Consider the following 58,734-nt stretch of genomic DNA (forward strand, 5'->3'; position numbering starts at 1 on the left):
GACAGAATTAATGATGTGCCCGCACCGTAGATACCAGACTGATATATTGACATAACTGAGGTGTCTGTGGATAATTCAGTTTACTAGGAGGTGGACCATGGTGGCCAAGCCATCTTCTTCTTGATCCCTATCAGGTTTGGTTGAATAGGTGACCAGCTGAGTTCAGAAACCTCCTGAGACACCACAGCCTAGCCACACAAGCACCAAAAGTGGCCGAGATCACCAGGAGAGCCTTGATACCAGTTAATCCAATTTTCTTGTCTTTAGACATCCTTCTCTCTGCTTTTCACTAACTCCTTTGTTGCCCCTAGGTTGCAGAAGGTGTTGGAGAAGGTTTTCAGAAGCCCTGTGAGCTTGCTCTTCTGGTGTCTCCTTTCCTCTAGGGAGCTGAATGCCAGGCTGAGTGGTACAAGTGGGAAGTGATCCCTTGACATGGTTCAGAGAAGAGCACTGGCAGTTTTATAGCGTGGATATCAGGGTGCAACCAGAGGTGATTGGGAGAAATCCCAGGGTGGCAGCAGCAGGGTAGCCTGAGGAGAAATGGGCCTGTGGCCAGGCAGGGCAGAGCTGTGAGAAGCTGGAGACTGGTCCTGCTGTGACATTTCTGGGGCAGAGATTCACAGTTCAGGGTCCTGGTCCCCGGTCATGGTGGGGTAGAGCCCTGGAGGAGTTGAAATGGGGTGCTGGCCCCTGGTCAGAGCTGATGGAGCCCCAGGGCAGTTGAAGAACAAGCAGGGCTGGTGGTGTCGTTGGGATCATGACAATGTCATTGGCAAAGTCTGACACTTTTGATCATCTCTGCTCATATTAAGGAACTGGAGAAAAACCTATTTCAGCAAATGAGTTGCAAAACTAAGCTTAATTCCCTGTAATCAAATTCCTCATTGTTACCATGGTCATGTTCTCTCAATATTTGCAGAGCAAATGACCACTTCAGAGCACAAAGGGATGCCAGCCTTACACCTGGTGCCAGCTTTGGACTGCTTCTGGAAATTTGCTTTTCCTTTGACTGGAGAAATCCCTGCATGTGCTAGGAGGAGCAGTTAATAAGTGGCAAATAGTCCCATGAGAATCACAACTAATGGCTGCTGCTCAGTGAAATAATCACCCATGTAATAAAGGGTGAGCTTCTACCTCTGCACTTCCATGGGGAACATTAATGTTTCCCCTCCTTAGCCACTTATTTCCACAAAACTCGTAGGAGCTCAGTGTTTCTGAAACCACTCTTCTTCTATTAATCTTAGCTGAAATCACCCAATGGATTCAGAAGTTATTAGGAATAGCTAGTTGGTTGTATGAATGTTGACAGAGACAGACACAATCCTATTAAGAAAGCACTTGACTTTATAAAAACACAGATTTTTAAATCACATTAAAATCAGGAAAATGGGTACTATTATGAGGATTATGTTTCATTTCTGCACAAGTCTGCCTCACTAACAGCATGAGAAGGTAAAGGAGCTGAAGGAAGTGGCCATTGCTTAGACTTCATGCCTTGATGCTCTTCTCTGGGAAGGAGTGATGGAGGGGTCAGGATTTGGCAGGAGGACCTACATAAATATTCTTTAAGGACTAAGGGTTTTGCTTTGCACATCCAATTCTAGATCTTTCAAAGCTGCAATTATCCTCTTTCTCTTCTCCAACATTTTATAAATTAAATCCCCTTTCACTCTGTCCCTTTTCCCCTTCTTTTTCTTTGAGACTTGGATGTGCAGAGGTCACTACTCTTACTCTTGTTGAGCTTCTCAATAGCAAAAAAGCCTTATTGTTTGATGAAAGTATTTGTTTCTCAGGCAAGTTCAAGGTTTCAATATAAACATTTGTGAGTAATTTCTCCTTAGGACTATTTAAAATGTAATGAGATCTACATTTTATATTGATTTGAGTTTTGGTTTACTTGTTCATGCATTTTTGAGAAAGAGCAGATGCTGCTTGAATGTTTTCTATGAGGCAGATTAAACACACTCTAGAGAGGACACCTGAGCCAAAGGTCAATCTTCCTCATCAAACCAGCCAAACAAACTGCTCCACGAGTTCTCAATTTTGGTAATGAAGGCTTATAAAATGTGAAGTAATTATATTTGTTTTAATTTAAATTTTACAAACTACTCAAATACAAGTTTTGAAAAATTTTCCTTTGCGGCCTCCAGAGGATAGCAGCTGGTTTTCTACATACAGCACTGTATAATTTGGAAAATTTCAAGTCTTCCAATAAATTGGTCTGGCAGCTTTCAATGCAGAATTAAAAGCTGAGTGGGTTTCACTACCAGCCATGCCTGCAGTTCTGCCCTTCTAAGAAGTACATTTCTCACAAGACTTAAGATTCTTTTCAATTAAAATCTGAAATGGCTTTGTCACATCTGTGGGTCACTGCACTCTTATTGTAAAACACCTCATTTAACTAATCTCTTTGCCATTGGCTTTAAAATTATGGTGTTTATGACAAGGACAAGAACTCTTTTTCTTCCTCGGTAGGCTTGGTTACCTCAGGGAGTTGTGCCAATTATGTCAGTAAAAAATCCTCCCTTCCCTCCATGCTGGCCCTGAGCAGAGTAGTAAAAACAGATCGGTGAAATAAAAGCTGTGATCTGTCGCTGTGTAGGAAGGAATTGCTGAAAAGCTCCTTGTGCTCCCTCCTCACCCTCTGAACTGGCCTAGGTGTTATAATTTACTCTGTGTATTTCAAAAGCAGAAGAGAAACCAACGTCTCACACGCGTTCAAAATGACAAAGCCACCCTAACACACAGTGGATGTGCGATTTGTTTGTGATGATCTCTCCTTACAGATTATTCTGTAAACTCTATCCTAAAAATTCTAGTTTGTTTATTTTCAGAAAGGGAATAAGCAGTTTGAGGCAGGTGAAGGGAGAAAGAATTTTTTTTTTTTTTCAGGAAGACTTTTATTGCTATTCATTGAAAGATTGAGCAACATTTAGCTAGTCAGTGAGTGGTTTTCTTAAATGAACATGGGGAATTACAAGTCATAGGAAGCCTGGCCCTATTTCCAAGAGAGAACAGAGTATTTGTCTACAGTGGTCAGTGAAAATGTCAACTTCCCTCATTAAAAAAAAGCAGAATTACATTAATTTTAAAGTATCACAGATATTTCAGTACATAGCTACAAATGCCATGACTGAGACATTTCTTCCTGGTGGTGGAAGAAGAATATTTATATTATAAATTATTCTGATGGTTTTGAGTGATAAATGTCAATAAGAAGTGGTCTCAGCTGGCAGAATTCTAAATCTGCTCTGAAAAGCATATTCAGCCTGAAGAAATTGATGGGACTAATATTTTTCATAAGCCCTTGATATTCTACTTTTATTTACAGTTTCTCAATACAGATCTGTAATATTTTTCCCATGCATTTGGAAAACGTGAATTCTCCTGAGATGACATCCTAATTTTTTCCACCACCACTTCACCCTCATTACCTATCTCTCCTGATACTTCACCTTTCTAAAGTTTTGAGTCATCAAAGGAGTTATCTTTGTGAAATGTCTGGTCAAGCACTTATAGATTACAAAAGCTCGTGTTTGGACCTCCTTTTCTAGTAAAGATGATTAAAAATGGACACAAGAGAGAGCAGTGAGAATAATACTAGGATCTTCATCAAAATTCTGTTCAGTTTCTCCAATTTTTTCAGTTTCTCCAGTTTTTCCAATTAGTCTGGGAATAAAAGAGAATAAAATAAGGAAGAGAATACTGATTTTGTTTCAGAAGTAAAAGTTTTATTGTCCAATATAGAAGTGGATACTCTTCATACATAAGAGTAATGAATGTGCACCTGATGTTGTACTTCACTGGGACTTTATTTTCCACCAGTTTTCATCTCCACATTTCAGTTCCTTCCTGACCCCCTGTACCTCTGTGTGACCAAAAGCAAGGATATATGAGCTGTTTGGTTTGAAGGAAAAAAAAAAAAAAAAAAAAAAGAGAGATTGGGATGGGATGGGATGGGATGGGATGGGATGGGATGGGATGGGATGGGATGGGATGGGATGGGATGGGATGGGATGGGATGGGGGTCCTTACTCCTGAATATCCACCAGCAAAGCAGCCCAGCAGCTCCACATTTAGCCTTGGCACAGCATCCCATGTGCTTGTCACTGAGTTAGTTGGTTTAGTTTTAGTCCTGGTCAATTGAAGAGGCCAGAGCTGTGCTTCCATCTTCAAAGGTAAAGATCACTGACAGGTGCAAATGGTCTCTCTGCAGACCCTGATGAAAGTAAGGCTACAGGCTGCCTTGCATTCTCCACAAATCCACACAGAGGTAGGCAACTTGTTGGAAACACCTCTATGGTTTTTCGATTTTGGATTTGGGGTTTTTCTGGGTGGTTTTTTTTTGGTAGTTTTCGGGGGGGTTTTTTGTTTTGTTTTATTTTGTTTTGTTTTGTTTTGTTTTGTTTTATTATGTTTTACTGGGGAAAAGGGGCTAAGTGACATGGTGATGGGAGGTATCTGGGTATTTTGGAGGATTCCTTCTGCTTTAAGCAGAGGAAAAAAAGACATGCAGAACTTCTGTTTTGATTAACTGACTCTAGGTGGCAACAACACCCTGTGTAGCCTTACTGGAGGCTAGTCAGTCTAAGACTAATGCTGCTTACAGAGGAAAAAAAATGTAGCATTTTCAGTACTGCTTCTAGAAAATTTTACAGCTGATCACACCAGATGCTCATTGCTGGAAACATTTCCAGATTCTGCCAGTTTTCATTGTAATAGAGGACTTGGATTTCAACACATATTTTGAATAAGATGTGTTTCATTTTGTAGCCACAATACTGCAGGTGCGCAGAGGAAAATTAGCAAATTATTCTCTTTTGGTTATCTTGCTTGGATGGGCAATCTCAGGAAGCATATGTATCACCCTGCCTTGTAATGATGCCTGTAAAAAGTGCACAGATGGATAAGTACAACTGCAGTTCTGTAGCGTTCACTAAGGATGTTCCTGAAATGCCACTTCACCACCTTGTCAAGAAAACAGCCCCACAGATACCTATGAAATGCTTGACACATATTCTGTGTAAAACCCTGTGTTATCCGCCAAGTGATTTGTAATGCCCTATGTCATTCCGTGTTCACTACACGTCCAGACTCCTGGGCTTAGGAGTAGCTAAGCAAACACTTGAACAACATAAAAATCCTTACAAGTATGATGGCCTGAAGTATTATCACTTTTTTTTCTAAAGTCAGCTTAGCTCCACTGACATTGAAATATTTAAATCTGTTATTGATGTGTTCACAGGCAAAGGGAGAAAACAGAGAAGATAGTAGCTTTGATTATCCCTTGCAGAAAAAAACCTGTCATTGTAACCACTCTATATACTAATAATGCCCAGAGAAAGTCTTTCAAGTGTGATTACAACGTGCTTGTAACAGGCCAAAGTGTCTGATGGCACCTACAGGATGTGATAAACTTCTTTATTGCTCTGTCAAAGCGACAAAGCTCTAAACCCCTGTGATTAAATCAGATTGTTTGTGCAGTTGACCCATTCACCTGCATGTTGTCAATTAATCTCCTCTGGAGCTACCTCCAGTATTTCAATCCTCTAAGCTGCTTTCAGATAGGAACTGTCCTTTATATGTTAAAATGCATCTCCTGAAAACAATTACTTCCTTTCTTCCCAAAGTGTGGAATTTCCATTTAAATTATACTGAATCAGATTTCCATATTCACAGACCTTAGATATCAGATTGATATCTAAATCAATATCTTATTGTACTCTATAACCCTGTAGGCTGATTTTTTAAATATAGATTTATAAATTGATCAGGTTTTATTTTTACTAGGAACATATAAATATATATATATCCTATCCTATCTAGGATAAGAGGGCCCTAAAAAGGAAAAATAGAATTTTTTAATCCTTTTAGGTACTTTATGTCAAGGTACTTTATGTAATGCCTGTTTTTATTAGTTTTTCTTCCTTTCAATTAAGCGATAATTTTATTATACATTTTTCAAAATGTGGGGGCACGATGGTAAAAGTAGTGGAAATGCAATTAGAAAAATGGCTGCATTTATGCTATTTTGTCTCTCCCACTGTTTCTTACTTCTTTCTCTTTCAAGACATCAGCACTTTGAACACACCTGGCATTTAAGGCTAAAATAAAAAGAGTGGTGTGTTGGGACTAACACGTTTTTCTGCCACCAGCTGGGCTCTTTGGAAGCTTAGGAAGTGCATTGTCAGTGCCAACTATCCCTACAGCAAAAATGGGGAATGTGTTGCTTGCTGAGAGCCCAGTGGGTTTCCAGCTGGAGCTGGGTAGGACACATGCCACAGTCTTACCCAGTTTGGATACAGGCAAAATCAGTGTGACCACAGACAGTGAGAGCTCAAGTGCAGGAACTGATAGGAACTGAGAACACATTAAATCATGTGTTCTCTAACTCTTCATTATAAAATTGTGCAGGGGTTGTTTCACTACTCCTTTACCCTCTGGGCATCCCTCCACCTTGGCTGTCATCCACATCAGTGAAACTTTCCCACTGATGATTGAAATGTTCCCTGAAACCTGTAAACCTGTGCAGCAATCAAAGCTTATCATCCACCTAAGCTAAAAGTGCCATGCATGAAGTTGTAAAAAATAGACTTGTCTCTCCAACCAGCCAGTGAAACATCAAACCCATAAGCGACATGTCAGATGCCAAATTATGGTTTAAGAACTCGCTGTTATTTGTTGTAGTTTGTTAGTTTTTTCCTCAAATAGGGCCAGACATTACTTTGTATAGATTAAAGCATTCTATTTTCTAAATGAAACTGTTTCACATTTACAATGCAACATTTTGGGTGCGATATGGAATGTCATTCTCTACCAGCAGTTCCAGAGAATCCACAGGGGAAAAAATACAAGATTCAAAACAAAACCAAATGTCTACATGTCCCATAAGTGTAGATTTTTTATTTTTGACCCACCTAAGTGAAGCCACTCCATTCTGCTTATTATCAACAGCTGTACCCATTTCAAAATAAGTTTTGCTTGGCAAAAGAGTTACTACCTTTTCAGGAGTTTGCCTTCTACCAGGTTCACCCAATTTTTATTTGGTAGAGCACCACCAGTTTGGAATAGAATAGCTGTTGGTGGCAGTGGTACAAGTTCTTGGAGGTATTTGGCTGTTTGCATGTGGTTCTAATTCAAACAGCTACTCTCTTCTTCCTTCCACATTACAAGTCTCCACCGTGATTTACAATCCTAAATACAACCCTAGTTACTGAAGATGACTTAGAAAGTAAAGCCTCTCTGTGACTGATCTATACTAAACTCCCACCACAAGCTGTAGAAGAGTGAAGACCTAAACCAGTCTTAGGCTTTTATTGATTATACAAATAAAAACTGTTTTTATGTTTTGTGCTTATCAGGTAGATGAGAGTGAAGCAAAATTCCAAATGAAATGTAGATTGCACCAGCTGACTTCCTTCAATGATAAATAATATTTGAAAACTTTTTTTTTTTCCCAATGAAAGCCTACCTTTCTGAATTGCTTCCCTTTTACTCAAGTTTCCTTCAAATACTGAAGTTATTTTCTCTTCAAAATATTTTATTCTGTTTTCGTTTTTCATTTTGGCTCTCCAATTGACTTTTACCCTAAGATAATTTAAGGCTTGGTTTGGGTTTTTTTCTACAAGGGAAGCAACATTTCATGTAAGATTTATATTTATTACGCACAAAATTGGTTTTAGGACAATAATCATTAATTAATGGTAAATCATTGATTCAGTTATTGAAATTACTGTTGAAGATTACAGATCTTAGTGATGCAGGAGCATGGATGCAGGAACATTCATTCAGCCTATTCTGCCTTCAGTGGCCTTCCTACTATATTCATCATTAATTCCTTTGTGTGCAGTTAACCAACAAACAAGAAAATAATATATTCAAAGTAAAGAAGAAGTTGAAAGGAAAAGCTATAGTGTCTTCCTCTGGCTCTCATTTTTGGGGGCTTTAAACCTAGAAGCTGAAGTGTTTTGTTTTCTTGGTTTGGTTTTTTCAAACTTTACAGAATCACAGAGTAAACGAGGTTGGAAAAGAGCTTTGAGATCATTGAGTCCAGCCTCTGACCTAACATAAAGTGAATGCTATCACTGTCATGCCACTGATAGGCACAGAATGACATCCCAGAGAAAGCTGAGCTACTACTAGATTGCTGTTTTCTTCCTTACTTTTGCTTGGGGGAGGGATGGGGTATGCAATGGTTCATCAACATTTTTATGAAAATTCAACCTGATGCTAAAAAGCACCACCAACACTAAAGAACAAAACATTATATAGATAGTGTTGATGGCAAAAGCTTATTGAAATGCAATTGTTACTGTTTACTGCGGTTGCTTTAGCTGTGCCGTCACATTTTGTGATGTGGATGGGAAATGTGAAGGGGAACAGCCGATGCTGGTACCAAATTGCTGCACAGACTCAATCTGTGAACCAGCAATTGGATTTTTTTATGTAAGGCAAGAAAAGATGGGCACATTTTGAATCTGTTGAAGTGTGGTATAGTTTGGTGAATCTACTTGAACAATTCAGACTGGTCTGACACACAAATAAGCATTGAAAAAACTGTGATTCCCACGTACTAAACAGAGAGCTTGAGCCTGAGGAATTGTTTGGATGACGTAGCTTATAAAATAGTGAGAAGGTGTCATGGTTTAGGAATGTATTCTCCAATTTAGTATTCCCATTAAAACCACGCTGCCACTTGCTTCCCCTTCCCCTTTCTCTGAATGAAAGCATGGAAGGCAAAGATCATAGGCTGAGGTAAGAACAATTTACTGGAAACAGTAATGAAATAAGAAAACAAACAGTAACAGCAATAATATTAATAACAAAAGTTATAAGACAAAGAAGCTATTTACATGGAAAACCACCATAAATACTGTCCGGTTCTTCTTGACCATGTTTCTCACCCAACCAGAAAAGGATGCCCTTCTCCTTGGAAGCAAAAGAGATTCCTTTTCCCCAGTCCCTGGCAATGAAGTCAGGTGGTACCAAATAATATTAGGGTCTGGCCATGTCACCCCTCCAGGGTACTGAAAAAAATTGACCCTGTCCTGGCTGAAACTAGGACAGAATGTCACAGGTGTAGTAAAGCTCTGTCCTGCATCATAATTCACCACCAAATTCAAGCATAATTCAGGTTTATATATAAGTAAATCTCTGTGAGGTAGAAGTAGTTTTCAGTTGGCTGAACATCTTGGGATATGAGTGTTCCTGTCACATTGTCATCTTTTCCAAGATATATGAAGTCCCTACTCTTTATGCCAGGCACATTTAGCATGTTGTTGTACTGAATATGAAAAACATGTATCTAAAATGGGTGAATCTATATTATTATGGGGAAAAAAAACTCCCTTAATGTCTCCAGTTGGGAGTTTCATGTTACTAATGACTGCAAGGCTTGAAGTGAAAATTTTGTTGACTGGAGTTTGTAATATATTTTTAAAAATGAAAACATTCTGCCTCTCAGGAACCTGGATTCTCTTGGTTTTCACTTGGTAAGTTTGCATTTATTTGAAGAAACACTAATGGGTCACATATTCAATCTACCCCTGAGCTGGGCTGAGTATGAACCACACAGCAAGCTACTAGCACCAATAATCAAGAGGTTTTCAAAAGGGAATGAGAAAGTTCTTTGCAGGATTATTTAGATCATGGGTCATACAAGTACAGATCTACATTTTCACATGGATGTGTCTCTCGATATCAGAGTCCCTGAAGGGAATGGGTTTAATGCAAATGAGTTTAAAAAGAATATTTTGTGGTTTCCCCGCAATGTTGTCCTGGGCAAATTGTGGAAAAAGAAACACCCAAGTGTGCAGCTGGAGAGGTTGTTCACTCAGGCACAAATGGGTGACCATGGCTCAGGGACATTAGTCCTTCCTGGATAAAAAAAAAAATTAATCTGCATCTCAAATGAGAATGAGTATCATTTGTTGACATAGCTTCTCCCTTTAACCATCAGCAGTAAATGCTTCAGAAGAAGCATTCAAGAAATTCAGTAATTTGCCTAAACATGAGTTTCTGTTAATGATTCTCTCCCTGTCCCTCTGCCTTTATGACAGGCTTATGCCTTGAAATATTAACGTTTTTATCCCTTTACACATTTTACACAATCTAGTCTTTTTTCCAAATTTAATCTCATGTAACAGTGAATGCTTTCGCTTTAATAAATAATATTTCCTTTCATCACTTTCAAATTTATATCTTTTTAATTCCACTGGACAAAATCTTGTTCCTAAATTATGGGGGGGAAAAAAAAAAATGTGCCTAGAAATGCAGGATTTATCTTCTTTGTGTCATTCATTATTTTCTATAAAGCTCTATCATGTCTTTTCTTCATGCCACCCAGATACAAATTTTTCTCTCTCACCCTCTAATCATTTGCATTGCCTGTCTCCAGATGACCTCTGTGTATCTATTTTGCAGCTGAGTTCCCAGAACTGAACAAAGTACCCATGCCTTATCGAATAACCGACCTTTGGGAATTACAATATTTCCAGACTGATTTTTAATTTCTCACTAGCATTTTGTTTAACAGTGATGTCCGCTGAGCTTTCCACACTAAAGCCAGGAATTTTTTCTTTTCTTTCAGAGAAGTTGTACCTGATTAAGGCCCCAGCAGGTTGCGAGAGTAACCCAAAATATGCCATCCAGTGTTACGTTAACCCAGCGTTAATCCCTTTGTCTGCTGTGGTGTTTATTCATCTCCTTAGGTTGGGCTTTCCTTTACTGTCTCTGAGGATTTTCAACAGTAAGGAAAACTAAATTGCAATGTGCATGCTGTGTGTTGCTACATCACTTAACCCTTTCTGGATCAATACTATTCCTAACGAGCCCTTTTAACTCAGCTGTCTCCTCAAGATGGCATGTAGTCAAGGGAGGCCACCAGGAGCGTAGATTTGGGATGCATCCCCACTGCCCCACACAGTGAATACGAACACAGCCGGGCATGGCTTTGTAGTGGCCCAACCCACGTGTTGCCTGTTTCTCAGCAGGCTCCTTCACTGCTTTGTTTTCAGCGGCTGCGGTATCTCAGCACAGCAGCACACGGTGAAGGGTGGGCGTGCGCCTGGCCGTGTCAGAGGTCAGCCACGCCGTGGTCATATTTGCTTCCTGACAGTTTTGAATGCTCACAGTGCTTTCTCTCCCACCACAAGTTTGGGTAGAAGCCATTATAAACCTCTGATAATTATTTTGTTAAATGGTCAGCTGCAAGTCTGGATGTATAGGTATAGGTATAGGTATAGGTATAGGTATAGGTATAGGTATAGGTATAGGTATAGGTATAGGTATATGTGTATCTGAATCTGTATCTATATCTATATCTATATCTATATCTATCTATCTATCTCTATCTCTGTCTCTATATCTATATCTATTGGATTTTCCTTATACCAGCATCTTTGCAATGTGGTTTTAAAAAAAGAGAAAAAAAAAAAAAGAAAAAAAAAAACCACAAAAAACCAGAAATAGCAAGGATGTGAATCTGAGAGTGCCCCAGATGCCCCAGACCTGGTAACTACTGTGCTCCCTCTCAAGCCCTCCTCACCTCAAAAAACTTTTTGTGTCCCTCATCCCAAAAGATGTTTTGAGCTGCTGACACAGTGGCTCTGCCCATCTGGAGCTGCCTCTGAGAAGCAGCTGGCAGAGCTGGGAATGGCCTGTGTCCTTTTGGCACTCCACTCCTTCTGTTGTGCTGTAGCCTTGTCTCCTCAGGACATCCAGGAATCTTAAGCAATGGTTTAAAATATTAATTTCTTCCCAAGGTGAAGGAAAAAAAATGCTCTGGAGAAAGCATATTTTCCTTTTACAAAAGACAGAGCCTATGAGTTCATCCCCTATTTTAGCATATTCATGTTTTATTGCTTCCTTCAATTATCACTTCATCTCATTTTCCATGTTCCAAAGCCTCTAATTTCCAAAAGGACTTCTAGCCTATAGACACAGAAAAATGGTTTTGCACTGCCTCCTGTCAGAATTATTATTACAATTATTACATTATTTAAAATTTATATTACACATATCTAAAAGGCTTCAATTAAATAAGGTCCCACTGCACTTGCCACTACCCAAATGTGTAAGTAATGGCATTTCAGGCCCTCAGGAAAAACATTTAATTCTAAGGTAAACTCCTCGGGGCAGAAATTAACCACATTTCTGTTCTGTGGGAAAACAATCCTAATAATAAGAGTAGTAATGATAGTTAATATTACTACTAAATGTTGTTACTTCAGTTTTATCACAGTTTACTCTTATCTTTTGTTTTCATATGATGTGATAAGAACGTGTTTCATTCCTTCAGCTGAAGAATTCTTTTTTCAAGGTTTTGGCGCTGGTTTAGGATACTTTGCTCTGATTCCAGGGAACAAATAGGCCAATATAGCAAGTGTTTGGTGGGATGAATGGTGCTCAGAGTGAGGACAAATGGTGAAAGAGAGGGGACACCATCAAAAGCTGTTCCACTTTTCATGAATGTTAACTCTTGTTCAATGTCCCACGATTAATTCCTTCAGTGCACCGAGTTACTGGAAAAAATCCGCTGCACTGAGAAGGACACACATGTCACTGCTGAGTCAGAAGATGGCCATGGTCATATCAGACACATATTTTTCAGTGTTTGTTTTTGAGAGGTTTGTCACCCTACCCCAAAGAAGTAGATGCTCGTTAAAAATTGCTGCCAGAAGGCATCCCAGATGTAGATTTTAAACATATTGTCATTAAGCCAGACTGGAAGATAGAGGGACAAAATGTCAAAATGCAACAGCAGGATAGCTTAGTGTTAAAATGTCACAAACTGCAATTGCTGATTTGGTACTGATTTATTACCGCAGTGCAAGGGTTTAATATTTGTGTGTTTCATTCCCCTCTCTGTAAGTATAGACTTAGTGTGACTGCCAAGCAACAACTTGGAATGGTTGCAGCTAGTGCCCTACTCTGTAAATGCTATCATAAAAGTTAGGTTCCAAATGACATTAAGCCAGTTAAAATCTCAAATAGAGTTTAAAATAAACAACAACAACAAAAGGCACACCGAAAAACTTTTTGCAAGCACTAGAACAGTGATCTGGCTAAAGTTCTGTCCTGAAGATACAGGTGATACCCAGCTACAAAAATGGCTCATCTTTGTGAGTAAAATAGCATTGTAACTTTGATAGGAAATGTAATCTAGAAGACATGGATATCTGCACAATGTTAAAACATGTCCAATTGAGTTTTCATGCACGTCCTTTAAAATATCACCCAATTGTCTCAACTGCCCCTTCTGGAAGTGCTATTCTTTACCTTCAGCCTGGAGAGGGAAATGTTTAGAAGCCTGTGTGTAAAAATGCATTGAAAATCAAAAGCCCCAGGAACACATGAAATTATATCAGTACCCAAGTACTTTGTATTACTGAAGACCAGATAGTAAGTATGCCTTTCCTATCATTTTTCTGTCCCTTCCTGTGTTTCCACCTGGAAGAAAGTGCTATGAATTTATTTTGTAAGAAAAATGAATAGGCACTATAGCAACAGCATTGCTTACTTGCTGTCAAAATAATGACCTCTTTTTGGAGAAACATTTTTGTTGCTCAGCTTTCTTTTCTAAACGCATCTTAAGTTAAAAAGCATTCTTACTCTTTCAAAAGATTTTAGACTATGAATTGCTTTCCAGCTTTTAGGGGGTTTTGGGTTTTGAGATTTTTAAAAATTATATCTATTATTAATATTGATACTTCATTTGATTAAAAGGATGTGAGCATTCTTTTATATATCAGGTAAAATAGGAAAATTTCTCCTATGCTATGAGATCCAGGATGTTGCAGATCTTTCACCTCTCTAATGTTACTCTTTCCTCCTCAAAGCAAGCAAATTCACTATAAGGTAAAACAAACAAAAAAATAAGCTCTGCTATGCTCTGACTGGATTTATATTTCTTTTTTTTCCTTCTCCTTTTCTTAACTCTTGAATTGGTATTTAGCCTGTAAATTAGGTAGATAAATATATGGTGATCCCCTGTGTTTCATACCCGACCTTCTCTCTCCCTCATTTGTGCCGCCGCTGTCATTTGGCTGTGTGATGGCCTGCCAGCAGCTCTGCTGTAAGCTGGGCTGCTTTGTGAAGAGCTCCTGTGGGGTCTTTCTTGTCTTTGGCAAACTCTTCCTAAAGAGTATTTTCTGCAGTGTGCCAGCAGCTCTTGGCACAGATTCATCAGCTCTCAGTGACTTGCAGTGCGGATACTTAATAGTCATCCCCTGTAGTTTGGCAGTAGCTGAGACGGATAATGCAGCCTCCAAGTTGCTCCTTGTATGTTAGGTTTCTTCTGCGTGGCAAACTTGGAAAGTCCAAGTTAATCAACATAAACGAGGGAAAGAGAAAAAGGGAGATCCATCTTGCACTTCAAAGGATGTTTTATCAACTTTACTACTATTGAGAGAACAAGAATGTTTCAGGCAGAGAAATTTTCAGAGGAAGATAGATCCAACGAGCCAATACTGCTGAGCCTTCAGTGCAGGAGGAGGAAAGGAAAAAGAACACAGGAACTGCCTCAGCTTTTGTCAGTCATGTCAAGCAGGGAGAAGGCTGTGAAAATGGCATCCCTGACGCACCTTAGGCTGTTGCTGTAGGAAAATATACCACTCCCCAGATTCAGGGTAACCCTAAATCTCAAACATGTCAGGACACAATGATATCTCCCACACACCTGGCTGCTTTACCCTAATCCGTTCTCAGCCTTTCCCTCCTCTTCCTTCCAATCAACCATGCTTCCCTTCCTCTTTACAGCACACAAGATGAGCCCTTCAGTTCCTCAACCCTTAGGGCTTGCTGCATCATACTAAATGCAGAAAAACCCTGTGGCACCTTTGGACCACGAGCCGCCGTCCAGAGCGGTCCCAGCGGCAAGTTCCCACACAAGAGCAGTTCGTCATCTGAGGATGTGGAGCTACACCACTTTCACAAAATGAAAAACTGCTGCTAAAAATTCCGGCTTTCTGGGGTTTTTGTGGTGATGCTCTGGGACCAAACAATCTACAAAGGCAGGAGGGCGGGAGCAAGAGTGCAGGTCAGCTCCCACGGTTATTTCATGTCATGGGCGCTCCCTGGGTCTCTGCTGCCCTGGGATCCCTTCTCGGAGCGTGAGCGTATCTCTGCCTGTGTTTTAGGGACGAATCTCCCTGAGGAGGCGGCGGGGCTGGGACGGGGATGCTCTGCGCCGAGAGACCACATCCCAGCCCGAGGATGCGGTCGAGGTGAGGTCGGCGAGGAGCCCTCCCATCCTCCGGCCGGGCTGGGCGGTGCCGGGGGCTGGCGGCAGGCGGAGGAGGAGGAAAAGGCCAGGATATTCCTGAATGAACGGCTCGCTCCTCACCCCGCACCTCCGCCCGGCTCCCGCCTCCCTCCCGCCACTCGCCGGTGTCTCTTCGAGGCGCAGCCAGTTTCTATAGCGACGGCGCTGAGCCGCGGCTCTTCCGAGTAGTAACAAAGCCGCCCGCCCGCTGCCGCGCCGGGGCTGCGGGGGGAAGCGGCTTTCTCTCCAGAGGACATCCCGACAGGTACGGAGCCGAAGGATGCCCGCCCGCCCCGGGCCAGGGGGTGCTGCCGCCGGGGGCCGGCCGCAGGAGGGATAGGGGCCGCCGGGGAAATGGGGAGGCGTCCGTCCGTCCGTCCGTCCTTCCGTGCTCTGGCGCCCGTGGCAGGCGATGGCCAGCGGGGAGGGCTGCGGGAGGGCTGCCGCAGGTGCGTCCCGGGTGTCTCTTCCCGACTTGCTCCCGGCGCGGCGGCGGGCGCCGGGACGGGGCGGCTGCCCCCGACCCCCCGCGCACCCCCCGGCACAGCCCCGGGGGGCGACCGGGGGGCTCGGCTCGCCCCTCTCCGCCGGGAGCAGCGCTGCTCCTCGTCCCTCACGGGTACCCCTTCGTAGTAATACTGGTAATTTCGCTGCTGTTGTTGTTGTTATAAAAAAATAATGAGCCCCTGGAAATTTTGGGGGTTACAGAGTTTCGTTTCTTCGGCTTTCGGAAGTAATGATGAATAGGGTAATAGCCTTAAAATGCGCTACTTAGTTAAAAAAAAAAGAAAAAAAAAATCTAAAGGCTTGGTGTTGTAGAGTAAACAAGACAATTACTGCTTGTTTTTAGGAGTAAGTGTACCGAAAGGTTTCAGGTAAAATGAGTCCGTAGCTTTCCGAGTCAGAAGGCTAAGATGGTAGAGGTGATGAACGTTTGCTTATCTCGGACAGCCAAGGTTAGGCAAGAATAAGCCGTCTTCACCTCCTGAGATACTAATGTCAGAGAGGAGACGGGAAGGTCATTAGCAGGTCATTAGCCTGAGCAATGCTTGTGGTGACTGTGATCAATAACATCCGAAATGTAGTGTCTGTGAATAGAGATGGATATCTGCAGAAGTTTAAAATTCAAAGCAACTTCCTGATGATAAGAGAAGGCTGACCCCGCGTGATGAGGTCCTAGGGAGCAGTCATTGTAGTTCATTGGTGAGTGATTTAGGAAATAAACGAGATCTTGGGCCAAAGCAAAATTGTGCTGTGACATGTATGCAGCCAGCAGCACGTTCAAGATGGGAATCTTCCGGGCTGTGAACAAGGGGGAAAAAGGGAAATACTGCGTGAGCTGAGGACAGTGACTGAGGACATAGTTATTGAGTAGGTGGAAAAGAACTGACATTTTAAGTAATATGTAATCTAAATATCAAATTAATTGAGATTGAAAACACTATACATAATGCAATATCAGGGTATCAGAACTCAAAGGCTAAGCATTGGCTGGAAGAAGTTTGAGAAGTATATAAATGGAATGCTGAGTGAAAAGTGGAGCTACCGATACCATTAAGCAAATGATGTGAAAACAGTGGAAAGAGAAGATACAGCTCTTTAGCAATCATGAATACAAGTAGAAAAGAAAATGGAGACAGGCTTCTCTTGCAAGACATGTATAAATAAAATGAAGTTTTGAATGGGTGTTGATCAAGTTTAAACTTTCTTCAATAGACCATTTAAATAATATCATAACAATATGTGGAGTGGAATTCTTTTTTTTTTTTTTTTTTTTTTTTAGAAACAGCAGTCACTAAGAAGGAAAAAAAAACAAAAAACAAAAAACAAACAAACAAAAAACAAAACAAAAAAAAAAAAACCACAGTGGAATTTCTTAGATATGTTGATTGCAGTTGTTTGCCCAGTGTTTATAATGCTTGTCCTTCTCTTCTTTCAAAACTGTCACAACAGTTGTTATGTTGAAAGAGTTATAACCTTCTGGATGACCTCTGTTTTTCATGCAACACTGGAAAGCAAAGTATTGAGTTCATAATGTGTAAATAGACCTCAGATTAGTTTAGCATGATGGAAAATAGCATTTCAAGACCACATTGTGGGGTATCTGAAATTGAACGCACTTGCAGGAAATGAAAGGTCGGTTGTGTGTAATACTGGACACTTTTACCCCTTAAAGGCATGGCAGAGAATGAGAAGCATCAGAACTCAGTATCTTGCCTTAGAAGTGAAAGGGACAAGCAAAATATTTATGGTTATGCTGCCTCATGACATTTCAGTCACAAAATTGTTCCTTGTGGAACAATTGCAAATTCCACTAGACAAAGTTTATCAGCAGAAAAAATGTAGTAGTTGAGGCAGTACCAGGAAAGAATGCAGTAGTTCAGTATAGATAATACACCCCAAAATATAGCCTGATGTACATGAGGGCTTCTAGTGGTCAGCAGTTCTAACAATTAGATCACAGTCTCTCAGACTGTCCTTTCACACCCTTCTGGTGTTCTTCAGCCCAGACTAGGTTTATAGGAAGCCTGTTGTCAAATTTTCTTGAAAGCATCATCTAAAGCTGTGCACTCTGCATTGATATAAGGCCACAGAAGGAATCTTCTTGCCACTATTCCTCTTGCTGTGTTCAGTCTTAACGTTTTTATCTATATCCTAGTTTGATGACTTGCTGTTAAATATTTTTTCTGCAGATGTACATGTGCTTGCTGTAGCCAGCAACTCTTTCAAGTGTACAGGGACACTTACCACCTGCTGCCTGGAGGCTGTGATTTCAGTCTTCCCAGAAGGGCTGCTAAGGAGTACTAGGGATCCTCGGAGAGCAAAGCTCAGGAAATTCTCCTGTGGCCTTTGCACGCATTCTGTGCTGAAGCACTGCCTGTCCAACACAAACTACTGTTCTGACATTAATATATTATGGCCAGATGTGTACCTTACGTATCACACTGTAGCATAAGATAATTGTGACTTTCTAGTAAAACCAAAATATCTGCAAGTGTGAAGGTGCTGTGATAAGCTGCAAAAACTCAGGCTTCTTCAAAATGTACCTTAGGTTTAAAATTAATTTGCAAAAACAAATCAAGAAGTACAAGATGTGCAGCTTTTAACCTACTAGAGCTCTACACTTTTTAAAACCAAATCCTGTGTTTCATTCAGATTTTTTTTTCCTGCAGAGATGATGCAGCACATCATTTTAGGCACAATAAACGCCATAATTCAACATATCTTTTCTTTTCCTGTTTTATCTTTTCCACCATCAATTAGTGGACACAAACATTCAGCAGAAGGTGAAATAACTCAGCAGCACTTTTAGTTCAGATAGCATGAAAACCTGAGAGATTCCAGCTTCTCTAAAACGTTGAGCAGGGACTTCAAATCCATTTAGGTTCTGTCTGATCTCTCTTGCCATCTCCAAGAAATTTAGCCAAAGTATTACAAAGCTGTAGTTCTCTGAAAGACTCAGGTTCACAAGTGTTGTGTAGATATATATTGCATTTTGAAAGTAACGTCTATAAAGTTTAATACTGCTGGTGGTAGTTCAGAAATTGGAGAAAGGGATAGGGACAGGGTCTTATCTCTCAGGTTTCATACCACAACTTGGAATTGCCCAAGTTATTTGCAGAAAGGCAGCCTTGCAGAAAGAAAGAGGCGTGACAATCTGGTTTTGAGAACTGTAAGGAAACCTGACCGTGCATGGGGCTGTAGTGAGGAAGAGGGTGGGGGCTGATGTGCAGCCCATGATGCAGATGTAGCCCTGGAGTCCACGGGCACGGTGGGAGAGTACCTGGGACTGGTATGAGGAGTCAGGTTGAGATGGGACTTGGACTGGGACAGACTGGTGGAGACCCAGCCAGGAAAATCTGATATTAGACCCTGTGCATCGGTTCCTCCCAGCAGATGGCCCAGCTCAGGACAGAAGGTTTCTTCTAGAACCACTTTTGTAAGCCTTCAAGACTGTACTGGCAATATCCATGGCAGAAGGTGTTGGTCAGAAAACCCAAACCTTTCCATAATAGTTTCAGGACAGGTGTTATTCCAGGCAGGGGAACTGATCTTGGCAGGCAGTGCATGGCAAAGAAAGAAAACTCCCATTTTAGATGGATAGCCAGTCTGTACTCAGGCAGGAGATGTTCTCCTGTGAGCAGAAACAAAATATTCCCCCCTTGGTGACTCACAAGCTGATCAGAGTCTGCTTGAAAAAGCATCTGACCTTGGAGCTTCTGCTGTGGAATAGCTTTATGTGAAAGTATGGCTTGACCACTGAGGAGCTGCACCGCAGGTGTTTACCAAGAACCTGCAGATGCCATTTGTCTCCCGATCCAGGATGGGGGACCTGGAGTATTTCCACAGAAGTATTCTCTGTTAAAAACCAACGTGCTCAAAACTCAAGCTGATACTGGCTTTCCACTCTTTAAACAATTCCTACAAGTAACTCTCAAAAAAAGCTTTAAAAGACTTACCATTACTTCTACTAATATTGAAAATATTTAGTTTATTTAGGTAGAATTTTATAAACAACTTAAACAGAAATTTTGAGTAGTGTTTGAATCACCAGGTGGAGTGTTGTATAATGTGTGTGTCACGAGGGCTTTTATCTTCCTGTATCTTTCAGTTCACTGAATTACACTTCTACGCTATTAAAGTGACAGCTAAATGAAAGTCAAAAAAATAAACAGTGCTGTGTTTGGTGCTAGGTTCAAATGGTACAATGAGTGAATTGCAAAGCCACAAATTATACAATGAGAATAAACCAAAAAATTCACTAAATAACTGGCTATACTGTGAACTCAGTGAAGCTTCCTGTGGAAGAAAATGATGAGTTATTGTATGACTAAAACTGTATTGTGATATGTATATTCAGTGGAATGCTGATGTTTTGTCATGCTCTAGCACTTGGATTTGTCTTCAGTATATTACAGACATTTTACTGTGTCCACTGAATCAAAGAGCACTTTGGTAACTGGTGCTTACTCCTGTAATCAAGTTGCCTCTCATTCTCTGACAAACTAAAGAGATTGAGCTCTTTTAAGCTTTCCCTTGAAAGATATTTATTCAGCTCCTGAATTTTCTTTTTCTCACTGTTCCTGTGAGAAACTCTTCAAAATCCTATATAGATTGGGAACAATGTGGCTGTGCAAAATATCTTTGTTTGACTCCCACCGTAGCCCAAAAGGTAATGGTATCTCAGCTGTGTTTCCCTTCTCACCTATCCCATGTTGCTAAATTCCTGTAGCAAGGATCTCACACTCAGATCATTTGTCTCTGTGACTTCTCTATGTCTCTGCTCATTACAGATGGGTTGGACTAGATGACCTTTAAAGGTACATTCCAACCAAAACTGTTCCAATCTATGATTCTGTATTCACTGTGCGAATTAGGTATCCAGCTTACCTGAGTAGTCATAGCTTTTTCTACAGTAATCTGATGCACTAACAATGGAGCTAGCAAGTACTTAAATGTCAAAGAGAAGAGTTTTTTAGGTTTTGGGGTTTGGGGGTTTTTTTGGGGGGTGGGGTGTTTGTGGTTTTTTTCTTATATCCTCATTTTATTTGTATCATTTGAGCGAAGTTGTTAGGTGATAGTTCTCTCTGTGCTTTTCAAGATTCTAATGTATTTCTCCTGTCTTCTGGCATGGCAGACCTAAGTTGTCTTTTCCTTCTAATAGGCCTCTAATAGGCCTCGCTGATGTTTGTGCTATTAAATCCAAGGTCAACAGCTTGAATAACACTTGTTAAGTAAATGGAAATGAAATATGAACTTACTCGTCAGATCTATCTAAAAAGACCAAAACGGGAGAGCATCTTCTGACTGTATTTACACTCAAGATGATAGGCATGAGTAGCTGCTCATTTAAAGATCAACTAACAATGAAAAATTTAATTTCTGGCTGTCTCTGTATCCTAAAAATTAGGAATAAGTATCTATTCAGTAATATAAAAACTGCCCTCTTTTTATTGTAAGCTTTTCTTAGCCTGAAATATCAACCTTAATCTTAAAATGCCATGTCTTCCATTGGACAAAGAGAGAACAGAAAGCATACCAAGGATGAATCATCTGTTTTTGTTATCAATCATTCAGACCCTTTGGTGATGGATGAGTGAATAGATTGAGCCTAGAGCTGTAAGCCAGCTTGGCAGCTGGTAGGTAAGTCCCTGGATGCTCACCAAAATGCTTTCTCAAGCACCACACTTCTGTTTTACTTGTTGTATTTAGCCAAATCATATCCTGGACTATAAAGTATCCTCTTAAGACAATAGAATCACACTTAATCATACGTCTACTTTCAGTGGAACTTAGCATATAGAGATTGTACGTGTGCTCTGGTAGGGACCTGAAGAAGGATGCTTTTTTTGATGGGGAAATAGAGCAACAGCTCTTACAAGACTTGGGAAGAGCAAGTCAGAACTGAAAACAAATGGTGTGCAGGTGATGTAAAGGTGAATAATAATATTGCATATTGATAAATCTCACAATAATCCTAAGTCAACTAAGTTTCTAGTAAATTTTGTGTCATTTGTTTCTTAAGGATTAATGAAACTTTCTCATATGATGACTGCTTTGCCCAACTATGCCACTTGACAGGCGAATTAAAAGCATTTTATTAGCCTGGAATGGAGAAGCACTGGGTGCAGTGGTATCTCCCTTCCTTCCCCTGGTATACCTCCCAAGTTGTCTTGTCTGTTCCAAAGTAGTGTTCTGTGCTAATGGCAGCATTTGCATTAAGATTTTTTTTATGGATTTCTTCTAACATGGCCAAAATACCTGCTTCATGCCTAAGTGTGGTTTTCAGACTCTAAGGATAGTTCTTTGTGTGTTCATCAGTGTAAATGTAAGGCTTCAGTAATGCATATTGACACAGATTTATTAAAAATGAATTCTCATTGACTTTGTGACTGAGAAGAGGGAGGAATGGCAAAAAAAACCCCACAACCACATAGAAAGAAACTTTCTGGGGTGGCTCTCTTAAGTGCAGTTTTGATATTCAGATATGGCTATGAATAGATTGAACAGCCTTCTGAACTTTATGCCCTTTTAAAAATTAAGTGGCCTGCCTATTTTCTGTTTCAGTAAAGTAAAATTATTCATGAAGGGAAATGTCAGTTGTGTCAGTCTTATAATTAATTTTCATTTTTAATAACATTAACAGGATGCTTCACTCACTATTTGTCATTTATACAGATAGCTCATAGAGTGGATGTGTGTGCTTGAAGTTCTGTAGGTATCTTGAGAGGGTAACAGCTTTTCTCTAGTTCTAAAACACACACATGTGCATGCACACACATTTATGCATGGTACCTCCTCAAGAGAGCTAGACTATTTTAAGTTATGCATATATATGGACATGTGTATTTATATTTGCCAGACAGACGAAGGGTATAAATTGACATAATAGATAAAAGGTGTGCAAATTCTCTGCATTCAGTGATGCAGATTACTTTACAAACACATTCATCCCTGTAACTTTTTGTTTGCCTTTTGCTCAAGGAAGAGAAAGAATTTCACACAGTATGATCAGTAAAGGGCAGCTGTGGACGTCATTCTGTGCAGGTGTCCAAACCAGAATTATCTATCCACTGACTGTAAAATAGTAACTTGTAATAAACAATCCTGCTGCATATTTGATGCCTCCTTCTTTTTACTGTATCACTCTGCACTTCTTTCCTTAGAAGTGTTACGTCTTTATGCTTAGCTTTTCCCTTCTTTTATTTCGCTTACAGTCTTGTCTGTCTCCATGCAAGAAAACCAACCTCATTGGAACAGAGATTTTTTTTAAGTTGTTTCAAAGTGCTAATATGGTTTATTAAATATGTAAATATGTTTTATTTTGCTGATCACACATTAGCAATGTTAACTGAAGCACAGATAAAGAGCAAAAACAGGCATGAAATAATGCTATGAGAAATAGTAAATACTGGGAAATAAAAAATATACAGTGATCAGCACATGGCTGTCTGTATTGAAAAGTAAGGCTCATATCACTCCATTACTGCTGGCCCAGAGCTCCTTTAATCATGTTTGAAGAGTTGCATTTGTCTGGAAATGTTTGGAGGGTTGATACGAGTTGACTTCAATCAACACTTGCTTTTAAGTTTGTATATTCATAAAATTTAAAATTCAAATGTGTAGGTGTGAGTTATAGTAATACACATAGCTGATGGATTATATTCATTATTTGCTCTTAAAACATTAGCAATAATTTTCATGGACAAGACACAGTAACACAGATTTTGCTGGGCAAAATACAGTGCCTAAACAGACAGAAGTGCAACAAGTAGGGTATGTCAGAAAATTCCAAAAGGGTTAATAGTATTTGGCATCAGTTCCAAGTTGCAGTGGATTGGAGGGGTTTGCTGTGTTTTGTGGGGGTTTTTGTTTGTTTTGACTTGTGCTTTTTTACAGTGGGGAAGACGGATGATAAGGGTCTTTCAGGAAGAAATATTAATTTTGAGTGGGATTTCTGCACTGGCATGTGGATAAGAGGAAATTTCTGCCCTGGCAGTATGCCCATTAAAATACCTAATTTTGCGCTACCAGACACACTGCAATGCTTATACTGAATTTTCTAGAGAACACACTGAAGGAATGTGAAGAGCTCAGACAATGGGCCAAGCCTGAAAGGCTTGTAGAAAAAAAAAAATCAAACTGAAACCATAAATTGCAAGATCATATTGTTCTGAGAGAAGAAACATATCTTGGGAAAGCAATTTCATTCAGCATTGATAGCACTAAGCAGTAGCCCAGTTCCTGTGCTGCCAGCTCTAGAACTGACGTCATCTGTCCACCATAACATACTGGACCACTCAGACTGGCACACAAATACTGAGCAGCTGCCTCACACAAATCCAGTTGCATATATCTAGCAAAAGAAAGACTCTAGTCAGAGACATGAATGCTTATTCACCCATCTGCAAAAAAAAATGCAATGTGCTAGGCAGCAAACAGCAAGCATCATAAGTTCACTGATGAGCAAAGTGATAATGGGGGAACCACAGGGAATTGTGCTAATAGGAAATGGGTAAATATTGGGGGTCTGTTCAGCTCAACCCACTGGTTCCAGGGAGGACACTTGACAAAGCTCACATCTTGCATACAGCTCCAGATGTCCATGAAACTTAGGGGGTTTTTTCCCTCTCATTTTTCTGTCTGCTGCAAGTCTGAGAGAAAAAGGAACTGAAGTCCTAGATCCCTGCTCTGCCTCTCCGGAGTGCCAGCTGCCCTGGAAAGACTGAAGTTTAGTTTTTGTGTTCCTGCAGCTGGCTTTAAGGCTCTAGGATATGACATGCAAGATATGCACGGGTCACACCAGGTTTGGGGTTTCTTTCAGTTACACTGAAACCAAAAAAGGCCATTGTTAAGGAATAGACAGTATAGAAACATCTTTGATCCCCTGCCTAGACTGAGTGAATTAGCTAAATGGTGAATATCTCACATTGTGCAATCATTATTGTTCATCATTGTGACAGGCCGGAAAGAGCAAACATAATAATTAATACTCAACATTGTGGTAATGCCATTGTGTCCCAGCTTTAAATTGTTTAAACGAAGCTTCTCTTTTATTTAAGTAACTCCCTGATAATTCTGTTAAATCTTTCTTTTCTTCAGTCTTGAATCAACTTTTCAATAGAGACATCTTGTATCCTTTGGTAAAGTGGGCTTAAAGGTGGGGAATGTCTGTGTTTGTATGTGTGTACACCAACACCCTTTCAAGTACTCATTGTAGAGCACAGCTACGACTGAATTATTTTCTTCAAATACCAGATAAAATCATCCAGCTAAAGATTATTTTACACATGCATATTGTATATGTTCAATGTATTGCATATTGTATATAGTATATATGTAAATTAAAATGTTAATCTATTAATGTAATGTTTAAAGAAATATATTGAGCTACTTTTCATGGAATCATAGAATGGTTCAGATTGTAGGGGACTTCAGAGATCATCTAGTTCCACCCCTCCTGCCAAGGTGAAGGACATTGTCCACTAGACCAGGTTGTTCAAAGCCCCATCCAACCTGGCCTTGAATTTCCACTTCTTTTCCTCTGCATTTTCAGAAATGCAGTGTTTTATTCCACTTGAACAGCAGTCACTAGCAACAATATTCTATCTGATGCAGTTTCTTTTATGAAGAGGTACTAGCCTTCATTTTCAATGTGAAAATTGCAATTTTAGCTTTTATCTATGCATTTTCCTGAATATATCATAATGGATTTATAAGTATGGAAGCACAGTGTGTAAAACAACACACTCCCTCCTTTGTAACACTTGCTGGAAAATGCACCGTGTGTTAGATCTGCTTTATAAAATCAGAATAATCAAAAACATATTATAAAGAAAAAATACTTGAAAAAGTGAACATTCCTGTTAAAATATATACAGATAAATTTTATCTTTATTTGATAGTACAGAGTTTTCATGGGTGGTTGAAATAAAAGTACATCCCTAACTGTGAGTCACTGCCTGGGGGGAGGGTTCATAATGCTCAAATGGACAAGGTCCTTCAGCCCTGTCTCTACTTTTGTTGAGAATTGTAGTGGACACCTTGGTGGGAATGGGATTGAATGGGTGTAGAAGCACCAGAGTAACCATGGGAGAAGGACCGTGAGAATGGCCCCCAGATGAGGTCATCCGGATAACAGCACACATCTACTGACCTTCCAAGGACACCCACTTGAGGAGACAGGTCAGTCAGAAAAGCCTGATGACTCACAGAAGTGGGTGGGAAGAACAGATTGTTTGCTGTTGCCTAAAGACAACAGAAATGCACATCCAGCAGCAGCACGGGTTTGCCAACCTAAAAAGAAAGGAGGCTGAGGCATGTCCTGTTCACCATGTCATTGCAAGGACTGTATCTCCATTTTCAATGCTGAACAGACTTTTGGTTACCTATGTCTTGGTGCTTGTGAATGCACAGAGTGGAGTGCAATCACCACCCTCCCATTCTCTAAGATCTCACATTGTGCCCTTCTAAGTTCTTGGTACACAGTGCTGCAATTTCGAGGCTTTTCAGGATGTGAGGTTTAACCCAGATGATTTCCAGAGGTTCCTTACAATGCAAATTGTTCTGTAATTCTGTCACTTGAAAGCAGGAGTATGTTCCATGAATTTTACTGCACAGGTGATAAGATTAGTATAGTATAGGTTTATGGTAATTTCTTAAATCTAACACTTTCACTTTTTTCTTCATTTGTTTGAACTACCCATGTTTTATCTTGGGGATTTTTTTATGGTTTTAAGTCACCTAGGTAAAAAAAAAAAAAAAAAAAAAAAAAAAAAAAAAAAAAAAAGGCATTTCTGAGCATAAAAATTAGTTTTAAACAATCTTGCAGTTGAAAAAATTTCATTCAGAGTATCTTTGTGATCAAAAGGCTGTAAACCTCTGAATTTCAGGGACCGGGGATTGAAATGTCATCTCCTTTGTTGGCTGAGACAGGATCAATCACAAACAATGAGGATTATGTATCCACTTTAAAAAAAAAAAATACAGCGCCCAGACTGAACTGCCTGATTTGCAGACCTCATCTTGTCGCATTCTTTATGGTGCTAAGCTGATTGTATAAGGCTGGAGCCACAAGTAATCTCTCTCATTCAGCTCTGCTGCAATGTTGCTGGACATACAGAATGAAGGCATGTTACTCAAAATCATGCACATGTGTCAGCTCTAGCACAAGCCAGGAGTTGTGCTTTTGGTTTGCTACTTGTCAGACAAAATACAGTTTCTTTAGAACACTGGAGAATCTGTGGTGAACCCCACCAGCCTTTACCCTTAGTAGAATTTTCTGTTAAATGAACCGAGCCATTTGTCGTGGTGGTGGTCTGACAATTCAAGGAGTAAATGTACAACTAAATAAAACAGCTTTCTCCTGAACTTTTCTATTTCACCATAGCTGTTTTACTGGTATTTTCAGTATCAAAACGATACTACGTTTTGATCCCAAATACTTTTTTGTTCTATCATTCTATTACTATTTATCCTATTCATTCTCTTTAGTGTGGTGGGCAACAAGAAGGTATATTTCTTTACTCCATTTCTTTCCATATTCAAATTACTAACAAATTTTTGTATCATCTATCCCTGTAAAACACACATTTTCCTCACCTCCCACCTCTGTGTGTGCCTTAATACTTTCTTAATTTGATTTCTGTCACTTGTAACATACACCTTGTAACCTACACTGTCCTAGCTGATTTGACACTTCCATTACTTCCCTTCCTCTTACCTAACCCCCCTGTACCTTTTTATGGCCATCTTCCTGAAGTGTATAATTCTGCTTCTTTGAAATCCCCCACAAATTCACCTTGTGTATCAAACTCAGTTCTATTCCACTCAGTCCTACTCCCCCTGTACATGCCTCCTGCTGTGTTTCCTTAGCATGCTAATTTAGAAAGTTTTTTCCTAAATTTTCTTCGCTTGCACTTAGCCCTCTCTGTCCACTCCCTACAGCAAAGTCTTTCCAATTCATCACACTGCTGCTCTCTTTTCTCTGATTCACAACTCTCCTCTGTAAGGATCCCAAGACTCTCAGGTAGCAATCACAATAAATTGTATTTTGTGATCAGTTGCACTCAGGCAACATCAGTAACTCAATGGAATTGAGCCCAGCGGCTTTGACAAGTATAAGCAAGAGAGAAAAGATAGTGAGCATTTACTTTGAAGGTCCTTTTCCGCTCCGTTTAGATCTTGTGCCTGATGATGTGGATATTAAGGTGTTGCTGTAAGGTGCCTAATAGGCTTTAAAGACAATTACCATGTGTCGTGCTTTAGTTTGTTTCTCTTAAGTAGCTGAGTTAATATCTTACCATGTAAAATGGTTAAGGATTGCTCTGGATGGTGAGTAGGATCTCAAGTCCTTTCATAACCACCGGTGCAATAAGCCAGTGGTTCTACCTCGTATGTTCACAGAATATGAGACACATTGAGGCTGCAGTGTCTCATTTGGACGTGATACTGAGCCTGTGTGAGTGTATCAAATACTTCATTCACATAATGTTCGATCAGAAAGTCCTTCAGACTTGATATCCTGCCAATGGGGCTGCCACAATTCATGTATTCATAAACAGTGTCCTTGAGATCTTGTCTGCTCCTTTCTGCACAGCCCAGTGTATTAAAAGAACTTTATCTTTTTGGGGAAGGGAACAGTATCCTGTGGTTTTTATGAATGACTAGATGCCATCATAGTTGTCTACTGATGATGTTCCCTGGTTGGAGTTATATATTATGATGCATAGTTGTTTCCAAGATTTAATAATGTGACAATTAAATTTATTTTCTTTTTCTGTAGCAGAGCCAAGGAGAAATTAATGGTTGTTTGTGTCAGTTTTCTAGTCAATTCAGTGTGACTTTTGCCTTAGCAGGGATTACAGATTTAGGAGCTGAATAAATGAGGCACTAACAAATGTCAGAAATGTCAAAAAGTGTCCTATGAAATAGCAGTCAAGAAAAGCATACAGTAATAGTTTAATTCTACCAGCTTTCTCCCTGTAACCCAAATAAATAAGCATTTTGCCTGAGAAAGGCCTGCATGTGCATCCTAAGAAAATGTTTGCATCCGAGATTTAATTCCTGCTGTCATTTTACAAGCTAAACTCGGTGACAAGTTTTGACAAACAAATCCCTCAAGTAAAGTTTTTCTTAACACATCTTTAGAGCTACAGGCTACCATAAGGAAAGCAAGAGGAAAACTACTTTTTTCTCAAACAAAAGGATTTTTAAGACAAGCCAATGTGATTTCTTGACATATTTGTAAGCATTGCATCTTCTTTGGTTGAATCACTCTTAATTTACACAAGAGGATCTTTGTCTAATGAATTATCCATATGTCATGTTGCCATTTTTCTTACCAAAAGACTTGTGACAACTCTAACCAAAAAGGAGAGAATGCTTTTTTTTTATTGTTGTACCATGCCATAAATGCATCTCTGAAAATGCCATGCAGAGCTTTTGATTTTATGCAATTCAGTGGGATCATTGAAAGCTAGAAATTTGGGCACAGACAGTGTGATATACTACCACCTTTTGCTGTGGACAAGGAATGCTTCATTAATAAGACAAAAGGGGCACTAGGGCTACTGCTTAACATAAAATTCACTACTGAAGCAGCTGCTTCTTCCTCAATCCACCTCTGTCTTGTGATCTGCCCATATAGCAGTGTTCTGTGAAGCCAAATCAGAAACAGGAGTGTCTTGGGAGAAAAATTATGAAAATTCAAGTTTCTCAAGCCTTCTATTGCAAGTCTTGTCACTTCAGACACACAAGGTGTTTATAGGCAGGAAAAGACTTTGGAAGGCATCTGTATGGATGAGCACTGACAGACATTGTGTGAATAGCAACATTTGCATAAACTTTTGAGTAAGTGGAGATGAAAGTCTCCATTTTCCAAAGTTACTGATCCTCAGATATTGAGATGAAACAGACATCTGAGAATGAGAGGTACGACTTTTGCAGTCTTTTAGGGTAACTCCTATCGCATTTCGAATTGCAGTCTTCTGTGGCTTACCACTCTACAGTGATGGCTTACAGATCGGCGAGATATATTGGCACAGGTTGTAGACAAAGCTCAGCATATTAGCACAGGATGATAGAGTGAGAAATGGTACATAAGGTTGGCTGATTCTCCTACAAGCCAGATTAATTTAGCTCATTCAGGGCTCCATGTTATTATAGCTAGGTTGATTCCAGTACAAATCCAGCTCAGTTATATCAACCCTGTACAGCAGTTTAAAGTGTAGATGTACTCACTGTTGCAAAATATATCCACCACAATTAATGAGAAATGCCCCTCAGGGTGCACTTCCTTTGGGTACACTTTCTGAAAGAGTCCTCCAGAAGCAGAGAAGGACAAATATGAGCTCAGAAGCTCTTAAGTAATATTGCAATCACTTGACTCTGGAGCAGAATTGGGTTTTAATCAATTTCATGGGAACTTCTCTCTGTCAAGAAACTAAGCCCGAGGAAAAAGGTATATCTTAACTTGCTGCAAATTATGTGGTTGGTGTTTGGAGAGATGCGGAAAAGTCAGATTCACAGTGGATGCTGCCTTTTGCACTGATTATTAGTGCAATAGTTGTTAACTTTATCATAAACTTCGGTTTAGTAGGCTAACAAACAGCAGTGTGTTATCCTGGTTCTTCAAACATGGAGTTTTCCATGAAAAAGTAATAACATAAATAAAGGCTAATACTCCTTAACTTTTGAATAGAAAATACATCTAGTTAATATTTTTCTTCCTTGATCTTCAGTCTTTGCCAATTATATGCATTCAGCACACCGGAAATGAAAAACAGTGAAATATGTGTTATCCCCTAATCTACCTATCTAGGTAATTCATTCACTTGCTAGCATGTCTTTCTGGTATCACTTTTTGGAAAAGACACTTACACAGTGGAACATTCAGAAGCCTTATATTCACTTGCTTAAGTGAAAGTAGAACAGAGGAGATTCGTTAATTTAAATAGTTTAAAGAAAGCTGTCACTTAAGACATCTGGTATTTTAAAATGTTTCTGGTTATGTTTCTGTTCTATAAAAAAAATCTTTTCTTACTTAGTGGAACGCAAGAAATGTTTTTCATTTCCTATGTTAGTCCATAAGCCTTACCCAGACTGCTCATTTGTGATATTGTATAGAACACCTGATATCCTTGGGAATACTTGCTGAAGAGCTGCTGACCTGATGTTGGGATTTTTGTTACATTAAGTGACATTCATAACCTGTTAGTGTGTTTTCTAATCTCGTAGTACTTGTTGCAAAACACTTTAAACTAAAATCCCCATTGATTATTACCAGTTTAGAAAATAACAATACCTCAGTTCTTAATTTACACTAAATTTATAGGTTAATAGGGAAGTGTAATGGCTCTCTATGGACTGTGCTGCTTTTTAAACCTTTAGAATTCCATTTTATATACTTTCTCTCTGTTTTGTGTGTTGGTTGGGGTTGTGAGGGTTTTTTTTCTAATTAGTTTAATATACAAGCTGTGCTTCTAAATATGCTTTGATTACTTCCAAAATTTCTGAAGCAAGGCTTTCCTCTCATGCATTTTGTATTTTGAATATGCTTGACTGGCAGACTTCAAACATGTTCATTTCATTTAACCTTTCAACCACTGTAGTGGCAAATGGCATCAAGATGCTGTAGCTTTGCTCAAAGAAGAGACAGTTTCATACCCTTCATTGAGTTTGTGAGGCTTAACCAGTGTAACTCTTTTGAATGATGGAAAATTTGTAAAGTGCAGGCTGCCCTTGTCCCAGAATAGAATTATGCAGCTCTTGCTGAAACACATTTCCTAAGTGCAGATTTTCTGATTTTTTGCAGGTTCATATTGATCTGATTTAGACCTGATTGGATTATCTGCTGCTGTGGCAGTATATTTCTATCAGAAATACATGGGAGGGAGATACACTGCACTCTTAACTGGATTCTGATCCAGTGACTAAATTGCAGCTTCTTTGTGCTCCTCTTATCCCGTCCAAAGGGCACTGTTTATAGAGTCTCAGCCCATAAGCATTCAAGCTCTTTGCTTGAAATATTCCATCTAGTAGCACTTCAGCTCTTTCACTGACAGTTCAGCATGGGTGAAAAAATACCACATTTCACTGCTAAATAACATGGTATAGCTGAGCATTCATATCAGTCCCCCTGAAGTTTAATTGCTTTTTAAGCATTAATTTGAGTTAAGCAAGTCTCACCAGCAGAACACTCCAGTGATACTGACGTTGGTGGTAGAGCAATTTATGGAGCCCTGACAGTCCCAGATCATCCCCAGTAGCTACAAAGATACTTCCAGACTAGTACTTAAAGCTGCTCTTGTTTCACATGAATCTTGTATTCCTTAAAGGAATAGAATAAAAGCTTATTCACAAATTAATTTCACTCCTTCCATCTGCTTTTTCAATGCCTGCAATTTTATTTCACGTACCTGTGTCTAGAATGGTGGGTGTGCATGCAGCAACTGTTCCCTGCATATTGTGCATAAATCAGACCAAATGGAATCTTTGTACAGACCTTTTGTGAGAGGCAGTGTGTGTTGCTGTCAAAGTTAACATCTCCTCACTGGCACTTGTCTGTTAGGATTGTTCATTTCCCACTAACGCCGTTGAAGACAAACAACTTTACTGCATGTCAACCACATCTACTAAATACTGTATTTTTTATAGCATCTGAGGGGTTTGTGTCTGCTCTTTTTAAAATATATCAATAAGATTTTTTTAAAAAAATAATTATTGGTTACATTGAAATTCTAGTGATGATAATGATGTAATAATAATAATAATATAATAATAATAATGTCAGTTGAGGAGGGGTTATGTGCCAACTTTGCTGTGTTTTTGCTAAAATAAGAATAATCTTTATCCCAGAAATAATTATTTTTAGGTGTGTGTTTTAAGGAAACTAAATGAAATATTAAAATTACACTTTACTGAATCCAGTTTATAACATTTTTTCCTCAGACCCCTCAGTTTTCAAGCTATTGGGACTATTTCCAGCATCAGCTGGATCAGACTTTAGTTGCCAGTGGTTCAGAAAGGACATGATGATAGAAGACCAGGTCTGAAAATGTTGTTTGTAAGTGAAAAATCTATATTGGATTTGGATTATTTTGATATAGAGTTTTCAAATATTCTTGTGATGGAAGTTACTGCAGTTGTTTTTTATCATTTCCTTTCTGCACAGAATAAGATGCAAATTCTGAGCAGTAGTTAAAGCAGAATACCTTGTTACCAAATTTATGTAAAGAATACATAAAATCCAGTATCAGTACTGCCCTGTATAATATCCACCCATTTTATTTCCTGTTTGCACTATCAACATAAAATAGGCAATATAGTAAAATCTTTGTATGTAGTCATATCCTCAAAAATGTCTGAAACAGAATATTCTAAATTAAACATACTTGTATTAGGTGGGCTTTTCTTAATGACAACAGAAAAAGCAGATTCTTTTCTTGCTTGTTCTGGGATTGTTTTCAGCTTCATTAGGACAAAGCTAATGCCACACTTACTTTCTATTAAATCTTATTTTGAAGGTTAATTGGAACTTATTACAATGCATTAAAATTATTCCCCTGTGTGGAGAGGAATTTTTCACTGAATGATGTAATCAAGATAAATTTTCTGTCATTTTTTCTTACCTGGTCTCTCTCGAATTACATAACATAGAAAATATGTCCAAAGACATTATGTTATATTTTGGGGATGTTACATTTTGAGTCTGTCACTTAATATCTTTTATTAGAAGTAATTTTTATTTTAAAAGCAGAAGTTATTTTCTTTTATTTCTAGACTTATTTTAATTACTTACATTTAAGCATTGAGTAGCAAGTAGAGCAAGGATGTAGAATTCTATGGTGCTCTTATCATGTGTTCTGAAACCTAATAGAAAATCATATTGGCTTTTAATAGTGTCTAATATAAAGATAAATGCTAGACATATCTGTAGGCCGTATGATTAAATATTTATTCCTATATTAAGAAATACTGGGAAGCTTTTTATTTATTTATAATTTTGTATCTTTTCAAGTCATATTCTAGAACCAATGTCCTACAGACTGTTCAACTCTCAGAAGAGCTCCTAAAGGGCACAAGCACTAAAGCAGAGAAGCAGAACTCTATCTTATTTGATAAAGCTACCAAAACCCACCCCTACTGCCAAAAAAGAGAAGGTGTAACCTTTCCCTGAAATAGTAGTAAGGTCACACGTTCTGTGGTGAAATATATATTAACTGGAGTAGATTGCTTACTGGTTTTGGAGTAAAAAAGGAAAAGCCCTTGGCAGTGAGAAAACCGTGCAAGAGAAAAAGCCTAACAGCCCAAGAGAGCAGGTTGTGAAAGAATTAAAAATAATTTTAAAGGAATTCATTCTTTTTAACTAGTATATTTCCAAAATTAAATGTTACCATTTTAGATACAAATTTCAAGCAATCTCTTTTTACTTATTGATTTAATCCAATTAAGCCAGTTTAAATCAAGACAGCTAATAAAAGCTCAGATCCTTTGTCCTTTATTAGTTTTATTCTTAAGCAGTAACAAAGCAACCCACAACCGTATGTCACATTGAGTAGTCACTTGGCATATTACTATATAAATAGCTCATGAATTCTATACGAGGGAAAAATTCTTCTTAAGAAATATTGGAAGAGGTTTTGTTTTTGCCTACAAGCCTAAATACTAAAACATTTTTTTTCTACATCACAGTTGCAGAATTCATATTAATACTGGATGTAGTAGCCTGTATCTAGAAAGTAAGTAATTGAGAAAAGTAGGGTTTCAATAAGAGATTTACCGTGTATTCATACCATTTTCCACTACTACCTGACACATAATGTAAGTTACTGGAATAATAAAAAAGTATTCCAAATTATATGGTTACTAGGAAATAGAGTCTGATGATTTTGAACACGTACAGGCAAAGGATGTAAAAAGTACCCTAAGAGCCTGTGTCGAACATTGAATTAAGGGAAGCCTGCTACATTAAAATCTCCCTGCTTACTTAACAGGATGGGGAGGATGAAAAATAATAATAAAAAAGACTGGTTTTGTTTTTTGTTTTTTTTTTTTAGCATGAGATGGCACATTAATATTACATGACTTCTCATACTAAACAATTAGAGACCCACGAATTCCATTTCAAATATGAAAAACTATATTTTTCTGTTTCTTGCATTTTTGTGCAGGACTGTAGAGGATTGAGAGAGATCAAGCAAAGACTAAATGTTGTAGCAATAACTTCTGATAAGAGTGCTTCTCTTTTATATTAGTCTCAGCAGTCAATAATACAAACTTTTTGTTATATATGTTGTGGGGTTTCTCTTTCATGCATAGTTATTGGAGGACTAACCTCATTACCTATGCTGTTGAAAACTAGGCTTTTGTGAAAAGAATGGAGGCATTTTTCATAGCAGTTTACCCAGCTGACCGTAAGCCAAGCATGGATCAGTACATCGCATTCTGTAACTCCTGTGCAAAGTCTGGCATTGATTGGAGTTGACAGGGAAATGCCCATTGTTAAAACCGATCCACTGTTAGCAGAAATGTGGCATGAAACAGGTTGAACATGTGATAGCTGCTGGCACTTTGAACATTGTCTATTCAAATGTCAGATTAGTAAAGCAGTTTGGGGTGGGGGTTTTTTTGCACTGGGCTTAGCACAAGCTGGAAAAATCTAGTGCGATGGTCATTTCCTGCTGAGTCAGAATGCAGCAAAGCTCCTCCAACAGGAATGCAGTGGCCCATAGGAGATGGTTGCTTTCTGGTCTGTGCTGGGGAAGAGACTGCACTGTGTTTGGAGATGTAGAAATTACCAAAGAGCTTCTGTGACATTTGCGAAGGAAAGTATTTCAGTGTGTTTTTACAACTCTTCTTTCAGAGCACGGTTTATCTCTTTGGATGCTCTGCCTTTAGGTTGGGTTTTTTTAGTGAATTGCTAACATTTGTGACTATGTGGTTGCTAGAAGAGATAGCACTTCAGAGTGTTTAGCACATAATATTGAAAGAGGCCTAAAATCAACAACAGATCTGTAGAGATAACTGGATTATATTACAGAAATAATTTTAGTAAATGAGATTTACCCAATATATTTCTCTAAACAGAAATCTCAACATATGGCTATTTCTATCCAAACTAGAGAAGTTGGACTCCTTCCTCTCTTTCATAGAAAATAAACTGAAAATATCCCAGCTGTATTCCTGCTCTACTAATTTTGTTTCCCTCCTTTCCAACAGCTTTTGCCCATGTGGAGAAGAAAAGGCATTTCTTCTGTTCCCTGCAAGTGAACCTTTGCAAGAAGTTCTTTTTCGTGGAAAGTAAGTTTTTCTGTGTTTATTTATCTATTTTTAACCCTTCTCTTCTTTCCTAAATTTGCTCAGCTTCTATTTAAAGGAAACTTTTAAAACCTTTGAAAACATCTCATGTGAGTAGGTCCATGGATGATATCTTACGGAAGTCGCTGAGTTCATATATTCATTTTAGGTTATATGTGAAATATTGGCAAATTCCCTTCACAGGGGGGAAGAAAAAAAAAAAGAAAAAAAAGAGATGGATGATAAAAGGTTGGTTTGATGAACTGGGCAAAGATGATCTTCCATTAGGGAAGAGAGGCACAAGTTTCCCATCTACTTTGCCCTGTCAGTATGACTGAGCTCCAATACTGAGAGTTTCATCTACAAGTAATTGCTTCTGGCCTTTCATAAGAACACTTTGTCTACACAGTGTTTGATAGATGAGCGCAGAGAAGGGCCATAAGATGTTGCACAGCCCATTCACCTTTCTTTCCATGCCTGGGAAGAAAGTCTGCAGCTCCAGAGCAGTGATTAGTACAAAACCGACCAATGGCCAGGGGGCTGTCTGGGCTGATGATCCACTGCACTCTCTCCGGCCATGTGCGGGGTCAGGCAGAAGAGCTTGCTACTGATTTGCTCTGGTTCTGTGGGTCACCCCCTCTCACCCTCAAGGGAGGTTATTCCCCCTGATTCTGGGTGTGCCCTCCAGGAGTCACATGGAGCACTGTAGGGATTGCTTGTGTCTTCTCCCATCCAGAAGATGCCTCTCAGATGTCTTCAGTTTTTCTCCCTTTTCAGTAAAAGTTTCAGGTAGACGAGTTCCTAAGGTACAGGACGGGTGGCACTGGGTCAGAAAGAGGGAGTCAGAGCTCAGGCAGCAACAGGAATGATGGATTCACTCCTGTGGTACTTAGTCAGGACTCTTACAAAAGGCATGCTTGTCATGAGATAACAGATGTGCTTGTGTTTGAATAGATTGCAGTGGTTACTGCCATCATTGGACGTGTCTATTACTTTATATTTTGTTCGGAAAGCTGCTGCGTGCTACATAATACTCATGAGAATGAAATATTCTGCAATTGCATTGTGTTGATCCCATCAGAGAGATTCTGTGGAAGACAGGATAGCAGAAGGACTCTAGGTTTTGTAAAAATTAATTCATATGTTAAATGAAAGAATTATTGTCTAGGAGAGCTGTTTATCTACGTAAACAATTGTCAGCCTGATTCTTTATTCAGTAAGAGATAAAGCTTTTCAAACAGATCACACAGAGTGAGTTCAGGATAGCAAAATATTGAATCATAGAGCAATTTGTTTTAGAAATAGTCTCCAGGAAAATCCATTTCCTTTTGCTCAAAGCAGGGCTCAGTTCCAAGGTGGAATGGCCTGACTGGGGTTGTATCCAGTCAAGGATATCAGTGAGGTTGCATGTTTCATTTACATCTGGTCTTGCCATGTGTTTAGTGGTTGAGTACCTTGTGTACTATTTGTTTTTTCTAATCTGTAATTGAAATTTCCCTAGTTACAACTTGTGTCTCTTGGTATCAAACAAGCAGGTGAGACAAGTCTAAGTTCAGGTGAAAAACTGGACATAAGAAGGAATTTAAAGTCATGACAAATACCAGAATTAATAAAAATACACACAGTGCTTTAAAAATAGACATGGGACTTCACTTTGATCTCTAGTCACTACAAATTTTGTACTTGAAGTGAAAGAGGTTAGATTCATCATGACTGCCCCTGGATTTTGAGGTCAGAAAGAACAAGCAGGTTGCAGCTCAATATTTAAAGTAGCCCAGATATTAATGGAGCACATAACAGGCACATACCTTCTTGTGACATCATAAAAAATGTGTCTCAAATAGGAGGATAAAACGTGGAACATATAGACACAATCTCTTTTTTTTTTTTTTTTTTTCCCTCGCATTATATTGCTTTTAACACTCAACAAGTAGAAGTATATGAATTGTAATATTTTTGGTGAAGGGAGCAGGATTCAGAGGGGCAGTAGTTAACCTCTTCCTTTCTTTAATTCCTCACTTTCCCTGCTTTACTCACCCCTGTGAGTAAATACTCACCTGGGAAGCATGCAAAAGACCAGCCAGAAAATTGTTGATACAGAGCAGAATTTCCTTGAAGGAGCAGCTGGCCACATTTCTCAATAAATGCTTCATTTTCTCAAGAAATAGGAATAATCTGAAGCCAACTTTCTTTAAAAGCCTCAGTTTTCATATATTTTTAATAAGTCTCTAATCACAGAACTTTTTAGTGTATGTGATATATATAATAGAAGGGCATCATTAATTAAACCCAAAAAGGTAGCAGTTCCCAGGAGAGGAAAAAAAAGAGCAGGAAAGTGGATATTGAGAAGGAAAAATTTCCATAAGAAGTCAGGAAAGCAAAAAAGAGAGAGGAAGCATCTAATATCACTACAGAACTGAGAGGGTAAAAAATGCAGGAAAAGCATCAATAGGAACTAGTGATTAAATTTTAATTTTCAAAGGAAAATATGTATAAATAACAAATAGTAATAAGCAGTATTCACACTAAAACATGTAAGGAGATATCCAGCATCTAAAGTTAGCTGAAAAAAAACCAATCAATAATGTTTTATTACAGACATTTTTTTCAAAGGCACTGTGAAGTGAGAAAGATGATGAAAGTCATTCTTGTACAATACATTATATTAAAAAAGGAGTTAGAAAAAAAAATTGTAGAATAGCTCATGACACAAACTACAATAGGAGGATCACCGTGCCCTGGAAATTGAGCTAATGATCCCAGTTTAGCAACTGGGACATTGCTAGTCCCAGAGACCTGTTATTCCTTGTATTAATGTCAAATTTTGGCACTTAAAGGTAGTGGAAAACACATTCAGTTTGAAAACTGGTTCAGGGGGAGGTGATCTATGTCTTAATAGAATTGGTAGGAAAGTGTGTTGGGTTTTGTAAAAAGCCTGGAAATATTAATTAGAAGGATAAACACTAAAATATCAAGGTTTTTCAAGTTGAAAGTTTTCAGAGAAAGGTCTTAATTTTCCATGGGAAGCAGATGCATATTTTAGAAGATTTTTGGTTAATCAGGAATCTAGTTTTATGTTGTAGGACAACATTTGCTAGCAGATTACTAACAGTGCCTTGTTGGTAATTCTAATTCACCTCAGGTACAGAAGGCAAATCATACCCAAGATGTGAAAGTCCAAAACCATCGCTTTTTTGTTTGGCTTCTTAATTTTACAGCAGTTTTTTGCCTTCCTGTAGGCTGGCATTTCACTTTTTTTGTCCATTTTGTGGTTTGTTCATCCTTTGGAAAATTAGCATCTTGTGACATATCTACCTAAAAGTCATCCAGAAGATGATATTTGGAATGAAATAAAAACAGTCGTAGAATTTAATAAGGAAGCACACAGTGTAACAGAGGATGAAGGATAAATTGTAAGTTCTGTAAAAGGTATCCCTTTTGTGTCTTAGAAGACGTCTTGCTTGTACACTTTGAAAATTGTGGATGGTCTTATGTTTGCTTTGCCTGATGCAACATACCACAAATATATCCACAGCACAAATAATGAAAACAACAATAAGGCAGAGATGAAAAACTTTAGAGTACTAAAGATAATAAATTGGAAGAGGCAGGAAAGAAGTTATTGAAGCAATTGAATGGGAAGAGGACCATACCTGTAACAATTCCTTGAGAAATATGTGTAGGTTTTTTCCACCATATTGTCATGGTTTTTTCGTTACTGGATGGTCTGATGTTTACATCTTTGTTTTAAAACCCTGGAGGTGAGTTTTACAAATTACATTGCTTATAGAAGTCATATATCCACCTCTCTCATATCTCTCCATCTTCTCCTGGATATGCAGAAATGGAAAATACTTAAAGCACAGTAAGAACAAGAGTCCCATGAAAGAGACCTCACTGATGGTTGGCAGGTAAAATATATTGACAGAAGGAGCATGTTGCTTAAAAGGGTTGCTTTCTGCCTTGTCCTCAAAAAAAAAAAAAAAAAAAAAGAACAAAAATCTGAATGCTAGGAGTGAGTAATAACTTCTCTATGGAAAGGGGAAGAAATCACATATTTAATAAAACAAGTAGTCAAGAAATAAGTTTCTTGAAATAGGCTACTTTTTCATATTCGGTGTGCCTGATACTTATTGACAATGCAAGAGGCAGCTGGACACAAGCGCTGACTTTGCCCATCATTTGACTGTGGCCAATTCCTTGCTACTCTAGCAATGAAGGGATGAGTTTGAAAACCAGCAAAATGCAGTTCTGCCCTCATTTCTGTGGGCAAGCATGTGCCTGAATCTGCAAGTTTTCATATTCTGGCAGATAAGAGCTGGTTTTGTAAATGCTGGTGATTATCAATCCCCAGAGCACATACTCCTGATTAATGCTTATTTTATAATACATACACTGTTTCCTGAAGTCATGGTACAAAATATGACATTCGTTTTAGTGAGGCAGATGTGTCTGGCAAAACCACTGCACAGAGACAGTGCAGCAGGGCAAGCGTGCCACAGACCTCTCCTTAGGTGAGGTGTGAAACAGCTGTCACAGATGTGACACCCTTGTAAACCAGAGCATCTGGTGAATGCCCTTGGAAGACACATTAGCCTTCACCCCAGCAGCCACATATTGAAGGAGACATTTGTTGTAAGCAAAGAAATCTTACTTTTGTAATCATATGTCCAGGAGCTAAGTGGAGAAAAAGAAATGGGCTCCTCCGCAAACAGAAAAATTAACAAAGCCTAATCCATATTTGACCTAGTTTCCCACATAACTCTTTGTAATAACCCTGGACCTCTTTCATACCTATCCCTCTCCCCCAAACTTTTTATTTCCCCAGAGGTTCACCAGCTTCCCCCTGGGTTGCCCTCCTCTCTGGCTGAGCTACAGGCAGCATGGTGCCCATTCAGAGCAGAGGTTGGGGTGCGCTGACCACCCCCTGCCCTCCAGGATAACCGGTACTTAATATAAATATCTCTACCTGATTGCCAGTGTTCATTTCTTTTTAGCAACTTAATTATCTTCAGTACTGTGGCCCCTCTGCTGATTTGTTTGTAATTGGACAGCAGGTTCACAAGTTACCAGGAAAGGCCAAAAGTTCCAGGTGTCAAGTCTCATTTCCTTGGGAAACCAGAGTTTAAATAAATGGTCAGAGATCAGTGATTAGATTGCAGCTTCTGCTGCAAACTTCATGGGCTGAGCCAGGCAGAGCTTCAACTCTAAAAAAAAAATCCATGCAGCATGATGCTAAGTTTCATCAATGTGACTGTTATGTAGGCCTCATATGCCACAGAAAAAAGTTACCTTGGAGGTAGTTTTATCAAAGTAAGCTGAGATTATAAAAAGTAGAGTTTACTTATTTCATTTGCTAAATCTCTCCCTCGCCATTTTCCTCTTTCCCTTTTCTTTTCCCCTTCCCCTTTTCTTCTTTCCCTTCCCCTTTCCTTTCCTGTTTTTGCCTTTGCTTTCAACAAAAATTCCACTTTGGCTTTTTCAGATGGATGCCCGGCTCAGAGTAAAGGACACGGAGTGCCCAATCCCTAGCAGAAGCTGAAAACGGATGATGTCTACTGATGCTATTCAATGATGTCATCTACTCTTTTTCTGTTTGAGATGGGTGATAGGAAAATGTTCTAAAATAAGACTGAGTGACCTCTTCAAACCTTGACTTCTCTTTCCACAAGTCTAAAAACCACCTGAGGAAATGACCACCCAACTACCAGAGGAGTCCGTGGAGACCCAGAGCTCAGATGAGCTTGAGTGCAAGATCTGTTACAACCGCTATAACCTGCGGCAGAGAAAACCGAAAGTGCTGGAGTGTTGTCACAGAGTGTGTGCCAAATGCCTTTGCAAGATCATAGACTTCGGCGATTCCCCGCAAGGAGTCATAGTGTGCCCGTTCTGCAGGTTTGAAACGTGCCTGCCAGACGATGAGGTTAGTAGTCTTCCTGATGACAACAACATCCTTCTGAATTTAGCTTGTGGGGGAAAGGGAAAGAAGTGCCTACCAGACAACCCGACAGAACTCTTGCTGACTCCCAAAAGGCTGGCATCTCTGGTTAGCCCTTCTCACACCTCTTCCAATTGCCTGGTTATAACAATCATGGAAGTACAAAGAGAAAGTCCCCAGACTCTGAACTCAACCCCAGTGGTGGAATTTTACAGGCCTACAAGTTTTGACTCTGTTGCAACTGTGTCCCACAACTGGACAGTGTGGAACTGCACATCTTTGCTCTTCCAGACCTCGATTCGGGTGCTAGTCTGGTTGCTAGGGTTGCTGTACTTTAGCTCCTTGCCTTTAGGGATTTATTTACTGGTATCCAAGAAAGTCACCCTTGGGGTTGTCTTTGTAAGCCTTGTTCCTTCGAGCCTTGTTATTCTCATGATTTATGGCTTTTGCCAGTGCGTTTGCCATGAAGTTCTAGACTGCATGTCATCTTGATAACAAATGCACTAAAATAAGGTGTATTACCAGATGTGTAGCATAATTGATTTATCCTGTTTTTGTATTCTTTGTATTCTTATTTATTCTTATTGTCCATCCCACTAAATGGAAGCAGTGGCCCTAGTTACATGGTCCCTTTTCTTCCAAATAATTTGACTCTCCTCACCCTGAGCTTTTTTTGAGCTAAGAATTGGAAATAAAAACTACATGTTGATTTTGAAGGGCTGAATTTTAGAAAGGGATAAAGCAAAAATCGCCAAACTTGGTGCCTGCTGCTGCCGCCACTGTTCACGTGCTTTTTATTGGATTGATCAAGTCAGTTCAGGCTGTAGGATTCACTCAAAAAGAAATTACTGTAGCAGACACCTTCCAGATACAAGTACTGCATCTCTTCACCCAAAGCATCTCAAGCTCTGAAACACCTATTATTTATAATCCATCATCATTTACAGCAAATTAAATCACTCTATTGGTAAATACTGTAAGAAGAATAAAACAAAGTACTGGTTTTTTTGGTTGCGGTTATAACAAAAGTACTTGTGGGAGGCCAGCGTGTTTGTTGGTTTGTTTGTTTGTTTTTATGTTAAAAACTTGTCTCCAGAACACTTTCCCCAAAGAGAAATCCATTTTTTCTTGTCATGCAGTTGCAGCTCACTGTGAAATATTCCTGCTAATGAGTACTTCTGGGGACCCAGTCGTGTGTTTGCTGTTCTCCAGGTGCACTTATTTCAGTGTACACAGCTTAAGCTTCCCTCTGAGGGTTCAGAGCTCTGCAGATTTCTCTAGCTATGTTCTGTTATGCTTGCCCTCCCTCCCAGCATTTCCACCACCACTAGTGACATTTCCAAGCCACCAGTCCTTCCTAATGGACGACCGGCCTCATGCACACGTACTCTGCAGTAGCTGTGCTGGAGAATTTGGCTTATGTGACTTTAGCTCTCACGATAGATTTTTATTCCCAACCATTAGGAAACAGATCTTCAATCACTAATACAAATTCAAGAAAAAAATCGGAAATTATTAAATAAGGGTTTTGTTTGTTTGTCTGTCTGTTTGTTTTTGTTCTGAGCTCACAGAATGAACATTGTAAGGAGATACTGTGGCTTTGGGAAGGTTTCTGTTTAAGGCATAGTCCTTCAAAATGTTTAATACTCTGAACTCCCCGTCACCACTGTGAGTTGATGGCAATCTAGATGTGGCAATTAGCATGTCTCCATTAGTGGAGCTCAAAGGAATTACTGATACTTTACCATTCCACAAATAGAACCAGGCCCTGTAAGGCTAGCTTGTATGTTGCATGGTTTAGGCTACATTTTGAGCTACTGAAAGAACACAAAAATAAGTAATATTTAATGTTTATGTGTATAACTAGGTCTAGAAACACTGCGGCTGCAAACCGGTTTTCTTTTGCACAGCAGAGTGGAGTTGAGCAGGGCAAGCCTTGTTTTTGGGTCTGGCACAAGATTTAGTCATTTCAAGGCAGTGTAAAAGGGAGAGGGGTATGTTGTATGAAAATTGAATGTATGGCCTAACAATATACTCTCAGAGCAAACAGACTTTGGTAAGAATGAAAAAATGACAGTGGGAAAAGCAGAGCCTATCAAGAGCATTTGAAGTTAAGCTGCTTCAATTTTTGTGGATGGCACAGGTAGTATCTTTGGTTTTATTCCTACTGCAAACAGAGAAAATGTGGAAATGTAAGGGTCCTGCTTTTCTTGACACTCATTTTATAATAGTGCGTATAGATGTGTGTGTATGTACACATAGACACATATGTAAGAAGAAAACACAGTGAAATTTTAGTTTTCAAGTGTATGGAGCTATGTATTGAATGATTAAAGGAAATGTTTCAGACTTTTCTGTAATGACAATAATTATACCTAAAATATTTCCAGAATTCCTAGAAAATACTATTCCTAAGTAATTGTTTTAACTGTCTGTGATAAAGCACATGTAGTTTGAAGAGGAATCTTCTCCAGTCAAGGTTTGACTCATCTATGAACTCATAAATTTTAAGTATCCAACAACAATTATGTCAAAAAGAAAGAAAACCAGAAACCTATGTGGCTTTATAGAACTTCATAACTTTTGGAAAGATGTATTTGTAGTGTTAGGGGTTTATATGTTTTAGGATTTGTTCAATTTGTCTGAATATAGTGTCTCTAATAAAGGGCTGACTAACAGAGGACATAGGTATTGCAAATGTGTGATATATATGAATTACCTCTGCACAACATGCTCTACGGTGCTAACTGTTGTCTTTTCCTTTTGCTTTTCAGTTGATTATCTTAGCTCCAGAACCAGGTATTTTGTACTCTGTTTTAAAACAGAGCCTAATTGTAGCAAAATTACAGTGGTATCAGTTACACATCACACACAAATTAACACACCTGTTGTTATACTTCTCCACTTTTCAGACTGCCAGCCCATTAAATTTATGCTGTTATTTCAGGCTGTGCTGCAGTACAAACCCACTCAAAGGTGCAAGCCTGCAAAAGCATATTGATTGTACAGCTATGCTGCCACTCAGCCAGAGCATGCTATTGCAGTTTTGGGGTCATAAAATACCTATATGACTTACAATATGGCCATTGAGAATTGCTGGGAGATAAATCTCAATTACTTGTGGAGGAGAATTTTTGCTGTGTGACTGAGACTAGAAGAACTTCAGATATTACTCTTTCCTTATTTTTATTCTCTACCATCCTTTAGACTTTGAACTGTGTCCTCTGCAGTGGAATAACTGCGCTGAAATCGATGTAAATGGGGCTAAAATCAAGACTTACATATTTCTCTGCCTGCTTTTCCTTCCTTTTCTCTGACTGTTTTTCTCTCCTTGGAAAGTAATGGCTCCTGGGGTTGTAAAATACTGCCTGCACACCAAGGCAATTCCCTTTCAGTGGGATTTATTCCTGCTATGCCCAGACATGACTCAACCAAGTACAAAGTGCTAGAAATTCATTACTACAAGATTAATTTAGTCCAAATTAGATTTTTTGTTGTTGTTGTAATTCCTGCTTATCCTATGGATGCAGACTGTATCGTCACCAGCTGTTCATTTACAGTATGATACCGTGGCATCCCTTGAGGGCTGGGGCAGGATGATACAGCAGCAGCTGCTGGGCACAGCTTAGGAAGGATGTGCTGAGCTGGACCATCCTGTGAGCAGGACTCAGTGAGGGATGAAGCTCTGCAAGCGTGGCCTGAGCCGAGAGCCCAAAAGGCAATTAAGAGAGCGAGGGTTAGCAGAGTCTGTGGGTTCTCACATAGGATGTGGGGCTGGGGTTGGGCTGACTGAGAAGCTGAGCAAAGCAAGGAGGGGCTTTTGTCTATGCCTGAGAAAAAGGGGCTGTGTTTTGAATAAATATTTTGAGGTAGATCTGCTGCAAACAGTTTAATGTTTTTCATACTGACCCCTCTGGGGTTTAAAATTCATTTGGTAATTAAATTAATTCACTACTGTTATTACAGTTGAGTACATTTACTTTCCAAATGGCAAAGTATTGAACTTCATTCTAATTTAAACAGATCCTTAGACTTGGGCATACTCCCACTGTTATGTTAACTATTTAAAGCTGCAGGACCGGCCAAAGTAAGGGCTTTGATGTCTTTGATTCAGCTGCATTGTGAGCTTTGGTAGGTCCTGCTATATTGATAAAAGGCCCACAAAAATGAATAAACTAATATAAAACACTTTAAATGGGCAAACTCTGATGACATCATTGGCAAACTTCAGGGTTGCCAGTATTGTACAATGTACCCGAAAATAGACTCTTCCAAACAGACTTGATTACCTGAAGATACAGATAAGTTGGTCAGCACATGATGCTGATAACGCCAAGGTCATGGCTTCGATCCCTGTATGGACCATTTACTTAAAAGTTGGACTCGATGATCCTTGTGGGTCCCTTCCAACTCAGAGAATTCTCTGGTTCTGTGGAGTCCAGTAGCACACAGCCAGATAGACAAGAACAAAACAGGAGAACACATCTTTCCACCTAACTGGCTGCACTTCAGCCTGAGGAAGAGAAATTGAGGAGGTTCACAGGAAGGTGGATAATGTTTTCGAGGGAGTTCCTCATTATTGGGTACAAGGCCATTGTTTTTCTGAATTTTAACCAGTTCTAGTGGTAGATTCAACTCACTGTTCCTCTTATTTTTCTGCCTCCCCCCATGAAACAAGTCTTCATGGAACTGTGGATAAACAGTATTTTGAAATAAGGCAATCTTTTCTACCACACTGAGTTTGCAGCCCAGTCCAGCACAGCAAGGCTAATACTGAAAATATGGCAAATTGCAGCCAGGATGCGAGAGTGAATAGGGCACAGTGGGTAAATAGCAGCACTTTGTTAAACCAGTTTTGATGTCAAAGCAAGAGAAGCATGTGGCTATATCCTGCCTTGTCTTGCCTGGTTCAAAATTACTGAGAGACTGTCCCAAGCCTGAGGGCCATCATGTCTCAACACCCACCCCTGCATTTCCTCTGGGACAGTTCACTTCAGCTTGCATCTTGATTTCTTCTGTGCTTTTTGATTTCTTGTACAGGAGTTCTACATCATGATTTCATCTTCCTGCGTGGATGATGGGTGGAGTGAAAGATCCACAGTGCTACACTCCTAAACATTTTGACTATCCTAAGGTTTCTCAGGGTTGGGGTTTTTTCCATTTCTTCATATTTATTCTACAACAACAGTGCACTTTAAATAGAGTAGTGCCTTCAAGGAATTTAAAAAAAAAAAAAATGTGGGGAAGGAGAACTGAGAATTTTGAAATAATTTTAAGATATTCAAAGTGATAAGGAGAGACTGAGAGTCTTCCTTTACTTTCATACCAGCAAACTAGATGTTATCCTTTGAGTGACATCAGTAAATATTTAGTGCTGGAGATTCCTGAGGGGGTTGATAAGTCTGACAGACTGACCCTGTACTCCACTACTTTTCTGTAAAGCACTCTTTTTTTGCATCAGCCACCTCTGTCAAAGTTGAACCACCACAGTTCACAAAGAGTTCTGGCACAAAGAATAAATCCTCAGTCTGGGGACAGTAAATCATCTTTTTAGAGACATGTGTGACAGTAGCAAAACTTTCAGTGTTAGACCTTAAACAAAGACAAGTCATCTTGCAGTTTGAATTGCTAGCATAGATTTAATTTTGAATCAAGTTTCATTGTGCTGGGCAACACTGCGACTAGAAAACATGGTTTTTTTGTTTTTCTCCCTTTTGCTATACAAATGTGGTTTGCATTTAAAAAAAAATGTATTAAATTGTAGAAATCAGAGATGGATAGGAAGAAGCCTAATAAGTAATTGTATCCATTTCCTCTGCCCCTGTAGAGATGAATGCTTTGTCTAGCTTGGTTTAAATATCTGAAGTGATGAGGCTTCCACCTCTTCCCACAAAGGATGTTTCAGCCATTTAAATAGGTTTCTTTGTTAGGAAATACTTGCCTCATACTGATCCCCTTTTTTTTTTTTTTTTTTTAAATTCTGCATAATGTAGTCCCTTTCTTCTGTGCCCACTATTTTAACTTCTATGAAATCCAGGAAATGTATCATATTTATCCATTTCATACTGTAGCTGAATAATTCATAATCCCTGTTGTTCAAGTAACAGAAGAGATAAGCAACCAGTAGGTGAACAGCTAATACTTCTCTGAGGTGGTGTACTATGTACCAGAGGGTATATTTCCTGGCAAGTCCTGGCTGACACTGCTTTCTGCATTAGGGAATGAAAAATGTCAAGAATGTCAAGTGAAACTGAAGAAATGCATCTTCCCAAGTGAGTGCATGGCGATATTACTGAAATTTCAAGAGGTGCTGAGGCAAACAGCCTACTTCTTTGGATAGAGCTTTTCTTTCTAAAAGTGGATGATTTTTATTAAAAGTACGTTTTCAAAAAGCATTTTAATTTTCTTTTCATAAGCAAACCTCTAGATGAGAACCACACTATGTCAAAACTCTTTAACTTGTTGAGAGACAAGGCTGGATTGATTGCCACTCACTGCTGAGCAGTTTTTGCTGACAGCTTAGCTCAGAAATAAAAATTAATCCAGTGTTATAGAGTTTGAAAAGATGCCTTTGCAACTGTGTCACTGGAATCAGATCTGTGCATGAAAAAATGACTCATGTCTTGACAACAGTAGCTGCATTTCTGATTTAATTACAATGTATTAGATAATCCTCTGCCTCACTCAAAGGACAAGAAGGAGCAGTGTGACTAAGGAAATCCTAGGTGGACGGCTAGATTTTCTGTGGTTTTGCGTTCAAAAGCTACTTATTTTAAAAAGTGGTGCTATGCTTCATGCTGACCCTGGGGCAGGTGCAAGGTCTGCTGGGTCCCTCTAACCTCAGAGCTGTAGTGGATGCACATAAAAAAGGTACATGGACAGCCCACATGGATGTAAGCTCCTCATATACCTCCTAATAAATGGCAATCCACAGTTTGGAGATCTCTTGAGGTGGAGGTTGCGTCTGTGGGTTTGACCCTTGCCTATGGACTTCTTTGGATTCCTTGAAACATTGCTAACCCACTTACAGTCTTGGCACCTACAAATCCCCACAGCATGGAGTCCCACAATTTAATTCTGTACTTGGTGGAAAAGGTCTGCTTGTCTTAAAAACCCCTGAGATGCTTGTTACATCTGCCCTACTTATTCCAATAAGGAAAGCAGTTCTGAGGTATGATGGCACATTGTTTCCTCTACACTCCTCAGAACTTCATCTGTCCTTGGAGATGTTAACGTCATGGTTTTATTCCTCATGCTTCTCCTTGGATGCCTTTTGTCCAAGCTGAAAAAAAGATCTCTCCTTAGGCAGCAGGCTCTCCATGCTTACCACCAGCCACAACACTTGCCTGAACCTTTTCTACAGTTTCTTCTTTTTTGCTTTGAGGTGGGATGGAGGATTGAGAAATAGATTCTAATTAGTGCCATTTGTTGATAAGCCACATGACCACATAAGACACCTGTACTCCTATGGCTATGGAAATCACTTTGTCATTTTCATTGGGCATGACAGCGCATCTGAGGCCTTACACTTGATTATTGTTGGTTTATATGCTATATGGATATGCACTGATAAACTCACTAACATGATTTGAACATCCCTGTTTGAATTGTCTGGTTCACGTGGATGCAGGAGACAGTAGATTCCAGAGAGACAGTAGAATGTTTAATTTAATCTTGGCAGAGACTGTATGGATTTTAGCTCTATTAAGCACATGGCCTGGACTGAGCAGCCACTCATCATCTCTCTGCCATAGTGGTGGCACCCACCTCACCCACTTGCTGCAGCCATCCCAAACTACAGCCTAGAGCTTTTTTTTTATTGCAAGAATACATTTTTCTTTTAAACACTTCTACTGAATCTTTTATTTCCTTAAGACTTGTGGCCTTCTTCATCTCCTTCTTTCTTCATCCCAAGAAGAGGAGGTGCTCTCAGATAAAATTATTAATAATGATGCTGATTAGACAGTAAGCCCATTACATGGGGTTCTTCATATTGTCAAGTAGGGCAAAAGTTTGGGGTCTTTTCCTTTAGATATCCTACCAGATACAAGCAGAGACCTCAGCATCTCGCTGTCCTGGGCCTCACAGGAGGCTCCTTGCAGTCCCTGGAGGTCTTGATGCTGATGCTCTTTAATCAGTGCCCCATCTATTAGTTAGAAAAACCCAGTGGCGCTAAGGAAACATTATTATTGCATTAAAACTAGATACAGCTTATTTTCTTTCATCAAAGAATGAAATTCTGAGGCTGAAACTTTTTTTTTTTTTTTTGGTGGGTGCACTTCCAGAGTCAGCTGCAAATCTCTAATGACCTTTTTGTTTGTTTTAGTAATTAAACACAATAATAAAACCAGGTCAGTGGGGCTGCACGATCATGCAGGTAGTTGATGAAATTTCACAAGTAGGTGCTGAAAATGTGTGTGGGGAAAGGGGTTTTAAAAAATACAAGAAAATGGAGAAAAAGGCTTGATCACACAATATGGATTGGGTGGAGAGGGCAAACAGCTGTAGATCTACAAGAGATTGCAGAAAAAATGCACAAAGGCATGTAGAACGTGAAGATTATGTGTGTACACTTCAGTGAATTATAGATATTGTAGAGAGAAATTCTCAACCCAACAAATGAAAAAATGAAGTTTTGATTATATATTGCTTTACTTTTTACTTTGTCACCAAAAATCCATAGGCTTTAAATTCCAGATCAATTTGAGGCTTACCAAGTGTAGCATGAGTTTTATGAGAGGAGTTTGGCTACTGTAACTTTGCCTTCTATAACTGTCTGTTTTAGATTTATGAGGAAAAGTCATAGTGCGGCAACTTCTTTTTGTTTGTGTTTATTTCATGAGTGGAATGATGAAATCTACCATAATCTTACAGAAAAGGAAATTATGACATGGTAGCAAATGGCAAAAATATAACCAGTCCTATCTGAAATAATGAAGTACCAATGTAAAAGCAATTGTTTCACTCAATAAAATTTTAATTTTTCAATAAAGATTCGTCATGATATGCATATTTCTTAATGTCTGGGTTTGAAGGTCTTTCAGATTTTATTCCTGTCATTCATTGGAACAGTTTAAAAAATAGACTGAAGGTGAGTATGTGATAGCATTTCACAGTGTTTTGACCAAATAGACAAAATATTTTTGTTTATTGCACAAGTAGGTAAAGTATTTTGTGCAAAGGAAGACTGCAAAAAAACTAAATGAAAGCTAGACAAATCTCTAGATGGTCACTCAACCATGTATTTTTAAATTAAAATGACAGCATGTATGAGGGAACATTCCAGGTAACAGCCAGAAAGTAATTTGCAGCATGTACTTTGCACTGGAGTCCTATATTTTCTGGCCTTGGCAACTGACATACTAAAAACTGGAGGGCTGATTCCTGGTTTAAAGAAGAATGTTCTTGCCTGGAAACCCTTCATCCAGGCACCTCTACAGCCTGAGTGCACCAGTGTTTGCTGCTTTTGGAGGCTGCGAGCTGCAGGTTGTCCCTCACATTGTCAGAGAAGGGTCGGTGGAGCCTGGCCACGAGGGACATGGATGTGATTTACAAAAACATGCACAGGGAAATGGAGCTGCTCAGAAAACACACACTCCCCTGTGTGTGTATGAATTATTCCTTCTGTTAGCAGGACTGCAAGGAGTAAGTGTGTTGTGTAACTCTGCTGGCTGCAGGTGCAGCAAGACCATAAAGGAGTGCAACTCACAGGGGTGCAGTATGTGATATTGTAGAAGTGGGTAGAACAGGAAGATTTATTCACATTAGCCAGTATGTGGCCATTGGAGTGATTTGCATTTTGAATGGATGAGACTTGGATTTAGTGATGGCTAGATATAAAACTCATGCAGTGCATCTTTATTTTTAAATAAAAATAAAACAAAACAAAACAAAAAAATAAAAATAAAATTGCAAAACCTTCCTTGACATGCCTTGCTTCCTTTTCCTCTGTTAAGCTGAGGAATGGCCCAGAACTGATCATCTTTCTGATATCCAGATCTCATGAGTCTCTAGGCTTGCAGATATTTGAACCTAGATTGTAGGCCAAACCCACACTGACCTTAAAGTAACCCATCCTTGGAAAAAGATAGAGGTGTACTGTCTATCCATCTTTCTAGTGCGGAAATAAAAGCTCAGAATAAAATGTAGGCATTTGTTTTGTTCCATGGTAAATTCATACACGGAGTTTCTTTTCAACTTCATTTTTATCACCTCAGAATTTCATATATTTTTCCTGGTTTTTCCTGAGAAAACCTTTTGCATGGGTTTAGAAAATCAAATGCAGTACATAAACAAATGACAGAGGAAGTGATCTTCACTTGCAAATTCTTTGTTTCTTTATTGAACAGTACTCATAAAAGCAGCATGAAAAAATAAATTGGGACAATAGGAAGCATTTTTAGATATCCAGACTGAACTTTTATCACTTAGCCAGCATTGCTGGAACTTCCAAAGAGGAAAATAAATGAAGCTTAGATCAATATCCTTTATATGTTAGGGCTAAAAGTCAACTCTCTCCCTCCTCAAACACATAAAATATCAGAAGCTCCTTATGAATCGCAAAGGGAGGCAAACCTGCTCCTCTTGCCACTGACACCTTGTTTGAAAGGCGAATTATCTGATGGTTAGTTTTGTTGGAGGCATTGGTGTTTTGACCTGGGACTAAGCCTCGGGAAGGAGCAGGGGAGTGCACCTCAACATCACCCGGTTGTCCATCCCTACGGCAACAAGGGATGGGGAGGGCTGGGAACGCTGTCACTCCCAGACCTTGAATGATGACTTTAGAGACTTCAGAACAAAGCTTTTGGAGATGCTTCTTGAAGGATGTTACGTGCCAGCTGTGCCTCCTTCTCTGAAGTGCGAATCACGGCTGCCTCCTTGACCGAGGAGATACAGCTGAACCGTGTGGTGCCAGACACCTCTGGAAAATCCTACAGAGCAAATTGAGTTGGCTTCAAAGCGAGAATTGGGAAGAAGAGCCTCGTGGGTATCTTTACACAGCAGCAAGGGAAGCAGCCCTGTGTTCCCGTTAACAAGAAGAGAGATGGTGCATTTCATTCCCAGCACTGCCTGCGATTGCCTGGTACACCAGGCTTGAGTTGCCTGAAGCATTCTGCCCCGCTGCAGCGCCCTGCACTGGTGGTGCAGCACGGAGTCGCATTGCCTGCACAGCTTTATCCTCTTCCACACTGCACAGCCATTAAAGCTGTCGGGCACCTGGGCACGGGCACAGTCGGCATCTCCTCCCATCCTGTCCCCATGGCCTGTACACACCTGGCACCAAGCACACACAGCCCCTCCTTTTCCAGACGCCAGCACCATGGCTCTCCTTGCCTGTCCCTCTCCCAGCTCTCTGCGGCTCCTATGTGCCTCGCTGCTGGGTGTCTTTGAGTTTGTATAGGATTGGAGGAAATTTACCTGAAATGAGAATGATTATTCTTAGAGGGAAAAAAGTCTTTGCAATTATGACATTTATGTAGGCTTCAGGTTTCTGGACATCATAAAGTGAGAAGAGTAAGGTATATGTCTGTCTTGGTTTGGGGTCAAATTTGGGAGAAAACCCCTGTATAGGATCCCTCTGGGAAGCAAACCCAAGTGGCCCCTCCCTCCAACCGGTCCGGTAAAAAACCTCTTTGGAGAAAAGTGGAAAAAGCTATTTTACTAAACAAATGAAGTGCATACAAGTATAAAGAACGAATAATATGAAACAATAAAACCTCTCCTTCTGAAGTGAGATGGCAAATTGAGAAAGTCCTTGCCATGGGTGTAGCTCGGCTCTCTCTCAGTCTCTCCTCAGTCCCAGTCCCTCCGGCGCTGCTGGAAAATGCCGAGGTCCAGGCCCCGGTGGGCCGCAGGTGCAGCCCCCAGTGCTCCCCTGGGTTTTCAGTCCAGAGCAGGTTTAAACAGTTCCAAGAAAAAAAAAAACAAACAGTCCAGGGAACTTCTCTGCCCTTAGCTAGCTGAAACTAACTAAAAGCAAAACAAGATCTCTGTCCTGCAGTCTCTCCAAGCCTCCGCCGGACACGCTGTCCACCGAAGAATGTGGAGGAGTCAGGCAGTTTTCTCAAAACAAACTCCACACATCTCCTTGCTCTTAGAACCAGTCTTAAAGGCACAGGACTCAATATACAGCACAAACAGAACAGACGATTGGGGATACAAGCATCATAAAGTTACCCTAGGACAATGTCCCATGTCATCTCTGCAGGTGGCTGTCCCAGCAGCCTGAGCCACATGTGCTGCTCTTCCTTGTGAGCACACCCTCAGACTGCACGAAGAGCTCCCTCAGACCTCCTTGCATGTTGGTCAGTGGTGGTTTCCAAAGCCACACAGAATAAGCAGGGTGACGTGGATGCTGCTGCTCCAGTGCTTTGCCACTTGGAAAGTGTAGGGCAGCATCCATGAGGAAGCAAAGTGAAGTGGGGGAGCAGGAGTGGGGGCCCCCAGAGAGGACAGTGATGTATTATGAGTAGGGAAGGCTGTGTGGTAGGGAGGTGAAACCGGGAGGTGGAGGATAATGAAAATTCAAGCCCCATCCGGAACTGAAAAGTCTTCTGCAAAGACTCTTTTGCATCAGTCTTCCTTAAGGAAAATTTGTGAGCAAATGGCTCATGAAATTAATATCAGTGAAAGGTAAAATTGTGCAAGAAAAAGTAAACCACCACTGGTTAGCTTGGAGGTTTTCCAGTCAGGCATGTCAGATGAGTTTTTCCTAGGCCAAAAATCTTGCTAAAGCTGTCTCAGACCTATCAGTGTCCCTCTTTAAAAATTCAGGAAGAATAGAAGAAATATCAGGAAGAAGGGAAAAGACAGGGATGTTTCTATTTTTCAAAGAAGAGTGGGTAGGAGCAGGGAATTTGTGACTGGTCGGCTCTCTACAGCTCTTCATGGTTCCCTTGATCAAGCCACTCTTCTACTCGAAGGTAGATGCAGGACTACCCATTGCTCCCACCATGACTGTGTCTCTGAATGATTGAAAAATTCCATATTTGTTATGGTAAAGGAAAAATCCAAGGTGAAGGTAAAAGCATAAAGGGAAAAGTCTACTATAAAAAATACACTGTGGGGAGTTGCATGCCTCTGAACCACCTAGGATTTATTTAATGACCGATTGTTTCAGTAAAACTGTAGTAAAAGAAATTTCCTATTGACATGGGTTTACTTCAACAGCTGCCAAGCACAAATCAAGGAATGTTTACTTTGGTGCCTTTGTCTGACAGAGAAGGATTGTTTCTGGCAAGCACTTTATATTGTATTAAGATATCAGTCAAAACAAACAAGAATGTGAAAATTGCATTTCAAAAGTAATCGAAAGCCACCATGCAGAGTCTCAAACATTAAAGGACACAGTGAGGGTAGGTATATTCAAAGAATGGCAATATATTTGCCTCTTTTAAGTTCTTGATGCAAGTGAAACTCTTTTTAATCCATGGATCTATTCTTTTAGGGCAGGGAATAGTGCTCAGACTTTACAATGGCAATGAGTGTTTCTCCCTGCACCTAGATATCCCAGATCACAAACAATATGCTTATGCAAAAAAAATTGATAGGGAATTTAGCTGCAGGCAAGTCACAAGTAGCTCCTGTATTTCTACCATCAAATACCAGAAGGGTTAAAGGGAAAACAGCAGATCAAAGCAGTGCCATTAATATATTAAAAATCCTTTCCAGTTAACAATTTATCTACTGCATATAGCAAACAGCAAGTTAAAAATACTTCAGGTATGTAATTTCTGCTTTCAGCTTTGCATAGTTTTCTTAACACGTGACTGTTGAAAGAGATTTTCAAGAGTGTTTTTTTTCCCAGTTGCTTTACTGTATGACTTCGCCTTTGAATTCTTCAAGCTGACAAAACCTTGGATAGCTCAGTGTACCAGAAGCTCCTGCTGTTAGTCCCACTACAGCATCTCAAGTGCAAACCAGAGATGGTAACTCCTGTTCAAAGAGCACAGACAGAGATAGGACCAGTGATCTATCTGAGCTCTGTTACAGTGTGAAGTCTTTCTGAGAATGCTGCAGGCTAACAGGGAGAGAACAAAAATTAAATACGGTGTATCAAGAGTGCTCCCCAAACCAAGGGAGGGGCATACAGCTTCCTCGGGTGTGAAAAGTTGTACACTCCACCTATCCTCAGGCACAGCAGCACACCAAGTTGTGCCTGCATGTGAAGTGCCTCATGTTACTGAAGTTACTGATGGGGTTTTCTCCTTTCTTTTCTGTGGGTAGGGGAATGAGTGTATAGGACACCTCCTACATCTAGTGGATGACAATGAAAACGCACCAGCATACTTTAAAAACATTAACGTATGAGGTTGTCATCATCGCAGTCAAAGAAATGCACCTTGCAGATGCAGAAGCAAGGGGTGAAGAATGAAGATGGAGGATGGCAAAGTGCATTCCCAAAGCAGCTTGTTAGATCCCAGAAGAAGGTGCAAGGGAAGCTCTGACCACCACACAGGTGAGTCCTGCTCCTACCCGAAACTTCCATGGTGCTGGAAAAGGAACCTCAACAAACTTGTCTTGGGTAAACTTCCAGTTACCATAAACCATGGGGTGCATGAATGGTAGCCCCAGAAATCGAACACTCAGGAAAGCATCTTAGAGAAGGCAGCAGAGAGGTAATTTAGATTTGCTGAGGGGACCTACCTGTTCTAGCATGATGACTTAAGGAGGTTTCCCAACCTGGAAATCTCTGATGTCTGCCTCCCCACCTGTATCAGGCAGCTACAACCCAACGGATACAGGGATGATTGGCTGAAGTTACGTCATTGCTCACCAGAATGGGGCCATCTCTGAGCCAGAAGTTGTAGAAAACAGGCGAAGCACAAAAGCTGTAACATGATGCAGCAACACACACATACAAATGCTGCATTGCAAAGTGATGCAATTTAGGATCAGAGACTTGTACTGTACAAGCTGAAGCAGTAAATCAGTGAGGGCAGCACTGTAACAGCACGATCCTCTCTGAAAACTTCCCACTGCAGTGTCATGGGATCCATCTGACACAGGTATTCCTCCTTCCTGATCCAGTCCCACAGGTAAGTCCTGGACCTTACTGATGATGGTGATCCTTGAGCCTATGCTGTCCAACCAGCTCACCCTGAAACTGCAAAGAGAAATGGAAAGGAGGTGGAGACAGATTTGGGTCTTCATGGAGACAGATTTGAGTCCTGAGAGTCTTCACAGCTGAGTCCTCCTGCAGCAAGGATGGTCCCTGTTAAGCGCTGAGCTTTTTTATCTTTCTAAGTTACTTTGCTAAAATAGGTCCACATGTCCCACCACTTCTCTCAGGCAAATGGTGGCGTGCGTTGGTCAGCAGTATTGAAGGCCCACAGCAGAATCTAGAAAGGTGTCAGAGTTAGCATTTCCCTGTGGAGCATTTATTTGAATTTGGGGTTTGCACATTAGGTAATCCTGCCATTGGCCTCCAGCTGTCTTTACTCTGCTGAGCTCCTCTTACGCTTCTAATTTGTCGTTCACCTTACAAAATCAAAAACTTCCTGTTAAGACTGGTATCCCTTGCCATATTTCTGAAATACAATTAGAAGGTCCATAAAAGGCAGGGAACTCACAATTTTATAGAACCAGGTCAGCCCTGAATCTTCACAGTAGTCTCTCCATAGTGCCTGACTACACATGAATAAAACTGGCCTCCTTTTGTTGGATTTGTTTTGGAGAGTAGTGTGGTTTATGTTATAAGATTCCCGTTAGTGAGGTGACTCTCAATTCCCATTTGCCTCACTCAGAAGGGGTTTAAAATGAAGATTGTATCCTTGTGACTCTAAGTCAGGAAAATATTCATGCGTGTGCTGCTGTAAGAAATGGGGTCAGCACACACTATTGTCAAGCATATGTTTAGGAAATTTATTTTTAGACAGAAGTGAATTTAAACAGCATGTTAAAACCTGTCTTGAACTGGGACACAGTAGACAGTATTAACATACCTAGATCTCCATATTGGCATTCAGTTTACCTAAGCCATTTGAACCACTTGCAAAAAGAAAAAAAAAACATATGGTATTAAAACTTCACTAGCAATGGTGTTTGTGTGTACTGTAAATGTGTCATCAGTTGCCTTTTGATAGTGTTTGTAACACTGAAATGTTAATTACAGTCTTGTGTAATCTTGAATTAGTAGTTACAGTTTGGTGTAATCTAACTTCTTTTTTTTTTTTTTTCTTTTTTTTTTAGTTTGTATTTTTATTTTACTAAATTCACTGGTGTTGTATAAGCTTTTCATTAGTACTGGTCGCTGTTGACATCAGAATTAGTCACTAAATTTAGCACAATACACTAACAAATAGAATCCTTCTTAATGAGTCTTGGGGGGATTTGTTAGATCGTCCCTTTTTTTCCCCCTTAAGACCATGGCAGCAACACAAAGCATTGTTTCTTTACCTTCCACAGGGGCTGACTGCCTTCATGCATTCTTGCAGCCTTCTGCTGTGTTTCCACAGCAGCAGCAATCTTCACAGTTCACACAATAAAATGATTAAGTAAACTGTCATAATATTATGGTAGGGTAAATCTATTTACCTGGCCACAGTTCATTTGCATTTTACAAATCATCGACACATTTTATATGGAACATATAAAAAACAAAAATGCTTTTGACAAGAGACGGAGATGATTTTGGAGTTCTTTATTAATGTGGATGATGGTAACAGAAGAAGTGTAAATCACTGATATACTTCTGCTCATGATGGAGATCTTTAAGGATAGTTATAGACACATT

At 39.7% G+C, this 58,734-nt stretch overlaps 1 protein-coding gene across 2 annotated transcripts; it reads left to right on the forward strand.

Annotated features, from left to right (window-relative positions):
• Positions 1 to 15,393: 15,393 nt before the first annotated feature.
• RNF182 (ring finger protein 182) lies at positions 15,394 to 45,737 on the forward strand. 2 transcript variants are annotated; one of them, XM_040069482.2, is made up of 3 exons: positions 15,394 to 15,527; positions 35,984 to 36,064; positions 41,547 to 45,737. In XM_040069482.2, exon 3 carries the CDS (start codon positions 41,754 to 41,756, stop codon positions 42,489 to 42,491), a length of 738 nt encoding a protein of 245 aa, XP_039925416.1. In that variant the 5' UTR covers positions 15,394 to 15,527; positions 35,984 to 36,064; positions 41,547 to 41,753; the 3' UTR covers positions 42,492 to 45,737. The 2 variants fall into 2 exon arrangements, with proteins under 2 accessions (XP_039925416.1, XP_039925425.1); XM_040069491.2 differs by lacking the exon at positions 15,394 to 15,527 and adding an exon at positions 32,722 to 32,828.
• The last annotated feature ends 12,997 nt before the right edge of the window (positions 45,738 to 58,734 follow it).

The sequence above is a fragment of the Hirundo rustica genome, chromosome 1, assembly GCF_015227805.2.
Source record: "Hirundo rustica isolate bHirRus1 chromosome 1, bHirRus1.pri.v3, whole genome shotgun sequence".
Taxonomy (NCBI): domain Eukaryota; kingdom Metazoa; phylum Chordata; class Aves; order Passeriformes; family Hirundinidae; genus Hirundo; species Hirundo rustica.

Bases quoted from the DNA above. Each gene is read 5' to 3' on its own strand.
- RNF182 (XM_040069482.2), top strand. From the start codon at position 41,754: ATGACCACCCAACTACCAGAGGAGTCCGTGGAGACCCAGAGCTCAGAT.